The sequence below is a fragment of the Dermacentor albipictus genome, unplaced genomic scaffold (genome assembly GCF_038994185.2).
Source record: "Dermacentor albipictus isolate Rhodes 1998 colony unplaced genomic scaffold, USDA_Dalb.pri_finalv2 scaffold_57, whole genome shotgun sequence".
Taxonomy (NCBI): Eukaryota; Metazoa; Arthropoda; class Arachnida; order Ixodida; family Ixodidae; genus Dermacentor; species Dermacentor albipictus.
Genome location: NW_027225611.1, coordinates 223,112 through 275,020, shown reverse-complemented (window position 1 = coordinate 275,020; position 51,909 = coordinate 223,112). Strand labels below are relative to the sequence as shown.

At 43.8% G+C, this 51,909-nt stretch overlaps 1 protein-coding gene and 1 long non-coding RNA gene across 3 annotated transcripts; one reads left to right on the top strand and one right to left on the bottom strand.

Annotated features, from left to right (window-relative positions):
* Positions 1-3,212: 3,212 nt before the first annotated feature.
* LOC139053034 (uncharacterized) lies at positions 3,213-17,552 on the top strand. Its single transcript, XM_070530174.1, has 7 exons — positions 3,213-3,420; positions 3,552-3,689; positions 6,520-6,651; positions 9,768-10,016; positions 13,013-13,145; positions 13,611-13,720; positions 17,452-17,552. The coding sequence occupies exons 1-7, from the start codon at positions 3,213-3,215 to the stop codon at positions 17,550-17,552; spliced, it is 1,071 nt and encodes a 356-aa protein (XP_070386275.1).
* Positions 17,553-23,612: 6,060 nt separating this feature from the next.
* Positions 23,613-38,174, bottom strand: LOC135914151 (uncharacterized). Of its 2 annotated transcripts, XR_011510175.1 has the most exons (4): positions 38,067-38,174; positions 36,549-36,666; positions 34,038-34,150; positions 23,613-23,742 (listed from the first exon to the last, which is right to left on the bottom strand). It is a non-coding gene; the product is annotated as an uncharacterized lncRNA (long non-coding RNA). The 2 variants fall into 2 exon arrangements; XR_011510174.1 differs by lacking the exon at positions 38,067-38,174 and having other exon boundaries at positions 36,549-36,758.
* Positions 38,175-51,909: the final 13,735 nt, after the last annotated feature.

The following is a 51,909-nucleotide window of genomic DNA, read 5'->3' as shown; positions in this document are numbered from 1 at the left end:
ACATTATCAAAGTGTAGCAAGCATTGACTAAAGTGCGCGCTTAGACGAGTGTTATGCATAAACAAACGAGACCAAGAATTCTGCAGTGTGTTCCTTCCTGGATTTTTATTCGGAAAGCGACCGCGTTTACGTTTTGCCGAATGAAATAAATAAACGCCTGTTAACAGCTGGAATCTTTGCACTCTGTTTTCTGGTGTTTTAGTGAGCTGTTACATTTTAATTAATGTCTTGGTACAGTTTTGTCAGTTTGTGTGTGCATATATATATAGTGGCGAATAATTTTTGCCCCCGATATGCGCTGTGCCTCTTCCGTCGAGAAAGTCATCGTAGTTGGGGCCATTCTTGTTAATTAGCACAACGTGAAACCGCGCACATACACGCCCAAAGAACCATTCTTCAATTGCTCCAACACTGCCAGCTGCTGCACAGTATTTGCTCATTCCTGAGTTGCTTGTTAGTTGCAAATAAGTACGGTTCAATTGCTGCACTGTCATTTTCTTCTTTTGCGTTTTCTTTCGCTGGTAAAACCATTTTGATTTGAGACTCTGTATCGGGTTCTTGTATGTGTCGATTTCGGTGTATCGTCCAAAAATTCGTTCGATGTAAGCGCCAGATGAGAGCGCTGCGTGCTATACTTTTTGCTTTCCGCTTCACATAAGTTATTTCGATTCCTTTGTAATTTTTTGCTGCCATCGCTCGAGTCAGTTTCGGCCATTCCTTTTGAGCACAGGTGAAAATGCCTTGTTATAGCGCCGCGGGCTGAGTCAGTCCCTGTGAACACACATTCAAGTTCAAGAGCGGTTGAAAACAACATATACATTGGTAAATCTATCACGCAATGTCACGCAGGGAGCCTTCACCAAGCTGTGGCCGTTCGACGCATTAACCAATTTAAACACACAGCAAGCTATCCAAAAGTTTGCACCCTTGCAAGGCTTAATTATCGTGTCCCACAACGCCAATCGACATCTATACTGCCCGCATAGCCTTTCTTCCGGGTCACGAAGGACATGCGCGTTTTCATGCAGTGTGAGATTCTCGACAGGAAAGTAGCAAGCGCAGAGCTTACAAGAAAAGAAGCGCAAGTGGGGCAGATGACGATTATCGTTAGGGGACAAGATAAAATCACCGAATGGTGCAAGCGTCTTAACAGTGTCACATGTACATTCCCCCAGTTTAAAATAAGGTGTACGCGAACACACACGATGTCGACACGAAGCAGTATAAGCTACATATATATGGATAATTTCATCACATGTACAATCCTTTAAATCCACATGCCAGCCTACCTACATGAAAATCTATGTACGCGCCTGTAGAACAATAAAAACATCCCAGTCACACACACACAAAAAAGAGGACAGAACCTTAACGACGCGTGCTCTGATTTTTGCTGCTAGCTTAGCTGAATAAATGAAATACATCGTTTTTGTGTTTGTTGACCTTGGTGCTCAGTTCTTGCGTTTCGTGGCAAACTACAGCCTACAAAAGAATTAATGAAGGGTTGAAAATTGAGCAGGCTGACACATTTTCAAGCTTATCAAAAGGAGCACTAAGTAGACACAGGACGTGGTAGCAACCTGTTAATACCATAGAATAAAGTTAATACAATCAACCGTGACCATCGCTATTAATGTCGCGTATTTCCATTCCTCCACTAAACATTCCGCTTCAATCCCCCCCAAAAAAAGGGGATGGCAGCGCCGCCCCTCGACAGAAATAATCACTGTGTTTGATTGCCACTATGTGCAAAATTTTTGGAACCGTAGCGTATTCTTTACTCAAGGGATGACGCTGTATTCAACTAGAAAAAAAAAAGTAGAGGAAGAATTTCGAGTCGACGATTGTTTGAGAATACAGTGTACGTCTGGAATAGTGGTGGCGCAAAAACAAGGGACGTAATTAATTGTGTTGTAATAGATGCTTATCGTGTTCGGTGGTTTGTTGGCCGGAACCGCAGGCCTTCAATGATGGTAATAAGCACTGATACGAACGCCAACCCTCCCCCCCCTCTTTTCAATGAAGATGTTCATAATATACATCCATACGCACATTCATCCATTCATCAATCCACTACGTTTAGTGTGGCTAACCCGGCCAATTGACCCGGCTAACCGTCGTCAATAATCGTACGCCTATTTACGCTCGCTCAGTCGGCCCAGTCGGTGCAGCAGCGTGGAAATATGTCGGCATCCGGCCCCTCGAAGCGGCGCAAGGAGTACCTGGATCGTGACAAGTTCTTCCAGGTGCCTGTGTGAAGTCTTTACAAGCGACTAAAGGACCACGCCGCAGCAGCGTCAAATGTCGCGAGCACAAGTCGCTGCAACGGAGACGACTCTCCGGCTTCGACAGAAACCAGCGCATCGTGTTTCGCACACAGCGACGACGACGATAACGACGGTGCCAATGGCAGTGCGGGTACAGTTCCGTGCAGTTCTGCGTCCAGTAGCACGCACCCACGAAGTGACGACGAGCAAGGGAGCTCTGAAGATAGTAGTGAGGAGAGCGATGGCTTTGAGGAGGCACAGTCTGAGAGCGGAGACGATCGCCAGTTTTCGGGCTTTAGCGAGGGAACCCTGCCAGGCTCACAAGTCACGAAAGCTGGCGCAATTGCAGCAGTTATGGCATGCGCTATTGCCCATGGTCTCACTTGGACGGCACTAGGTGATCTTTCAAAGCTTATTAACTTTCTCTTTGGTGCCAGTGTCTTGCCGCGCAGCGAATACATGTTTCGCAAGCTTTGGAGCAATGAAGCAGAAGTGCTACGGTACTATTATGTATGCGAAACATGCAGCGCAGTAATGACTCCACAAGGTAAAATGGCACAGTGCCAAATTTGCCAGCATACTGAAAGACTTCAGGCCCTGAAAGAGCAAGGCTCTTTTTTTATCATCCTTGACTTCCACAAACAGCCAAGCTTTTTGATAGAAAAAACTAAATCTGAGTTAGAGTCGAGTTTGGTATAAGCACGACTGCCGGCATCGAAAATAAGTGATATCACACATGCTCGGTGCTATGCTAAACTGAAGAAGGCAAGAAGCCTTGCAGATGATGACTTGACGCTGACCATAAACACTGATGGCAGCCCAGTCTTCAAGTCGTCAAAAACATCTGTGTGGCCTATTCAGTTCATTGTTAATGAACTGCCACCACACTTGCGGTTCAAGCACCCGGTACTTGCAGGACTTTGGTTTGGTAAGTCGCATCCAAACATGCAACTCTTCCTTGACAAGTTTGAGCAAGAAGTGAACAGCACAGAACCAGTGACATGGACTTACCAGAACAGGGTCCATACGTCTAGGCCTTTCGTGCTGTGTTGTTCTGTGGATGCGCCTGCAAGGGCAGCTGTGCTAAACATGGTGCCTTTCAACGGCTACTTTGGATGCCCCTGGTGCCTTATAAGAGGCGAGCATGTGGAAGGTGAGTAGTATATGCCACTTTCTTGCACTCTTCTCTAGAACCAACTATGTGCAAAAAGGAGTTCTGCGTGTTGGAAGAGATGCACTCTTTGCGGTGTTTTATACAATTTTCACATTTCTTATTTTCTTTAGGGAGTATGAGATACGTCGCAGATGAGACAGTTGAGGCACGGACTTCGGACCTCGTTAGGAGAGATATGAAGATGGCACTTGATTACAAAGATGTCATCAATGGCGTGAAAGGACCATCAGCATTGATGAACTTGAAAGGTGGCAAAAGCTAATTGTTGTCCTGTCAATTTGCTTATCATTGTTAACTGATTGCTTAACTGTTACGGTGCTGCACGGAGCATTTCTTATTACAATTGAGTCTACTCGGCATCTAATTTCTTGATTGTGATTGCCTCCTGTGCATAGGCTGTAAGAATCAATTGCAGTCAAGCACTGAGATCTGGCTTTGTCGCAAACAAAAATGCCCAGCCTTAATTTTGCTATTCGTTTGTGTGTTTTCTAAGGAACATGGTATTGCATATGACATTCTTGACATGGTGTCAAAAGAGCTGTCCACCAAACTAGATGTGCGAGTCGATCGCAGTGGCTACTTATATGTTTTAGCAGATCGACTGATTTCACCACATTCAGAGCACATTTACCAGGGCCCTGTCAGCACCATGATGACAGCAATCCTTGGCGCTCTCACACACTTAAGTTCAAGGCAACATTAAGGTGAATGCTGAGAGCAAAGCCATTGGGGATTTTGCTGGTGCAGTTCAGTGGGTATTTGGGAGAGTGCAGTGCTTCTGCTCTGCCCCACTTCAATTGAAGAATATTTTTGTTCTCGCTTCCCTGATTATTGATGCCGAGGGGTAAATTTGTCACGCAACATATGCAAAATGCTTCTTACCATAGTTGCCATTAAGCTTGCCAAGAGCTAACTTTATGGGCATGCTTTGCGGCTGCAGTGCCGTAGTGAATCTCACCATAAAATTTTGTCTTATCTGTTTTACCACAAGTGCGTAATTGTACTTACTGTGCTCATTCATAATAAATTGCACCATAGCCCTCAATTTGCTTGGTCACCGACCAAACTTAAGAAGCGGTGGAACACCTCTGATGAAAAAAAAAGACAGCACAGCCTTTCCTTTGCAATCGAGAGTTTGGCAAAAGCCCGTCTTTTCGGGATGAAACATGACAAAGACATACACCGACCAAGTAAAACTTAAAAAAGAAAAAAAAAGATTGCGCCTTCCATACGGAAGCTTTTTCTTTAAAGCAAGGCTTTACGGCTTAAGACAAATAGCTTTACTTGATTGGTGTATGTCTTTCTTTGTCAGTATTTCCTTTACTAAAGTGCTTTGGTTAACATGAATTTACTTTTCTTATTTCCGTCATTGTTCCCAAACCCATCAAATGACAAACGTTTGAGTTGGATCCAAAAATTGGGTTCCTTGTACTCGGGCTGTAGGGGCGTGCAATCTTCTGACTGTACAGCACCAGCAGCACTTCATAATTCACCTGGTTCGCCGGTGCCGCTCCACAACCTCAACATTAAGAAATTTTCCTCACTGTATAGAAGTGCATGCTGCCTGGCTGTCAAGTACAGACCACCTACCAAAGCACTGCACACCAAATCTACATCGGGATCCGGGACATCTTGCAACTGATGCCTCTGACATAACTAATGACTGTAAAAGGCCGTGCAAAGTTATGCAAAAAGTGGCTAAGCTGGTGCCACTTCAGGCAGCAGCAGACATGTGGATGAACAATACATTTTGTCATCCTCATTAAATTACAGTTTTCTTTAATTTCACAAAAGGATCACATTTAATAAAGGAGGACCTGAACCTCGTGAAGTAGTGAACAGGGTGGAGAGAGAAAGGAGGCATTTCTTGGTAGCTGGTACCAAGTTAAGTCGCAGGAAAAGTGGAGGTGGCCACTTGCATGGATAGGGGTGCTTGCTTGTAATTTTATGGTATGTATGCTTAGGCTGAGGAAGTACAAGTTAGCAGAAGTAGGATATGTTGTTGGCACTATATTTCGCTAAACATGAGCTATCATTGGCACATGCATAATTCTCATTGGCTCCTAATTTTGGCAAAATGAAATTGTGTAACGAATGTTTGCATTAGGTGCTTGTGTCGGTTTGTTTACTTTTATAAAAAGTGTGTCCTCTGGTGCAGTCACATGTTCGTGTAGGCTGTATGCAAGGTGAAAAAGGTCTAATGTGTTTCTCTTATTCTTAGTAAGCAATTGTTGTGTTGTTATGTCATGTGAATATTGCATTACGGGGAAAAAGTGTGAAGAAACAAGACAAGAATGACGTACAGGACAAGTGCTGTCCATTTTTTGGTACTGTTTCCCTGTAATGAAGCCATACCCACAAGCTCTAGTTGAGACCCTTTTAAATGCATGTTAGTTATCCTGTCACTGGTGTGTCCTATGACAGTGTTGACATTCTTCTTTTTACATTTCTTTTTGCCATTGTTTAGTATGTCTTCAGTTGCATTATTTTGTTAGTATTCTTGATTATGTGCCCTTCAAGGAGTACGAAGTGTCCTTGCGCTGTTAGGAACAGTGCCTTGTGGGACCAGTCAAGCTGTTTGTGGCTGCTTTTAGTCAAGTGTTTGTTTCTTGTGTATACTGGGAAAATAAAATTTCAGTTGAGCTAGACAGCACCTCAGCGGCATGAGCGCTATGCAGTGCTCTTAACTTCAGAATATTTTTTACTGTTAAATTTTAAAGCGAAATGAAAAGTTTTGCTGCTAAAATGACAAAAGACAGAGGGAGAAAACAGTACTTCCCTTTTTGGCTATTATGGCATGTGGTATCAATTCACAGTGAATTGGAAAAACCTTACTCAAATTTGAATGTTTTCATAAGTTGCTGCTGCTTCACATTGAGTCCAACCCAACCTGGCCAACTTTCACCATTTTAACAAGTAGGTGCCTGTACTTCTGCTAGCAGTTGGTTAGTTGGATGAATGCAATACTTGCAGCTCATATTCTGAAATTTTATTTGCATGATTTTTGCACAGTATGCTACTTTGATCTAACAATGCTAGGAACTGGCTTGACTCGCACAATGCATACTTTCTTTATAGGTTCAGATCTCGTGAATGGTCTAAGTGTTGAGTACATGCACTGTGTACTACAAGGTGTCGCTAAACAACTAACTGAGGCGATCCTGACTTCTACGAACAGCAACCAGCGCTTCTATGTTGGTAATGTAGCAAGTTGAAGTTGTATGCAGTTTATTTCAGTGTTGTTTGATCATTCACGTGTCATTTGGATATTCTGGTGCATAGCTTGGAGCGTAGCATGACTGCCTACATTGAGGACGGCAGAATAGCAGTCATCAAAAATGCATTGTGTGTCCAATATACAAGACAAAAAGCTGGCTACAACAACAGTAACTGCTTCTTGTGAACACAACTTGAGGTACCAGTTAGTCACAGACACTAGCTCATCCTTCTGTATGTAATCATAAAGTAGTACTGTTCATGCACTTAGAGGGATAAAAAAGTGATTTTTAGGAGCTCCTTTTCTGTGGCTAAGTGCAGAATATATCCTCGAAGGTACCTAAGGACACGGTGGCTGTTTTCTAAAATGATGTATAAGTCTTTTAAACAATCCACCTTTCTCATGGTGCGATGGTACATGCGCCCTGCCCTAGCGGATTAATCACAAAACATTTGGAAAGCATGTTTCAGCAGCTGTGCAGCCTGATATCAGGGAACAGTTCCCCGAAAAAAAAGGACCTGCACAGATGTGCACTGCAGCAGACACTCGTGCTGTGTAATGCATTGGAACTCCACTGGTATGTAGCTTTATGTCAATGCAGTGCTGATAATGTCTGTGGTGTAAGACTGTAACTCCACTTAGAAATAGCAGCCAGGGCTTCGTCCGGATTGTAACTTGAAACATGTAGTTGCTACACTGCATTTATGGCTAGCAAATTCATTGATAAACCCTTGCATTACACTTGGGAGACACTTCAAAAACGTCACATTGCTGACAAAGTCTTCTTGCAGCATTGGCCCCCTTTTGCTGGTGATGGCAGCGGGTGCCTGCCTTCATGTTGTTTAAGGCATGGTAACACTGGGACGATAAGAGATTGACAAGGCACTGCGACGCCAACAATAGGCCAACTGTTCAGCACAGTGTGCTGCTGACACGATTTTATCAGAATAGGCCAACAGTGACGCAACCGACAGGCACGAGTTCTCATAGCGTGACTGTCCTTGTCGATGGGACTGACAAAATTGTTTACCATGATCGCTCAACTGAACCCCAAGTGATCAGCCACCGAACCGACACCGCGATATCCACAGCACCTTCGTTTGTATAAATAATATATCATGTTAAAAATTAGTTGAAACATGCCTTCAAACTCGAAATGCACAAGCTTCAGTCCTCTCAAGCTGTGCACATGAAGTTTGAACCAAAGTTGATCCTGCTTAGTGGAAGTTGGGTTAGGCCTGGCCCTGTGAAGGTCATGCACCGTCTAACTGTACACCTGAACTTAAAACTGGCTGTGCTCCGAGGCTCCGAAGACGTACAGCATTTTCCCAGATCAAGTGTTCTGTAAACTTTTTTGTTAGATTGTATGTTTGGAAGGGTGTTTATAGGAGTATGCTTATCTAGGTCAATTACTGACAGGGGACCCTGATCACAAGAAGGAAATTTACCAAAGAATAGAAATAGAATAAGTGGTGGTTCATTAGAATTAGGAATGGCTGTCAGGGTAAGTGCAATTGAGAAATGAAAAAAATTAGGTGGGGTGATGAAATGAGAAAATTTGCAGGCACAAGTTGGCATCAGCTTGCATAAGACAGAGTAATTGGAGATTGCTGGGAGAGGCCTTTGTCCTTCTGCCAATGTACATAAGAGTGGGCTGATTATGATGACGATGGTAGTACTTGTGAGGTCGTGTGGTACGTAATGGTTTTCATGATATACATTGTGTCACCATGTCACCATGTGTACTTTTTGCAGCTTGCTGCACCAATTTCAATGTAGAATTTGTTGTCTTAGATGTAGTTCCATGTGCTTTTTTCATCACCGTGAATCATTGCATCGAATGACTAGTCATCGCTCTATTGAAACCTAATAGGCATTCTTTTGAAGCAAAGGCTAAATAAAGCTAGTTAATTATTGATTACAGGCAGGGTCTTTTAATTTCAGGTTTCATATTTCTGTGAAATTTGGAAGGCGGCAGGGAGTAGAAATCCGCAGAGTGTCTTAGTTTAAGAATAAAACCACACAGAAATTGGGGTTTTGGCTTCCTGGCAGCCCTAAGTATAGGATGTGCCTGGTAACTTTCACAAACGATTTAACACATGCGATCACCTCTTTGGATATCAGCATATTTAAATTGGCAAAATTCACTGGTACATGTAATAGCAAATAGCTATTTGAAAGTCACGTGTCGTTTTATTTGTACAAATGCTCCTTGTCAGGCATAGAAAAATTAACTAAAAACAAGAGAGACATGTTTGGCAGTGCCATATTTATTTTGTTCTCTGCACTTAACAAAAGAAAAAAACTGTATTTGTGCACATAGTGCGACGCTTTTCCTTGTTTTGCATGCCCTTGTTGATGTTGATTATCACAAGAGCATTTCAGTGTTCATTCGAAAATGTGTTAAGTCTTTTGTCCGTCCCTTTGTCGTGTTATATATATATATTTTGGTATTGCACCATATGTTCTTGCAACAAGATTATTTGAATGCCAACTAGCCAAGTCCGCCACCCTTCTTTTGAATGGAACTTACTTGAGTAAATTGTCTTCAACGTCACAGCTACCATTCACAATGCAGAGCATTGTCGCTGCTGCATTGAATTCCTTGTGCATTATCACCACCATTTACAACAGAATTCGACGTTGGGCTAGTTGGATTTCTGCTAGCTTTCCCACTTAGTTTTTCTGTGCCAGAACCGCATTTCTACCACCATTTACATGTGTGAGATGTGCTTGAAATGCAATGCAATGAACCATTGTCATAGTCATGTAAATGCCATGGCTTGAGGTGCTGTCAATTGTAACTGTGACACGATTGCGTTTTACTTGAGCACACTTCGTGGCTGCATAACGTAAGACATGCATTCACATGAGGTGAATTCAAGTTCAGATGTGCATTATAGTAACAAATGCACATACAACATTAAAAAAGGTGGTCATAATTCATCTTCGAGGTAAGCTTGATGTTTAGAGTCACATCTGGAAATGTAGCTGTAAGCATGAAGATCACAATGTACTTCCTTGGTTTTGTTGAGACGTGTTTTTGGTAATTATTTTTTGTTATAGGTGACTAACTCTACATTATTGCTGCTTGCAGGTGCGCCTTCAGTTGCTGCGAGGATAGAGTCGCGGCTGCTTGCCATAAAGCCCCCACACTGCGTGACCAGGCTGCCGCGCCCGCTCAAAGATCGTGGCCATTGGAAGGCATATGAGTGGAGGCAATGGATATTGTATTATGCACTCCCTTGCCTTGATGGTATTCTGCATCCTGAGTATTGGAAGCACCTGTCTCGGCTCTCGGAAGGCATCCATATCCTTCTTCAGGAAGAATTGGGCGCCCGTGACATTGACAGAGCAGGTAATTCTCATTTGACCGTGTTATTAGTAATACTGCATTGAATTCTGAAGCACTGCTGTTTCATAGTGTGTTTATGTGCTTAGGCACATGTGCATGATGTTGTGCAGATCCCATGTATTGCGAGAAGCAATGTAAGCGAAGCTTTCTGTGCTGGTTCCTTTGATCGACGATAATTAGTGGTGCCGTACGGTGAATGCTTAATTACTTCAACCTTTAGTCCAACACGAGAGTCTGGAGTTGATGTTAATACCTTGCGTACTCCACTGCTGTTTGTCTACGTAGTACACATAACACACATGGCACATTGTATCGTGGCAGAAGCATTAAACTTCAGGATTACAGGGCTGTACGTGCCAAAACCACAATCAGATTTTGAGGCAGGCTGTAGTGGCGGACTCTGGATTAATTTTGACACCGTGTTCTTTAACGCGGCCCTAAATCTAAGTGGGCAAGAGTTTTTTTCTTTCGCCCCCGTCAAAGCGCAGCTGCTGCGATCGGGATCAGATCCATTACCTCGAGCAATGCCATAGCCGCAAAGCTACCACAGCGAGCACAGAAGTGTTGATCTGACGTGTGGCCACTTCTGTCGTGTCACCAAGACCCTCCGGTGTGCTTTAGTTAATGCGGCTCTGCTTCTGCACGCCGTGCGTAAGTTGTCCGCTAGACATATTTGGATTAGTTTATTTTTCAGATATAGCAGAAGCACACCCTACCGTACCTTGAACTTAAGTTTATCTAGTTTCTTTGCAACCGCTGTCGTGTCTAAGGACCATTTAATCAGGTGAGGAGGAAAGTTTGCGCAATGAGCCTTTCCTCCTCTGGCTTGGGCGAGTCGGCGCGGTGCAGCTTGTACGTGTTGCTATTGCGTGCTGCAAAACCATTTGGGGATGTATTAGCTTGTTCTCTGTGAAATGTATGTGATGTCAGTGCATACAAGGTCGTCGAGGAACCACTTTGTAGCCATTCGGCACAGCAGTAACTACAATATGCGGAAACTTTTCTTGAGTGCACAAACAAGCGACATGCATCATCAGCCGCGGTGTGTGTACGTGCTGTGAACTATTTTGATTATATCCATATGCAGTCGACAAAGAGAATCATCTCACTGTCTGATCGCTTGGTGTGGGGATTAAAACGTAAAAGTGCATGCTTGTGTACGGCTGACCCAATGCATCTTCGACCCGTCTAAGCGCGAATGGTTATGAAATATTTGCGTCAGTCACCGGCATCCTTCTCTTGGATTTCAAGTTTAGTAGACTTGAAATCCACAAGAAGGATGTCGGATGAGAAGGATGATTTCAAGTCTAGTAGACTTGAAATCACTGTGAAGTGTCTATGCTAGCCTGCTGTCTGAGGCTGATGGCTTTTCTCAATACAGAAATCACTGCAGTTCGTAAAACTTCGTAGACCATATAAGCTTTGGGGTTTGGCATTGTGTTTTTGCTCTGTAAAACAGTAATATCCAAAGCTGATCGAATAAAATGAATGTAGCAACTATTATTTAGAACAGAATTTCTATAAGACAGGTGGTTGCTAGGATGAGACAAAAAAAATATTGAGCTCTTATTCTCTTCTTTTGCAAGAAAAAAAAGGGGAAATGTTCTAACGCTACAATAAAACCTCGCATGGTCATGCCGCATGCTTGGACCATGTGTTATATAGAACAAAGCGATCTATAACCCAGCATCTACCACTGCTTCAGAAAATCACGCAGTCTGCAGATGATCACTTAACCACATGAAAAGTGTAATTCACATTGTACAGTATGCTGTTATTGTTAACCAGAACTAGTTTATTCGTGGGCAGAAGCCTCGTCCAACAAAAGAGGTATATAGCCGTGAAATCTATCTGCAGATAACAGTTTGAATACCTGTCAAATTAAACAGCACAACATATTCTATAACTGAAGAGAACCCACGCTTTTGGGGTAGTCATATGCTTCGAAACTATGCATTGCTGCCAAGCCATAGCTTAAAATTACAGTGAGAATGCCGCAGTAAGGTCACTTTAATGAAACAAATTTCTACAAATTCAAAACTCATCTCCGATGCTGACATTAGGCTCAAACACGCGCACACATCATGCTTGGTGCTACGTCCGCGTCAGCGCTACAGAAACTCCGGCCACGCTGACTTCAATTGCTTCAGTACGTCTCACAGAACTGTTTCCCATGTAGCAGATGCGAGGTCATACAAAGCAGATAGCGCGAGCACGAGAACAACCAGAAACTGCCGGCGATTGTACGCTTGGCATACAACACAGAGTGCTCGCCCAAGCCAACATGCCGACTGTCCATAGATGGTGCCACTGCATACGCAGTATGGCAGCGCCCATAAAAAGATGGTCTATAGTAGTAGCGTTTCCTTGCCTTCTCATGTCACCTTTTCCCTATATCACCCCCCTTGTATTTGCATGAGAACTGTGAGCGAAGGGTGGCAATGCTGTTAATCACTCATTTCGCGACTGCGTCAGTTCTACCCATTCTCTGCCTCCTCTCCTCCTCCTCTCATCCATTCTATCTAGCTTGCACTTTAGTAGAAAAGTAAGCGCATGGGAGGTCATGGATAATTACAGCTGTCAAGAGGCAAATTGGCAACGCCCAGGGAGCTTCAGAGGACATTGTGCACATTTGACACAATGTAGTCTAGAAGTTTCTCACATCTCTTTTCTTCTTGCCACGCTACTTCCATGCATACACACGCTCTGAACCACCCCCCGACACGGTGTGCCAGAGCGCAGTGGGAAAGTCGAAGGAAGAGGCAAAGGAAACTTCACTTTAATAAAGAACCCTAGATGGTCACGATTAATCTGGAGTGCCCTACATTTGGCATTCCTCATAGCCTACAGCGCAGCTGGTGGATGTGAAAACCCATAATTGCAAATTCTGTTTAATGTTAACAGAACTTAGATTAGACAAATAATTATTGGAGTCTTAATACTCTTTTGAAGTGCTGTCAAACACTTGCAACAACTTAAGGCAATGCTTTCTTTTTCAGAGGCCCTCCTGAGCAATTTCGTTTGCCGCTGCAAGACATTATACGGTACAGCATTCATGACGTTCAATGTCCATGCCCTACAACACTTGGCAAACTGTGCTCGCTCACTTGGACCACTTTGGGCACATTCAGCGTTGGTATTTGAGGGGGGGAATGGAAGCATTGTGCGCCTCGTGTCAGCTGCAAACGGGCTGCCACGGCAGATAACTAAACGAGTCATTATGGCACAAAAGCTGAATCAGCTGATAGAAAGTCCCCTGTTATCTATTCAAGAAAGAGAACTTTGCAATGAGTTCATTGGGTACCCACCCATAAAAAAGGCATTACATGTTTGCAATTTGAATTTGCTGGGGAAGGGAAAAGTTACAGCTCTCAGTGCTAATGAACAGGACAAACTTCACCATTCTTGTGGTATATCCATAACAAGGGCAGTGGAGTATGAGCGTTTCATTATGAAGAAACAAGTATTTCACAGCACTGCCTACCAAAGGGCAACAAAATCTGACACAAGATTCATCAGAACAAACAGTGGCTGCTAAAAATGCATCGAAAAGATATTCTTTGTAAAAGAGGCAGACATTTGTGCTCTCTTCTGCAGGCCACTAATTATTGCAGATGCAACTGCAGTGCCTCCTCACATTAAGGAATGCTTCTTGTCACCGGACAGAAATTTAGATTTATTGCTTCCAGAGGAGGTGGCTGACACCTGTATGTATATCAATTTCATAAATGAAGGAAAAACATTCATTTGTGACTCGCCAAACAAAATTGAAAGAGATTGAATTTGGTTATGAATGTATTATGAGAGAGGGCCCATAAAGGAACGAGAATTTTCCACTCAGGTGGGAGAGGGACGTCAACACCGATGCACGTCACTAGGTACACATGCTGCGCTGTCATCTCCATAGGCAAGCAATGACCTTGTGCAAAGTTATGTCTGATCACTGCATTGCTTTCTTATAAGCCTCCATTGACTGCATCAGTTTTGCTGTGGTGGACATAACATCTGTGCGCTTAGTTCATTTCTGTATTGAGAAATTGTTTGACATAAAAGGGCTTGTTAATTTTAAATTTGCACAAGTTCAGGTAGTCGACCAGCATATTTGCAGTATTTACAAGTAGTTATGTCATGTGGTTAGGAGTAAATGCCTTACTCTGTGAATGTGCAGTGAGCTTGTGCACCACATCAGTACCTTTGCCAACACAGCACTCAGCATGTGGCACTTTTTGACAAAATGTGGGATGACAACCGTACAACGTCCCTCCTCCTCAGATCTTGCCCCCTGCAACTAATTTCCTAGGCTAAAGCAAGTGCGTAGCTCTTTGTATGTCATTTTTCCTTTTCTGCAAAGCAGCAAATTTTTGATATTTTTAATGACTCATTCATTGTTAACAGCTTTCAGTTTTGAAATAGCAGTGCGTTTCCTATTTTCTGTTGCCAATTACTGTCAATTTTTTTTTCCTCTTTTTGAGCATATCAATACATGGCCACAGAAAAACTATATGAAACATCTTATTTTTTGGCATGGAAGCCAAACGGCGCTTTTCTTGTTCTCCATGTGGTAACTGGCATTGAGGAATGGCAATTGCTGAGGCACAGGCTACAATGTGTTTCTTTTGAGCCGTATCCTTGCAAGGGAGGTTGGCAAAGGTTCACATTATTACTCGCTATGATCAGCACTACTTGGACAAAGCTCCGAACATGACATGCTAGAGCTTGCCTGGTCTAATTGTTTAGTTGAATGGAACAAACATCAAAAAACACAACTCCAGCAATTGAAAATGTGCAGGTCTTCGTTGTATCTTGCAACTCTGTGCTGCCATATTAGAAATCCAGGGGAACCAGATTTCTGCTTGTTCCCGCCAACAAATGTCGCCCCAAAAATAACGTTATAGTTCTTGTGAAGCTGGCACAATCTAGAGGTGCTGCGTTCATACCAAAATAATTGCACTTTTCGTTTGTCTGTGACAAATGAAAGTGAAACTTGTCCTTGGCACAAAAAGGGTTAAGATAAAGCCTCTTTAGAATATAGATGAGCTAAAGAGGAAAACAAATGAAGCACTGAGGGCACTCGGAAAAGTTCTTTGTGGGTAATTAATATTTGGCAATGCTTCACTGAATGTGCGAATAAAAAAAGCAATTCTAATTCATTTTGGGTCTTGTAAATGCAGCATACTTTAGGAGGTAGGTGACAAGAATGCTAATGCAAGTGGTTGGATAGTGCCTCTGAGTTGGTAGAACATTGTACTGAACAGTGCACACATAGTGATAACATATGATTTTACTTCATGCCATTGCAGCTTCAGCATTTCTTGTACTTTATCAGAAAATGTGGCTATGACGCGTTAGAGATATTGAAAGCCCAGTCTAGGCCTCATCTCAAGTAGCTTTAAAATGTTGTGTTGGAAAAAGCAGCGTGGTTAAAGTAGCCAGCATGGTGCAGGCAGAATGAAAATATCTAGGAAATTCAAAGATTTCTCTGCAACAAAGTGAGACAAGTATAAAGAATAACATGTAAAATCGGCACTGCCGTACAGGACTGAACAATCCTGAATAACAAGACCAGAATTCCGAAGAAATGTAAAGAAATGGACGTGATGGTTCATGGATTTAGATTAATTACAATTGAGAAATTCACTGACAGTCTAGCAAAGATGTCGATGATGTCAACTATCGGCTTTGACGGTTTGGCCAGGTATTGAAAAATGGTAGCTGCTGCTTTAGAACTGAAAGCTGGGCTAGCTGATCTTGATTCACAGTGAAACTTCAGTGTAAAATGGACATAGAACAGCAAACTCATGGACATTGGTATCCGTGCTTTCTTTGTTTTCTTTGCCCTTTTTGCACCTAAATATCAACATGACAGCTCTTATATTGGCAAAGAGATATCGACAACTAGCTTTAGTGGACTGTGGTCTGCCTAAGAGGTGGCAATACAGTATGCACAAACCTTTAAGCATTAGGGCCCTAAAGGAAGACTGGGTTGCTGAGAGGGCAACATAGAGGCAACTGACCAATGACCTAATTTACAAATATAGCGACAGAAGGATAATGAAGGTGGGAATGCTAATTAGGGATTCTCTGTAAATGTTTGTTTTATTCTACATAATGTGAAAGCATAAAAAAGAAAATTTTCATCAAGATATTGTATTGCTCGTGATAGGTGACACTTTGATATTGTTTATGTGATCAAACACATTATATGAGGTGCAACTGTAAATGGGAAGAGAGCAGTCTGGGTCGGAGAATAAACGGGCATAGCCGATATTCCAAAAGACATTAAGAGAAAGAAATGTAGCTTGGCAGGCCATGTAATGTGTAGGGCACATAACCAATCGACCATTGGAGTTAAGGAATGTGGGTGCCAAGGGAAGTGAAGTGCAGTCGAAAATGGCAGAAAATGAGGTGGGGTGGTGATATGAGGAAATTGGCAGCTGCCAGTTGAAGTAAGCTAGTGCAAGACGGGTAATTGGAGATCACATGGAGACGCCTTCATTCTGCGGTGGGCATAAACAATGTGCTGATAGTTATGACAATTTGATTATGCGCAACAAAAAAAAAACAACATTCTTTTGTAAACAGGAGGCAGCTTTATTCCACCTATGTTAACAAAAGTAGTTTTCCTAAATTTTGTTCAAGCTGTCATATCTGCATTTCATTTGCTTACATTGTAAATAGCTTGTGTTGCTGTCTGCCTGTTTTTATGTCCATGTATGTAAATTTCTATGTATGTAAAACTGGCATGTATGTAGGAGTATTGTAGTAGCAAACATTGCCCATTGTCTTCATTCCGTGATTTTTGTTTTGAACTTGTATAAAACTTTCTTTTGAAGTGCTAAAAAATTTTTGTCAGATAACTTTTCAAGCATGGTTGTTTCGTTGGTCCTGTAATTTCCATGTGATTCACTAAGTGGTATTATGAAGTGCCTGGCAGTATATTCATATATGCTTTTATTCTGCTTTATCTGCTACCCGCCATGATTGCTTAGTGGCTGTGGTGTTGGGCAGCTAAGCACGAGGTCACGGGATCGAATACCGGCCATAGTGGCTGCATTTCGATGGGTGTAAAGTACGAAAACACTCGTGTACTTATTAGATTTAGGTGCGCATTAAAGAACCCAAGGTGGTCCAAATTTCAGGCGTCCCCCACTATAGTGTGCCTCATAATCAGATCGTGGTTTTGGCATGTAAAATGCCCTAATGTAATTTAATTTGCTTCATATGCTTGGTGTTCTCAGGAAGCCTGCCAGGAAACTGAAACAAGTTTTTTTTTCTCTCGCAGTTTAGTGCTATGTGCGCACCTAAATTTTGTCTTTCAGTGCAGTCAGTACATTACAGCCTCTTGGAATGCTGGCATATGAAGTTCATTTGTGCTTATGAAGTTGGAGCTCAAACAAGTTTGTGCTTATAGCATATGACATTTTCGCACCATTTTCAGTGCAGTCTGAAGTGCTGGCCTTCTCGATATGTTTCAGTGCCATGAGCACCATCAATGCCTCTTCCTCGGTCGCATGTCTTGTACTGTTGGTGCAAGTTTGAGAAGTGTATGAATAACAAACAATCACATTTAGCTACTGTAGGTTCTGTCGGTAGAGGATAGTGCCAGTTCCAAGTGTGAAACATCCATGCTGAAGTCGGGAAGCATGAGAACATGATCTAAATATATGGCCTTTACTTAGTTCTCCTAGACTTAGTGGGCTACAGTAGTTCATTTGTGATGAATTTGTTACTTGGTGCCGCTGTGTCGGCTTAAACTGCTGCCCTATAGGGTAGCAGTTTTCATGTGACAAGCCTGTTATATGCCGCTGCAATGCAGTTTACATGCTAATTATGATGAACATGCTCAAAATTTTTGGCATTCATTTTATGGTATTTTATTTAAGTGGGCACTGACGAGCTTACAAAATGGAATTCCATGAGAACTTTTTGCAGTATGGCAGCCTAATCCAGTTCTCTTAGTCTCACATTATGTGATCTGCACAGTGTACTTTTTGGCGGAGGGAGAAAGAGATAAAAAGAAAGATGTTAATGAATAATTAATGAAAGGCAACCCCTATGGAACTTGTGATCAAGTGCCCATGTTACGTGAATTGTTTCACTCAACAGGTATAGGATCAAGCTGTTATATATGGCGTTCTGGTGGTTAAGGGTACCTCTTGGAAGGATAATCACTTAGCATAAGAATTGAGCTCTGTATCCCAGCAAGGAAGGTCTTTTGCAGTAAGGAGAGGGCAGGGCAGTTTGGTAGCAAATGCTGGGCTGGGGCTAGCTCATCCGTGTCGCAAGTGCCACAGGTTGTGTCTAGCGGCTTGTCCATGTATTAAGCTCTGAATGGTAAGCTGAATCTACAGTTCTTGTAAAGGTTCAGCTTGCAAGCATTTCAGCGCATGGGAAACATAACAGGCCTGTCAATGTGACCAATGGTTTGCAAGTGCTACTTGCTGCTTTACTGTGCATTGTGAGAAAACAAATCTGCTCTGGTTCTTTTGTGTCTCTTGACAATGCATCCAAAATCCACAGATGCAGTGTTGCAGCAATTTATATTCTGCTGTTAACTTCAGCATACACGTCTACTTTTTGGATTAAGATGTTTTGTCAATTCTCAACAGTAACAATATATTGGCACTTTCTGTGAATGAACATCAGCACCTTTAAATGCACCTAAGATACTCTTACATGTTATTCTGTTGGTCCACTGCGAAGCACATGATTAGTGAGCTTGTTTCTCTACAGTATTTTTTATCATTGCATTGTAGCATTAAGGTCTAAAACAGTTCAAGTCCTGGAACATTCCTTGTTTGCCTAAACTGAAAAGATAATGTTTTACCTGTTATATGTATTTTGAGTGTATGTAATGTTGAATAAACAATGCTGACAATATCAAACTTTCTGAAGAACTTATTCTTCGCCTAGTTGGTGTTTACTGAAAGACATGTATTTAGCAAAACAATGACGTAGCATAGACAGGACGATCATGGCCTCAAGTCACCGATATTGAAGGGCACCATTCTGTTCTAAAATAGGTCCACTGTTTTATTTGCTAGGGGATGTTGGTGGGTTAGTTGGTTTGTATTCATAATGGACAAGGAGCAGTGTGATATGACAGGGACGAACATTAAGAAGTGACATACACTGTGCAATAGCACTGTGTATGCGTCTTCCTAATCTTGGTCCCTGTCGTATTGCACTTTCTGACAAAAGATGTAATAAATAGTTTCAAACTGCACAGAACCTGAAGTGAGATTTTGGTGGAAATTAAAAAAACCCAATTTATAGTGATCGAATCCAACACATTGTTTGAGGTTCATATAGGAATTGCCAAGTTTAGATCGCCAGGAAAAGTATTGAGAAATGGGATTTTGTGACACTTTACAGTGAAACAGTACTAGGGCTGGATTCTTACCACGCAACTTCTATAGTCAGCGTATTATTTTAAGTGGTATTCCATACATTTTTTAGGAGTTTGTGTTTTATTCCATGCATACTGTGATATAAAAGAAATTCGTGCATAGAAGCTGTGCCGCCTATGTGGCAGCGAATACAATAGTAAAACTGGCATCCCTCCTTGCGTAGAGATGTGCATTATGCTGTTTTGCAGATTCTTATAAATGTAAGTGCTTAAGCGCAGTCAGGGTAAAATTCTTTGCTCCAGGACGCTTAACTTTTCGAGAGACGATGTGCTTCTGCATGGCAACATGCTGAACTGCGCGTCACTTGTCAAAGTACAGTTCACTGTAGTAAAGAATAATTTCGCATTTGAAAATGTAGCTTTTTTGTTATAGAGTACATGGCTTGACTTGTATATGACCAAAGCTGGACAGGAAACCATGAAGACACATCAATGTTACTATTGCAGAAATAGTTGAATAGTTCAACGAGCATGAACCTCATAGACATTGACTTGATAAAAAATATTATTTCTTATGGCTAAGGTCGCTCTACTCAGCTTCCCATAAATGCTGGTGTAAATTGCCATGGCATTTGCCTATCATTGTTTACAACATAGGAAACAGACATGGTTGCGATTACATATTGAAAAATTCTGCTTAAGAATGTTCAATGTTCGTGTCACCTTTGTAGTATTGAAGAGCCTTGACCAGAAAAGCCTGGACTATTAATGCATTTGAAAAAATGGGTACGACAAAACTTGGTTGTTGGTATCTTTAGTGACAGCACCATGGACTCCAGCACAATTTAGTTTTAATAAGCACAAGGTAATGCACCCTCTTGTAACAGTGGTCCTGATACAGGAGACTACTGGTGATTTGTGATTAATTGGGAGACCTTTAGCATCTGCTCGGTCACCTCGTGTGCAGCAGTGTTGCAATTGTAGCTGTTCATTACACTACATTGAACAGCATTACTTATGTGCTGTGACTATAACCGAGTTGGTGCTGACCCCATTCGATGAAGTCAAAGATGTTGTGGGGTCGAAGTGTGTTTGTTGGGGGTTAGACCAAAAGGCATGCATGGGCACGTTAACATACGTGCCGCATAATACTGCGGAATGCCAAAAATCCGGAACATCATTCTACATAAAAAATTAGAACTATGTGGTTCAATTTTAATTTTCAGCCATCAAATAATGAAAAACAATTTTATTCATCACATAATTACGCTAATATTCCAATTGTATGGCTTCCTGATTTATTCACAACTGAATGTAAATTGAGCTTCATATTCCAGCATATAAAATTGCTAGCTGTAGGCTTTTCAGTTAAATGTTCTTAAATCGGCATTTAAAGCAGTCAAACTTGGTGTACCAAAAATTTGTTGCTTTTTCCCAGATACACTGTCAATTTTCATGCCCAGTATGTTGCTTGCTGCTACACACTGTCACCCATCACAGCCACCACTCCATAAAGTACACCCACCATTGTTGTTTCCGACCCACTATCTGGCTCTAGCTATTTCCCAGCATAGCACACTGCATCCCATCATCCTTCACACTATACCCATCTACTGCCCATTCCTTCCCAGCATGCCTGCAATAGTGGGCACAGCCTCCCAGCATAGTAGAACGTTACCCACCATCCTTTACACTACACCCACCATACTGTTTGCTGCTTCCCAGCATTGCCCACCATTGTGGGCACTGCCTCCCAGCATTGCCCACTCTTTTCACCATGATTTCCATCATGCCCCTTATGATTTCCATTATACCCATTATTATTTCCTGTACCCACCATGCTAGATTTTCCGATAGGGATATAGTCGCAAAGCATCGCATAATAACCGAAGAGTGGGCTCGACCACTCCGCCAGAGCCCTTAGAGAGTTTCGACCCGAGAACGCGAAGCTATAAGACGCCAAGTCGACGAAATGCTGCGCGACATCATCCAGCCGTCGAAAAGCCCGTGGGCCTCTCCAGTAGTTTTAGTTAAGAAAAAGGACGGAACCCTACGTTTCTGCGTCGATTATCGTCGATTGAACAAAATCACGAAGAAAGTCGTATACTCCCTCCCACGGAAAGACGACGCATTGGATCGGCTCTGCAATGCTAAATACTTCTCAGCGATGGACCTCAAGTCTGGCTACTGGCAAATAGAAGTCGACGAAAGGGATCGCGAAAAGACCGCCTTCATCACGCCAGACGGCCTCTGCGAGTTCAAGGTTATGCCATTCGGACTGTGCTCGGCGCCTGCAACGTGCCAGCGCGTCATGGACACGGCATTAGCAGGATTGAAGTGGCAGACCTGTCTCGTTTACTTGGATGACGTCGTCGTCTTCGCCGGAAATTTCGACGATCACCTCAAGCGGCTTGGGACAGTACTAGAAGCCATCAAGTCGTCATGGCTTACTCTGAAGCCGGAAAAATGCCGCTTCGCTTACGATGAGCTTCTGTTCCTAGGCCACGTAATCAGCAAATCTGGTGTGCGTCCAGACCCGCAAAAGACAGCTGCAATCGCACAGTTCCCGCAACCCATCAACAAGAAGGCAGTGCGTAGATTCCTTGGCATGTGTTCCTACTACAGGCGCTTTGTCAAGGACTTTCAATGCATCGCCGAGCCGTTGACACGTCTAACTAAATGTGATGTTGAGTTCAAGTGGGAACGCCGCAGGCCGAAGCATTTGAAGAACTCAAACGACGCATGCAGTCGCCGCCGGTACTTGCGCACTTCGACGAGTACGCCGATACAGAAATCCATACTGACGCCAGTAGCCTAGGCCTCGGTGCCGTTCTAGTCCAGAGGAGAAACGGAGTCGAACAGGTGCTAGCTTACGCTAGCCGGTCGCTGTCAAAAGCGGAAGGCAACTATTCTACGACCGAAAAGGAATGCCTCGCCATCGTTTGGGCTACAGCTAAATTTCGCCCTTATGTTTATGGCAGGCCATTCAAAGTCGTCAGTGACGATCACGCGTTATGTTGGCTAGCGAATATAAAGGATCCTTCAGGACGACTAGGGTGGTGGAGCCTCAGACTACAAGAATATGACATCACTGTCACCTACAAGTCCGGCGCCCCCATTGACCCGCCGCCGCAAGACGACGAGAATGACGACGCCTTCCTTGGAATGATAAGCGCGGAAGACTTCGCTGCACAGCAACGGGCAGACGCGGAGCTAAAAGGCCTTGTCGAATATTTGGAAGGGCACACCGACGTTGTCCCCAGAGCATTTAGGCGCGGATTATCTTCCTTCACGCTTCAAAACAATCTACTCGTGAAGAAGAACTTTTCACCAGTCCGCGCCAACTACCTTCTTGTTGTCCCGTCAGGACTTCGTCCAGAAGTATTGCACGCCCTACATGATGATTCGACAGGTGGACACCTAGGATTTTCCCGGACACTATCGAGGATACAAGTATTATTGGCCGCACCTGACTGCCGACGTCGCCCGTTATGTAAGAACATGCCGAAGCTGTCAGCGACGCAAGACACCGCCGACAAGGCCAGCCGGATTACTACAGCCAATCGAGCCTCCTTGACGACCATTCCAGCAGATCGGGATGGACTTGCTGGGACCCTTTCCGACGTCAACAACCGGAAATAAGTGGATCGTCGTGGCGACCGACTGCTTCACCCGCTTCGCTGAAACTAAAGCACTGCCGAAAGGTAGCGCAACCGAAGTGGCGAAATTCTTTGTCGAAAACATCCTGCTGCGACATGGCGCCCCAGAAGTCCTCATCACCGACAGAGGAACGGCCTTTACACCCTATTGAAAAAATATGTATGAGAATTTCACGAGAACTTCTGTACGCTATTATTGCTCCGTAGACTCGACGACGTCGTACATCACATGTGTACGAGTGGACATCGTCACTGAACGAGATCGTTCTCGTGTGGGTATATTAAACGAGATTATTCTCGCATAGCTATGCTTGACGAGATAGTTCTCGCACGGCGATGCGAAACGATATCGTTCTCGTTTGTGTATGCTACATGAAAATGTTCTCATTCAGCTATGCAAAATGACACCATTCTTGTTTAGCTGCATTCTACAAGTGTTCGCATTTGTGTTGAATGAGTTCTTTTGTTCATGCAATATTTTTGGTGAAGTTCCACACAGTAACAGCTTCTGCCAACATTGCAGCGATTAATTGCGATCACGTGAGTCGGCCGATGTGCCAGCTCAGAGACAAAGAGGACACTTTTTAGGGCCCACAATTAACACAAACCATCTTTATTTTGTATTCCGAAGCATGGTGGCCAGGTGCTTGTTCAGGTCCTTCAGCCTCCTTGCCTCCGTATCCACAGTGCTCGGCGTTTTTGAAACAGTGCTCGTATGCATCTGCACAAAAATGTAAACAAAGCAGCCAACCCTGTTAGATTACAACAAGCCATTGGAACTGACATGCACAATAGGTAGCTCCACTGCATAACTGATTTGGCTGGTTCTTGCATGATATTGTGTGTAAAGCGTGAACATCTCACAGAGAAACAGGAAAAAGAGAACACGGAGGTTTATGAGTTTTCTACCTACGTAAATTGATATTTCAAGATTAACCACAGCAGCTGAAAGCAAGTGCTGACATGCACAATAGGTAGCTCCACTGCATAACTGATTTGGCTGGTTCTTGCACGATATAGTGTGTAAAGCGTGAACATCTCACAGAGAGACAGGAAAATGAGAACACGGAGGCTTGAGTTTTCTACCTATGTAAATTGATATTTCAAGATTAACCACAGCAGTTGAAAGCAAGTGCTCATCCTCGCATTGTCTTGTTCTCGTCTCTGTTAAATGTTCGTGTTTCACAAACAATAGAAATGGCTGCAGAATTGCAATACAAGAACACTGAAATAGTCTAATACTTTTCCACAAGTATTTTATGTAGCGTTCCTACTTAAAGGACACAGTAAACGTAAAGCATCGCTGTGGAACTGGCGTCCATCTTGTCTACATTTTATTCTCACTTCCTTCTTCTCTTCTCCTGAACCCAGACCCCTGCGCTTCATCATCTTCTATTCCAAGGCTCATACCGCTTCACCCTTCCAGGTTTCTTTTGCTAACCCCTCCTGGGGTAATACTTGAAAACGTTTCCAATCGAAGCACATTCAACTGAGCCACGTTCGCCAACGTACCACACAGTCTTCAATATTCCTTTCTGAGTGGCCGTTTTTGTCACAGAGTAAGGACCATAAAATTTGGCATTGGATTCTCTTACTCCTTTCCTAACTAGAATGAGGTCGGTGACTTGAATGTCTGGAATATCTGAGCAATGTCTCTTGTCAAAATTTTTTTTCATTCGTTTACGGCACCTCTCCTCCTGCGATTTCTGTTTCCTTTCCTCGACGATCTGGAGATTTTCTAACAGCCCAAGTTCACGGTCCGCCTGAAGAATAGGGGTTTCTCCTGAAGAAGCGAATTGCGGGCTGCATCCCAAGCCGCTGGTGTAGGAGCGATTGTGATGTTTTACAGCTGCTTCTAAAGAGCATTTCCAACCACCAGGGAAACTATCGTACATCCTGATGTATTGTTTAACATCTCGTATAGCACGCTCTGCAAGCCCATTCGCTGCGGGCTGGTATGGCGCACAGAACTGGATTGATATATTATGGTCTCGAGCCCATCTTGCTAGCTTTTCGCTCTTGAACGCTGGACCGTTGTCACATACAATTGTCTTGGTTGTCCTAAACATATCCCGTTCGAGAAGGGCGATGACACTATTCGCATCTTCTTTTCCTGCCCGTGCCGCGACCATCCTGGTGCATTCATCTATGGCCAGAAGAAAAGCTTGCGTTTTTCGGACTCCTTCTCGTTTCTTATTTAGCTCGGCGAAATCCAGGTGTATAACTTCAAAAGGCACGTTTGAGTGGCAAGGTATTATCATGGCGTCCGTAGGCTGCTTATATTTCACTTTGTTGATTTGACAAATGTGGCATGAACGAACGTATCGATTGACGTCGTCTTTCATGTGAGGCCACGTAAATCTCTTGACTAGCTTGTTGTAGGTGCGCCAAAATCCGTCGTGTCCTCCAGATTCTGGGCTATCGTGGTACAAATAAAGCACCCTGGAAACCAGCGTTGGCGGGACTTGATAGCGACCTTCCCTAAAAATCAATTGTTCAGTGCTTTCCCACAATTTAATTTCATTGATTTCTGCCGATTGTTCGTTGTTGGCCTGTATCATCAGTCTAGACAATGCATCTGCATCAGTCAAAAGGGGTCCAGGTCTGTGGGAGATGGTGAAATCGAACTGCTGCAAATAGTTCACCCATCTGGCGATACGTCCCTTAGGTTGGGTCATATTCAAGAGATGAGTGAGGGCTTGGTGATCGGTGAACAAAGTAAACTTCGCACCTTCTAGGTACGTACGGAAGTACTGAATTGCTTTGAGGACTGCAAGAGCTTCCTTTTCAGTAGTGGTGTAGTTGACTTCAGGTGGCTTGAGGGTGTAGCTGTAGTAACCTACTACGTGTCGCTTTTCTCGGCCGGATGCTTCTGGACATTTCTGGTACAAGACTGCACCTGTCCCATAGTGTGAGACATCGGTATTCAGTTCAAAGGGTAAAGTGAAATCTGGTATGCGTAGAATAGGGTCAGCAGATATTCTGTGCACCAGATCACGGTAGACTCTCTCACATTCCTCATTCCACTCAAATGGAACTTCTTTCTGTGTTAGGCGCGTGAGGCATCTTGTTTTGATGGCAAAGTCTTTTATGAAGGGCCTGAAATGTCCTGCTAATCCCAAAAATACATGCAATGAGTGTACGTCATATGGTTTTACCAGTTGGGATATCCTCTCGACGGACTCTTGTTTCGTGCTTTTGGTAGTCCCATCAAAGACTCTTCCAAGAAACACCACTTTTCTTTGAAAGAACGCACTTTTCTTAAAATTAACCTTGAGGTGTGCCAAGCTCAAGGCATTTAATACCTGGGACAGGTGTGCCTGATGCTCCGTCTCTGTTTTGGAGAAGACGATAATATCGTCTATGTACACGTTACAAAAGACACCTAGGAAAGGCTTCAGGACTTCGTTCATAATCTTCTGGAACCATGCTGGTGAGTTTTTCCAGCCGAAAGGAAGCCGGTTATACTCGTACAGGTCGAAGGGCGTGATAAAAGCAGTGTACATTTTTGTTTCTTCGGTTAGCGGGATCTGCCAGAAACCTTTGCACAAGTCAATACGTGAAAAACATCGGCAACCACCTGTCTCATCTATAATCGTGTCTATCTTCGGCATGGGAAATGGTATAAGTTCTGTCTGTCGGTTGAGAACCCTGTAATCTGTGCACAGTCTGAAAGTTCCATCTTCTTTCGGCGCAATAGTTATGGGAGAGGCGAAGGGTGACACCGAAGGCCGGATTATATTGGCGTCTAGCATCTCCTGCAATTCCTTCTTCAACCATATCTTGCGCTCTCTTGACATGTTGTAAGGTGATTTTCGGATGACGGTCTTGTCGGTGAGTTCGAAAGGCACCTTGTGTGACGTCATCGCCGGTGGATAGCTTCCTATGCATACTAGTTCAGGATAGGTCGTTGCAATATCCTCCGCGCAATTGACAACTCGCAGGTTATCCTTTCTATCCGGCTGTGTCTCTTGCCTTGATAGTCCTTCCACTAAAACCGCATCGTCCCAGTATACGTTGATTTTTAGTTTCTTCATATCTGGTCTGGATAGCAGAAAGTCATACGTCACCCCCTCAATCAACAGTACTTCACTCGCTATTTCATGACCTTGGAACTCGATGTTTACTGAGGCCCACTGATTATGCATTGTCACTTTTCCATCGTAGCCTTGCACCCGTAGTACTCTTCCACTATGCAGGTGACTTGCATCCACCAGCTTGGCATTTATTATAGACACAGAAGCACCGCTGTCAACCAAAGCCATCATGTGTCTGTTTCCCACTTTCACAGGGATGTGAAGTAGGCTAGAGCAAGTTAAATAAACAGTCTCAGTTGTGGTCATCGGGTCGGACTGATCACCCTTGTTTATCAGTTTTTTGTCGTCGGAGCCTCTTCAGCGTCCGAAAGTAGGGGAACAGGGTCGCTGTCGATGTTATGCACCCGACCTCTGGGAGCGCGCCAACCCAAGCTCTCTGTGCCGCCTGCAAGGCGGCGCGGTTCTCGCTGATTACGGCTTGACCAATCCGTGCCGGACCGTGTGAAGTGACCGCTTGAGCTAGCGTTTATATTTTCTTCTGAAGTAAATGATATGTCGTGAAGGCACTGCAGGAGCCCGTCCATAGTTTTAGGTGACCGTAGTTGCACTTGCTTCAGGACTTGCGCGTGCAGTCCGTGCATTATTAGTGCTACTACGGCAGACGGAGGAAGCATAGGCTCGGCCAGCTTTAAAAGGCGGCATTTGTCAAAGAAATACTCTACGAGGGAGCCTTGCATGAATTTGAAATTAAGCGCGGCGTCCCACCTTTGCACTGGGTTGCTTCGGAATGTCGTCAAGAATTTTTCCTTCCACTGATTCCAAGAGTAGCCAGCCTCTTCAATAATGTGCAAATCATACCACTTCCGTGCAACACCGCTTAAGTAACTACGCATGTTAGTAATCTTGTCCTCATTAGAGTGCCAGTTGTTCTTTCCAGCGGCATATTCATAGAATTCAAGCCAACCTTCTGGACTTGATGATATGCCGTCGAATGCATCAGGTTCTACAAATTTAGTCACTGGCTTCTCAGCGTTTAAAGAGCTTATAAGCGATGTCACCAGCTGGTTTTGTTGCGAAATCTGTTCTTGTTGTAGCCGAAGTGCTTTCAAAACGAGGCTCACCTCTTCCGTCGACGACTGTGATCCAGAGTCCTTCCGACGCATCGGTTGAAGAACTAATTCGTCGAAGATCACCAGAGGCAAGTTCACGTTCACAGCACCGTTCCGACGTAGTTCATCAGGGTCCATGGAAGGCTTCTCTAAAACCAGGTTCATGAGTTCTGCCGAGTTGAGTTCGCGAGGTGGTTCCACCGCTGGTTCATCTTCAGCTTGGTATCTCGAAAAGATGATCTTGTCCGCGGAGGTCTCCTCAAGGAAAAATCTCACCCACATGTTGGAGATCCTGTCGGCTGCGCCAAAATAAAGTAGCGTTCCTACTTAAAGGACACAGTAAACGTAAAGCATCGCTGTGGAACTGGCGTCCATCTTGTCTACATTTTATTCTCACTTCCTTCTTCTCTTCTCCTGAACCCAGACTCCTGCGCTTCTTCATCTTCTATTCCAAGGCTCATACCGCTTCATTTTACATTAAATGAACAAGTATAGCCAACACAATGCGTTGACGGGCTAGTTGGTGCGAATCCATGAATACTTTGTTTAGCGCAAAACGACACACACAAGAAAGACGACAGGACAAGGCACTACTCTCAACTGACATCATTTTATTGCGTCACTCCTTTATAGACCGCTCAAACCACAGGAACATGCGCAGTGAGCACCATGCGGTGGAGCCACCAACAACATCCGATCCAAAGAGTGCACTCATGCGACAGAATCCAAAAAACCAAATTCAGCGCTGTACAAAGTTAAGGAAGGCACACTAATGCACTGCGACTCCAATGACTTAATGAAAAATGCTTCCGATAACTCTCGGGCGGTGGTGTCACGGCTCTTTTTCAGGATCGTGGTATCACGAAACATGGGTTTGCATTTGGACGTTTTACAATGCTGAGCCAAATGGGAACCTGTGCCTGTTGGTATGGATCACGTATGGCTCATGTTCTCTAAGGCGCTCGTTAACACAGCGGCCTGACTGCCCTACATACATTTTGCCACATGACAAGGGAATCTTATATAAACGACACCGACGCTGCATTCTACAAACTTCACATGGTTCTTTTCACAATCATGTTTTTTACTTATTTTAGAAATACGGCTGCACAACATTGATAGTTTCTGAGGAGCGGAAAACACTACCAGAATTTGGTATTTAGTGGCGACATTCTTTAGATTGTGAGCCACTCTGTGGCAATATGGCACAACTTCAGGCATCTTCTTTCGTGTGATGCAGTTACTTTTGTGCAGCTTCCCTTTCAGTTTCTGAAGCAATACTTCCGAGACTGACGTCACCACCACACTTGGTTAACCAGCAGTCTGCAGCCTATTTAACTGTGCAACGAAACTCATGTTCGCAGAGTGATGACAAGATTGCATTAAGGAAGATTCTAAACACATCAAAGCAATGGCGCGTTTTACAGTCTTTGAGTGCACAGACGCGTAAGGTAAAAGTTCCTTACGTGCGCATGGCGAGTACATACGACAGGCGTGGCCTGTTTGTAAGGATAACTGCAAATCTAAAAACTGGAGTTTACCGTCCCTAGATAGCTCATGTGTGAAAGTTAAACCTTTGCCATTGTCATTGAAAAGTGTTAAAATATCAGCTACCATCACGGGGCATTCGTTGTTAGTCTGTTTTATCACAACAAGAAAATCGTCAACATATCTAAAAATTTGAACCGAGTCATTGTTTAAGGCACTCTTAAGAGCGCGGTCGACAGAACATAAAAAAATATTACAAAGAGCAGGCGCCACACATGAACCAATACACACACCATTTTTCTGGATAAAAAGGTTATTTTCGAACAGGATAAAAGTTGCACTTAAATAAAATTCAAGAAGGGACATGAAACTTTCCGAAGACAAGCCGGTGGCATTGCAAAAATCTACCTCGCCACTTTATTCGATGCACGTCATCACACTGCGAAATAGCTCATATGCGGTATTGAATAGTAAAGATCTTCGACGTCAACAGAAAAAATGTCGGCTACTGAATGGTTGTCTTCCAGAAAGGAAACAACATCGAAAGAATCCTTTATGCCATAAGGATCGTCAATAGTTAAATGCTTCAACTGTTTTTGCAAAAAGCGGCTAACCAAAACCTGCCAACAGTTGCTTTCACTGACTATTGTACGGAAAGGCACATCTGGTTTGTGTGTTCTTGCAGTGAAAAAAAAACATCTAAAGCAAGTACCTTACATTGTTCAACATCTTTCACAATCTTGGTGAGGCCTATATTTTCCAACAAAGAAATGGCTTTGCGTTTTACCTTCTGAGCTTTCTCATTTGCCAGAATGAAGTGCTTGTTGACAGACTCAATGGCTTTTTGTTGAAGACAGCAGACGGAGCTTATCACAAACCCGCCCTCTTTGTCACTCAGTAACAGCCGCAGTTCATTGTCTCTAAAGAAAGATACTGTCCTTTTGATCACAGTTGTCGAAGGTGGCGCGCTCCCAGTGGCGGTCCTACGAAGGCAGTCCACCCTATCGGGGAGGCACCGCTCCTGGTCCTCTAGTTCTGCTTTCCTTGCGATGCGCCTGTTCAAAGCCAGTAGCTCATGTGCAGAAATTCTTGGTTCCGTGCTGTACTTCGGCCCATTCTTTAGCAATGCAGCAACTTCGTCAGGAAGCCTGACGTCACCGAGTACCTGGAAACCAGCGGTGACCGGTTGCATTTTTTCCTTTCTGCACGGTAGTCTGGACCGGAGGACTAGCAGCAGCTGTGTCCACCAGAATTCTGTAGTCCGAGTTGATAGACGTCTGTAGAAACAAAACTTCTTCTCGGCCACAATAGGTGCATCGCGCGAGTAGCACACAGCTCTCAACCAGTCATACAGAAGGCGTACCTGCCGCCAAATTTCAGAACGAAGAATCCGACACATTCTCCGCACGTAACCGACGGAAGGCCTGACGTTCCCGAAAAGACTCGCCACATCTTGAGGAACATGTCCATTCTTCATGCAGAATGTAAGCATCCTTGCACGGCACACAGCAAAAGCTATGTGGCTGACCAGAACAGCAGGATCAGGAGACAAATATCAGTGGGCCCTGATATTTGTGTGTCTGTGTCATAGGCCTCACCAAGATTGTGAAAGATGTAAAACAATGTAAGGTGCTTGCTTTAGAGGTCTTTTTCACTGCAAAAACGCACAAACCGGATGTTCCTTTCCGTACAATAGTCAGTGAAAACAACTGTTGGCAGGTTTTGGTTAGCCGATTTTTGCAAAAACAGTTTAAGCATTTAACTATTGACGATCCTTATGGCATAAAGGATTCCTTTGATGTTGTTTCCTTTCTGGAAGACAACCATTCAGTAGCCGACATTTTTTCTGTTGACGTCGAAGATCTTTACTATTCTATACCGCATGATGAGCTATTTCGCAGTGTGATGACGTGCATCGAAGAAAGTGGCGAGGTAGATTTGTGCAATGCCACCGGGTTACCTTCGGAAAGTTTCATGTCCCTTCTTGAATTTTATTTAAGTGCAACTTTTATCCTGTTCGAAAATAACCTTTTTATCCAGAAAAATGGTGTGTGTATTGGTTAATGTGTAGCGCCTGCTCTTTGTAATATTTTTTTATCTTTTGTCGACCGCGCTCTTAAGAGTGCCGTAAACAATCACTCGGTTCAAATTTTTAGATATGTTGACGATTTTCTTGTTGTGATAAAACAGACTAACAACGAATGCTCCGTGACGATAGCTGATATTTTAACACTTTTCAATGACAATGGCAACGGTTTAACTTTCACACATGAGCTATCTAGGGACGGTAAACTCCAGTTTTTAGATTTGCAGCTATCCTTACAAACAGGCCACGCCTGTCAGATGTACTCGCCACGCGCACGTAAGGAACGTTTACCTTACGCGTCTGCGCACTCAAAGACTGTGAAACGCGCCATTGCTTTGATGTGTTTAGAATCTTCCTTAATGCAATCTTGTCATCACTCTGCGAACATGAGTTTCATTGCACAGTTAAATAGGCTGCAGGTTACCCAAGTGTGGTGGTGACGTCAGTCTCGGAGGTATTGCTTCAGAAACTGAAAGGGAAGCGGCACAGAACTAACTGCATCACACAAAAGAAGAGGCCTGAAGTTGTGCCGTATTGCCACAGAGTGGCTCACAATCTAAAGAATGTCGCCACTAAATACCCAATTTCGGTAGTGTTTTCCGCTCCTCAGAAACTGTCAATGTCGTGCAGCCGCATTTCTAAAACAAGTAAAAAACCCGATTGTGAAAAGAACCACGTGAAGTTTGTAGAATGCAGCGTCAGTGTCGTTTATAACATTCCCTTGTCATGTGGCAAAGCGTATGTAGGGCAGCCAGGCCGCTGTGTTAACGAGCGCCTTAGAGAACATGAGCGATCCATACCAACAGGCACAGGTTCCCATTTGGCTCAGCATTGTAAAACATGCAAATGCAAACCCATGTTTCGTGATACCACGATCATGAAAAAGAGCCATGACACCACCGCCCGAGAGTTATCGGAAGCATTTTTCATTAAGTCATTGGAGTCGCAGTGCATTAGTGTGCCTTCCTTAACTTTGTACAGCGCTGAATTTGGTTTTTTGGATTCTGTCGCATGAGTGCGCTCTTTGGATCGGATATTGTTGGTGGCTCCACCGCATGGTGCTCACTGCGCATGTTCCTGTGGTTTGAGCGGTCTATAAAGGAGTGACGCAATAAAATGATGTCAGTTGAGAGTAGTGCCTTGTCCTGTCGTCTTGTGTGCGTCCTTTTGCGCTAAACAAAGTATTCATGAAGCATAACCAGCTCATGCAAGTGAATACACAGATTTCACAGCTTTTTGCTACCGCACTGCGGAATATGCAGATGGAAAACACTGCATAGATGCCAGTACAGAATTGTTTATAGGAAACATTAATGCACCTTTAATACCACTATAGAAACTAAATGAGTTTTTGTTAGCATGTTAGAGCACTCAATATGAACAGCTTCTATTACATGTCAGCTGCTGTCTGGCCCTGCTCCCGATACTGCACTGGTCAAACAAAGGTGCAACTTCTACACTTTCTACAATGGCTTTTTGTATTATTGCGTCAGCTTTTTAAGGCTAATTTTAGCCCCCCCACCCCGCCCACCCAGTTATCTGGGAGCCGTTGCATCACAGTGACGACAGCTGAGACAAGGATCTGTTTGTACGACAAGGTTAATCTTCCTCTTTTGCTTACTTAAACCTCCCCTCACTTTACTAATTATGTGGCACGGCAACACAATTGTTATATGCCGCCTCTTTAAAAATGCCTAATTTATTGTACAGGCAGAAATAGCTTCGCTAACCGCAGCACTACTCAATTTTCATTAAAAAGAATATCTTACTCCTGAAGCAGTGCAACAACTACAGCTACCAAACTGGTTGTTTGCTGGTGCAAAATATTAATAAGCTTACCGGCTAATGTAAAAACTACAATATTTTTATCGTCATATCAGCATTCATAGTAGCCATGCCATGTGTCGCATTTGCAGTTGTGCAAGCAACATGCATTGCCGATTTATCTGTTCTTGCCCTTTCGCTTCTCACTTGATATTGCCGGGCAAGCAGTCAAACTGGAAAGTTAGACACTGGCTGTCACCTCCTTACCTTCCTTGTGAATTGTGCATTAAATGAGGATTTTTTCTTGGTGAAAGAGTTCTAGTTTGAGGCCTAAACAAGCTGCATGTGAGTTTGCATTTAAGGAGTGCAACCATCCTCTGAAAACATGTACACGAGGAACACTGCAGAAAGAGCACTTAAAAAAAGAACACGAGTGTATTTATCACCAAGGCCAACCCTTGTGTCTTCTTAAATATTTATCAAGTCAAACTCAAAATTGGTACTGAGGTGCAACGTGTCCACAACATATTACCTTGTGAAAGCACAGTGGTGCCTGGATGTTGTGGGACCAGCTCGGACGTGGAGATCAGCACTGATCAGCAACACAGCAGTCTCCTTACAGCTTTTCTGCAGGCCCAGCCACACCTGCAATAAAACAAGTGAGCTTGGTGGCACAAGAGTACTGTATTTACTCGCATAATGATCGCATTTTCTCTTTAAAAAAATGGTCACGAATTCAGGTGTGTGATCATTATGCCAGTTAAATTTCCCGCAAAAAGAATTTTTTTCATCCTGCGTTTGCTGCGGGATGGCAGCAGGTCAACAAATAGGTGGCTGCCACTGTATGTATTGCGAGACACCGAAACAAAAGTGGCGGCCAGCGTAGCAAGCTGAACACACCAAATGCGCCGAATGCGATTTTTTTTTCTCTCGAGTACATTACTTGCATTGAAAGTTTCTTCCATATCAGTAATGAATAATATTGTTAATATCGGTAAGTTTGTGGCAATAACGTCGCCATGTCCACTATGAGGGGGCAGAAACAGATAGGCACGCTTAGCTGCCAGTGACATAGAAATACACGGCGGGCATGCTGCGGAAACTGCGGCATTTGTCTTCACTACTATCCTAATACAGCACGTTTCTGCTAAGGGTGGGCAAATATCTTAGCTGTGTTACAAGTGTCGGCGTATGGATAGGGTACACTTCTAACGTATCAGTGTAAACGTGGCTGCTATCGTTGCCGCTCGTGATTTGTTGCGTGCCCACGAGTGCAGATGAGAAGAATCGAAAGGCATCTTTTTTGTTGTTGTTGACCACAACCATTACAAAGCCTACACATAATAAAGGCAATTTTGGTTGTAGCTTTTTTGTCATGGAAGTGCGGAAAGTAATGGAAGGAATGAAAACGAGCATCTGCTTAAAAATGTTTGGTGCGTGCAGACCGCTTAGTTTATCTTGAAGAGTTGTTCGCGTAGCATTCGACAGATGGTAAGCGCGATCATTAATAGCTAGACTTGGCACATGACATATCGCTGCAGCACGTTAGGGGTGCAATCATTACACAGGAAATAAAAAAATCGAATTTGGACGACAAAATTCAGGGCTGCGATCATTACGTGAGTGCGATCATTATGAGAGTAAATACGGTAAATATAGAAAGTGACACTGTGAACAAAGCAATACTTATTAGGTATGAAATGCTGATATTCGCCCGTAGAAAGCTTTAAGTAACAAAGCCTGCAAGATAAGAAAAATGCAATGTATGAGCCATCTGTAAAAGAACATTAATCAAAGGTCCCTTCATTTTTTAGTCCCTTCTCCTCCTCATGCATAGATGGCAGTCAGGTTAAGTAAACTGGACCAGATTGCCACATAGTGTAAGCAAAGGTGGTCACTTTGTGGGCCAATTATGATACCATAGCACGACATGCATCCCTACAGTTGTTTTAATGTGTTCCGTAATGCTAGCCACCTTGTAGGCCCTACAGTGTCAAAGCATCCATAACTTTAACAGCGTTACCCAGTAGGGATAACCAATAAGTGTCCACAGCAGCACAACTCAGCATATCTATCAGGAAGCTTTCGTTACACTTTTACAATTCTCCTCTTATGCCTTCATCCAAATTTTTGTCAATACAAGCTTGAAGCCTCTGCACAATCTGAATGCACCAGGGCACTATAAAAAATACCACATCTTCCTACCCAATTCCATGCTTAATATAAGACTGGAAAGTTCACTATCATGTGCAGAACAAACCAAATTGTTCTGGAATCAAGTAATCTTCCACTACCTGTGAAAAAAAAGCATGCAAGAAAGAGTACGTCGAGCACAGGGGTGTTGATGGATATTAAATACCACTGTCGTGCAGTAGACACCACGTCAACAAAACAGGCCAATGTATAAATGACTGGATCTGCAACCATGTTAACTGAATGCTCAGGTCATTTGGTGGTCACTTGGTAGTGCAAAGCTCACTTGCATTATTTTGTTTGAAAACTATGCAACTGTGGCAATGTGTTACGAGCATAGGGCTGGCAAGATTTGTGAGCCTTTCCTTATATGTGTGACAGAGAATCTGCGAGTTGGCTCGCCCTCCAGTGGATTATCAGATAGCAAGACTGCTTATTTATCATTGTAAAACAAGTGTCATAGTAGCCATGCTCCTTTTCGGAGTTGTGTGAGCAACATACATTGTCGATTTATCTGTTCTTGCCCTTTCACCTCTCACTTTATATTGCTCTGCAAGCAGTAAAATTGGATGGCTGTTAGACTGTTATGTTATGTCACCTCCTCACCTTTCTTATGAATTGTGCATTAAATAAGGCTTTTTTTCTTGGTGAAAGAGTGCTACTTTAAGGCATAAACAAGTTCCATGGCAGTTTGCATTTAAGCATCCTCTGAAAACATGTACATGAGGAACACTGCAAGAAGAACGCTTAAAAAAAGAACACGAGTGTATTTATCACCAAGGCCAACCCTTGTGTCTTAGCATATTTCTCAAAACTGACACTGAGGTGCAAGGTGTCTATATCATATTACCTTGTCAATGAAGCAAAGCACAGTGGTGCCTGGATGTTGTGGGACCAGCTCGGACGTGGAGATCAGCACTGATCAGCAACACAGTAGTCTGCTTACTCTTTCTGCAGGCCCAGCCACACTTGCATTAAAACAAGTGAGCTTAGTCTCACAAAAGTATAATATAAAAAGTGACACTGTGAACTAAGTAATTCTTATTAGGTATAAATAGGAATGAAATGCTGATATTCGCCCATAGAAAGCTTTGAGTTAACAAAGCATGCGAGATGTATGAGCCATCTGTGCAAAAACATAAATCGAAGGTCCCTTTTTTCGCTTCTCTCCTCCTTTTCGTGCATAGATGGCAGACAGGTTAAGTAAACTGGACCAGACTGCCACGTAGCGTAAGCAAAGGTAGTCACTTCTTCGGGGAGCAGCCTATAGTCTGCTTCTTGAAAGAGTATTAGAAAATGCTAATAATGCATATATGCATTATTCACAAGAGGCCTTGTTTCTCTCAGAATGCCACAGCCAATCACATATGTCAAATTGACCATTTTAAAATGCATGAAAAGCACAGCATAGCTTTGAGGGTACCCCAAACTACTGAAATTCACATCGGCCAAGTTCAGCAGACAACACCATAATCAAGCCTCTAGAAGTTGTGCATATTATTGCAAGTTGACAGAATAATGAGAAAGAGAAGGTGAGATGGTGCCACTATAGCATAGTTCAAACTCTATCCCACATCATGTGGAGAAGGGCAAAAAATGCGCAGCTTTCAGTTATACTCTCACCTGTGACAACTGCACCAGGTTGGCTGACATGCGTAACAAGCAGTTTGTGATACCACGTTATTGCATCCTGCAACTGATGTGACATCAGAGATCAGCTTCAAGCTTGACGCTAAGCTATACTAGGGACACATAATGAACTGGCTACATTAAAATCTAAAGCAAAAGTGTTGAACATTGTTTGCCAGCCTGTGCACTTCATATTTTACAAAAGTTCTAGACAGAAATCCTGTGTTGGAAAGACAGCACGCACTTTCCTAAAGCTTTCTCTCAGCATCCACACTTTTCTATGCATACATTATTAACCATTATTTACTTTGACACACTGTACACAAGCAGCACACTTGGAAAAGCAGAAACTAACGTGTTTTTAGATCAGTGAGTTTTTCTCAGTGCTTTTGTTGCTGCAAACTTAGCCTGCTTCTGGAACGTATCTTAGTAAACTTACCTAAAGCAAGTGTCCCTTTGCTAATTTTATTAGGGATTTTTCATTGCTAGCAATTAAGAAAGCAAAGCGCCAGGACTATTTTTTACGTGCATTTTCGCAATCCTATGCCACCCCATTTCTCAGCAGCTTTAGAACATCTTCACTAATAAAACTTCATTCTCATTACTTAATGGAACATTAGTAAAATTGTAGAATAGCAAGAATTTATAAATTGCATGAGAGACTAAGAAAAGTTGACAGGTACCAAATACACGAACAGACCCTAGAACACATAAATGGCTGTGACCGTTTAGTACATACCTTGTCAAAGCAGGCAGGTCAGATGCTTTGTCGTGCTGTTCAAGCTGCATAGTGCCGCAGCCTATGTGGTGCAGAGATGCCTCCGTCTCAGGAAATTGTGACATCCCTAAACAATAAATGTTCAGTTTATTGTAATCACTGCTGAAACTGCAAACTTGTGATTTGACAACATCGCGTCAAATTGGGGAAAGCTCTCGTATAGCCAGCTACATGAAGCTGCATCCGCTTAGAGAAATTAAATATTTCATTCTTACATCACAGGCGGTTATTCAACATGTCAAAGGCACGAAAACAAACAGAACACTAAACACAAGAAATACAGGTTGCCTTGGCGACAATCTATAAGCATCAAAGTTTGCATACAAGCTAAAATCTTCTCACGAGTCGGATCATTTGGATGCCGTCGCGCGTTAACGTTAGCTGTGAAAACATTTGCGCAACACATCAACGTACTTCTAGAATTGTCTATACGATTTCTTGCTGAGAAATTACGTACAGAAGCAGTGACATTTCCTGCTTGAATTTTTTTGCCCGTTCAGACCAAGCGATGACCCGGCGCTAGCATACTTCATAACAAAAAGAAAATAAACAATAGATGAAGCCCTTAGCAACATTAACCTCGGGGTAATTTTCGTGAAACTTTTTGCTAAATGTGCACTCCGATATCGAACGAACATTAGGAAATCACTGTTATTGTTCTTGTAGCTGTACTAATCATCTTCTGCTGCGCATGACAAGGTACAGTGCTCACGGAATGAAACGCGTCAATTTAGGGCTAACTAATGCCCAGACTTTCGTTTGTACCGGCTGCAGTTCGTGTCACATCGACGTAACTTTGGTGTGTACACTTAGAGCGGAGTCAGAGTCACCTTTAGTGACCAGATTCATAGCGACATGACATGGTACTCTCGAGTTCTCTGCACATATGCTGGGTTCTACCAAATACTCGCTGTCGCGTTTCACTCCGTGAGCACTGTACACTACATGAACCATAAGAATGCGCCAGGCGCCGACCTTACCTTCCGAGGCGAGCGCTCCTTCGTGTCCGTTCACGCCGCATCGACTGCACCAACAGTCCGTCCAGCGTAGTGTTGAATTGCGGTGAACTACAGCACGCGATAGCACAACTATCAACACATTCTTCTGTGCACTGTGACCCGATGTGGGAGCGGCGAGACAAAGAAGCGCGAATTGACCGCACTACGATAATCAACAACGGCGCACCGCAAGAAACATACAGCGAGCTAATAGCGTTGCACAGGCCCCAGGGCTTAGTGATCGTCAATTCACACAAAAAAGGAGCACATGTTCTCTAAGCACCGCGTAAATATGATCAAACGATCAGCATCACATCGGCCGCCCGCCGCAACAACGCCTATAGTCCTCTTTAAGTACCCCAATTCCTCGCCTATGCGCACCATGCAGCCCGCTGCCGTTCCCGCCACCGCAGCACTGCCATCGACCTCCGCGCCAAGCATCCGAGCGTCGTCTGCTATAGCCTGGCTCAGTTATGGTTGTTAGTCGCGGCACTCGGCATTTACATGGTGCTCGCTGAATAAAGCAGCCGTTATTTCTTTCTGTTGTTGTTTAAGCTGAAGTATAATATTCTACAGACACCATACCTGAGGGTGCACGTCCGAAGAAAGTGAGATGGAAAAAAAGGTGGGCCTACAAACCAAAGTGCACACGCAATGTTAACGCTTGGTGACCCACACGTCGCCGGTACTGGCGTCTCCATGAGCGCAAAACTTGGACCGGACGCAAAAGACCTCGACCGCCAGCCACGTGCCCGAGAACAGTTACAAGGCACACGCAATGAGAAAATAAAATCGGCTACAGCACAAGAAGCGCAAACACCTGCAAGTAACGTGCACATGTCAGCAGAGCAGCGCCGCTCACTTGGTGCAGAGCTCGACCGCAGCGCCCTCACAGTCCCCGGAACAAGTCGCGCCCTGCTCGAAAGGAAGACTCGCGCAACTGAGAAACTACTTCGGTCCGAAATGAAGGGAAATGACGTTGTTTGTTTACTTCGCCGTCTGTGGTTCCGGTAACTGTGATCGCATGAGTAGCGTGGGTAGTAGAGGCGTATTATTTCCATGTTTTTGCGTGTTTTAGGCGGCCTTTTTCAACAACTTTGCTGACATTGCTTTCAACAGTGAGGACAGCCTGTGGAGCAGCCCTATCAACCGGACAGGGCCGTAAAATCTGTTTGAAGTTCGCAGCACATCGTCGTTTGGTTTGTGAATGTTAGAAGGTGTTCGTTTCTCAGCGGCGTAATCGACGAGGGATTTGGCGTCGAGTGGTGTGCGCTTTGTTCCGGCTTGTGCGCCGTTCTACGGATGTGTACTGTTAATGAGTGGTGCTGTTTGTGCATCGGGAAATGGTGCCACGCCGGTGGGATTTGCTTTTTTGTAAAAACATCCGTGCCGTCGTTGGCGAGTGCTTCCGGAAACTGCTCGCCTTTTGTGCGTGTGTGTGTGTGTGTGTGTGTGTATGTGTGTGCGCGCGCGCGCGCTTCTGATATGCGTGGAACGCGTAGGAACGTCCGTACAGTCTTTCGCGAGTGCTTTCGGAAACTGCTCGCATTCTGTCTGTGTGCGGACGCGTGTGACATTCGTCGTTATTGCGATTTGCAAAGGTGTTTTTCATTTGGTGACTGCGTCTGCGAATGCCAGGATGTGATACACGTTCGTCATTTAGAGACGCTGCTTCAATGTAGGGTCACTTACATTTTGGTTGCTTGGAGGTCAGCTTTCAACGCATGGCAAGGCATTGCAGTGCGCTTAACCATCATTGGCACACGAACTGCTTTGTTATTTCTCCTTTAATTTTAAATTCAGTTTTGTGTAGTATGTAGGGAGATAATGGTCACCAAGATGCGACGCTCATCTCGTTTTTTGCCACTGCTGTGCACATATGAGGATTTTTTACTAGATCAAGCCCTCTCAGCAAGTTGTGAAACACTTAGTGCAAATAATTTTTCACAGCAGTAACTGTGATCATTAACACAATTGATCACATGACATTTTTAGGGATTGTTATTTAATTACAATATTTTTAATTTATTTGTGACAGAGTGCGATGGATTTTGACTGCTATTTTGGCTATCTGTTCACCAACCTATTTATACTGTCTTGTGGTTCTGCTTTTTATTTTTATATGTGGGCATGCATGGCCAATCGCACGTTTGCCTTCTACAATTGGACATAAACAGGCACTAACATGCTCTTAGCAGATTTGTATTGGAGAGTATTGTGATTGACGCACTTGGCTATTTGGAAAATATGCAGGTTCAAGTTCGCCCTTATACTACCTCTGACTGATATATCTGATGCAAGCAATATTATTAGGATGTGACAAAGTGCATACATAATTTATCACTGATCAAACTGCTTGCAATAAACTTTGCCAACTCGTCCTTGTTTGAAGCATCTCCAAAGTGCTATAATCACATTGCCAGATTATTTTATTGCGTGCACAAACATGTAACATTTTATCATGAAACTTTTATGGTACCTGACTCCTATATTGCAATGAAATCTTAGGCAGATCTACTCTGTCTGTACTAGGGATTCAAACTCTGCTGATAGCTTTTGACAATATCATTGTGCTATCCAGTGCTTACTGGCTGGTCGAGGAATGCGTCATGCAAAGGCAGTAGTATCGCCATAAGTGTTCATCCGAGAATATGTCCCCAAGTGAAAATCATTGCATCAAAAGTACCGACACCAGCTTTGATGGGGATGAAATTCCAGAAGTTGAGCTCTGAACGTCTTATTTGCTCTGTAGTTTATGCTGGTATATATGTGTCATAATGATTCAATGTGATTATACAGCACATTGATCACACTCTTGCATTTACTACGAACAGCTCATAAAGCTGACTGTCATTAATGAGCTTTTGTATGCACTACGACTTAAGTGCACACACTTTTTATGCAATTCAGTCATCTTCAAAGATCAAGTTGCTCATACGACTACAGTGCGTACACATCACATGCCACCTCACACACGTCATACATAATCTCGTCAGGTCTACACAACTCATGGCACACATGTCATTCAAGCTCTATGCATTCATATCGCACATCGCATAAATCTCGTGCACTTCGTAAATGTCTGCGTAGCACATCATACAGATCTCGCCCGTTTTCTCTGCGAGTTCGTTCAATATGCATTTCATATCGTTCCTTTCTCGTCAAATCTGTGCGACATGCATCCATCTCGTTCTATTTATCGTCAAATCTGTGCGACATGCATACATCTCGTTCTATTTCTCATACAAATTTTTCAATAGGGCAGTGGAGCTCACTCAAGCCATGCTGAACTGCAGTCAGACAAGGCACAGGGGGACAACGGCCTACCAACCGCAGACGAATGGTCTTACGGAGCGGCTGAATAAAACCCTCGCCGACATGCTAGCGATGTACGTCGATGTCGAACACAAGACGTGGGATGCCGTCCTGCCGTACGTAACATTCGCTTACAACACGGCGGTGCAAGAAACAACACAGATCACGCCGTTCAAGTTGGTTTACGGCAGGAACCCGACGACGACGCTCGACGCCATGTTGCCGCACGTCACTGATGAAGAGAATCTTGACGTCGCTACCTATCTCCAGCGCGGCGAAGAAGCCCGACAATTCGCCCGCCTACGGATCAAAAACCAGCAGCGTACCGACAGCCGACACTACAACCTCCGACGACGCTTCGTCGAGTACCAGCCCGGTGACCGTGTTTGGGTATGGACCCCGATACGCCGACGAGGTCTGAGTGAGAAACTGCTGCGACGCTACTTCGGACCCTACAAGGTCATCCGACGTATTGGCGCACTGGACTATGAGGTCGTGCCAGACGGCATTTCGCATTCACAGCGGCGCCGCGCACGACCTGAAGTGGTCCACGTGGTGCCTCTTAAACCGTTTTACGGACGCTAATGAACTTCCCTTATTTTGTTGTTTTCTTTGCTACGAGTGCTTATTTATTACTTTCGTTTGTTTGCAGCATCGGGTCGATGCTTTTTAAGAGGGGGGTAATGACACGTGTACTTATCTTTATCGGGCGACCACGTTTGGCCGCCTAACAAATGTTATCGTGCAGCGCAGGACGCGCCTGCATGTAAAAGAAGTTTCTGGAATGTTATTGATGGTTCCCTCCGCTGTCTTTCACCGCAACTTGTGTAATTTGATTGCAGGTATGCGCAACGCGAATAGTGCAGAACTTTGTGGAAGGCACGCGGGTCCCATCGGTTAATCTGGAACATTCCACGACTGATCTACAAAAGCCGACGCGCTTGACCCGCTGATCAGACTTCCGACGATCGCCGACCGTGTTCGCCGTATCATTGTGCAATAAGTGTAGCCTGTTTTGTGGGCACAGGTTCGCCCAATAAAAGCTAGTATTGTATTCCACCGTACTGCTTCTTTATTCACCGTCACTACCACGTGACGATATACAATGTGCTGCTCAGAAGTACAGCATTCACACTGTAATAGAATGGAAAAGCTATCGTATAGCACAAGCCATTCGATGCGCAAGATTTTAATGCCAATGCTCATTGTAGTTTAATACTAATTTGCGACACGGTAGATAACTTTGTAAATTTAATTTTATTTATTTGTGAGAAATTGTAACGATCAATCCCGATAGCACCAGGAAACTGCTTTCATGAAGAGGCCAACCGAAAAATAAATATGATACGCCTCTGTACCGCTTTGAGACCTAGCAGGGTATTGCTGCAGAACCACGGCAATACACGCTTAGAAACCATGGGGTGCAGCCCATAAATGAATAACTTTATGTGAAATATAAGCAAAGCTAGCTAGACCTGCGGTCTCACATGATGATATACAACACATTCCTAAGTGCACTTTACTCTCAGTCAGGAACATTCATACGCTGCACGGGACGTTATCAAATAAGCTACTGTCTTAGAATATGGAACGCAAAAAGTTTCTTGCACAATTTATCTACGTTACCAGCCCCATGCTTAGCAGCTCATCTGGTAACCTCTACCCTATAAATGCATGCGTTTTGTACCAGAAATGCGTTTGCTGGCGAGTAATGTGGGGCATATTATTATTCGATCGTTGTGTCAATACTTTGTGAGTTCGCACATGTTTGTTCTATGGTTAACTTTCCATTGTGTACTTTATGTTTGATAAGGTGGATCCAATTAAAAATAAAGTGTATTTATACACTGTAATACTGATGAAGCTTTAGAGAATATATTTGGTTTATTAAAAGGTTTGTTGTAAAGTTCATGGGTATCATTGTAACCTGATTTTATGTGTTTGTGAGTATGTTTCTCAAATTATCATTCAGTTCATCTTGCGACTGATCAATAAAATCTTTCACCTTTTAAGAGAGAAAATGTTTCATTTGAGTAACTCGGCGACTACAGAATACATCCAATTCATCAAGCATAAGTGCAGGGGCTGCTTGTGAAGGAATCAAGTATTCCCCACATCTATTTATTGCAAATCTCTTTCCAACGTGACTATGGCTTTACATCGTGCTTTCACACTACTGGGAAGAGCACTAGCACGCTGTTCTAAAGGCGTACAAGCGCTCTGTTGGGGGAGTAGAAAAACTCGGCTTAGAAAAGCAGAAGTACTCGGTCTGGCGGAGAACTATGGCCCTTGTGGGTAGAGTACTAGCACTCTGCGGAAGATTACTAGCACCCCCTTGTGGTGGAGTAATAAAACTCTGTCAGGAAGAGTTATTCTACCCTTTCTCAAAGAGGGTCGATGTACTCTCGATATAGTGATATATCGGACAAGCAGATCTTCCCACGAAATAAGTGGCCGGAACTCTTTTTGTTTTTAGAGTGGAGATATCGAAGAAGAAAGCTTCTATGGACGGGGAGGATGGAACCGGACAAGCGGCAGCCTAAGAATTCCTCGTGTGTGTGCAAAGCGAGTACAGCAATTTCTACATTCTTTAACTGGTTTGTAATCACGAACTTAAATTCAGAGAAACGGTACGTGCGCAGTAAAGTTTATATTTTGCTAGTGGGCATGTTTGCAGTGCAAAATTTCAAAAAATTGACGGACTTGTGCAGCCTTGCGGAGCCAGATCTAACTTTCAGCGATGCTATTAGCGCGAAGAGATACATGCAAGCTCTTTTTGGTTTCTATGTGCATTTCGTTCCTTCAAATTTATCAAACCAATGCTCTCTATACTTCTTTTACGTATCAAGTGTTGCAGTAAAACATGGATGCTTTGTGGATCCTGACTCGCACTAGAGAACTGTAACTTCTTCAACACCTTATCAAAGCTCGGCGCTTTCCGTGGAAATTGGTACAACCTAGTTGTTCTTTCGCGACAGGTTCTATAAAGCTTTTGCTAAAGCAATGAACAGGGCTTGTTGGTGCACGTTCATGATTGCATTGCGCTTAGGGTTACACTGAAGAACATAAGGAACAAGACGCGGGCATACGTGGCACAAACTACCAACTGTGGGCAAGGTGGAAGCAGTACGAGCATCGTGCTTACCCGCTGCCTATTTCTTACGCAGATCGCCTTCCTCGCTTGTTGCCACTTTGAATGTGCTGCGGTCATCTCTCCTGACGTCACAGCTCTCGTGCACTCGCAGCCATCGTCAAGATCCCTGGGTGATTCCGCTGGCAGCTGTACGAACTGTCCTATCTCCCTTCCGGATGACTCTCTTGATCTGACCGCCACCACACATGGCTGGAGCCCTGGCATAGCTGGCACACTGAACCGTCCATTCACAATCAAGCCCAGTCCCATGACGTCAGCGACCATGCCTATAAATTCCCAGCCGGATCCTTCCTTCAGTGGGCAAGGTGGCAGCAGTACGAGCATCATGCTTATCCGCTGCCTATTTCTTACGCAGATCGCCTTCCTCGCTTGTTGCCACTTCGAATGTGCTGCGGTCATCTCTCCTGACGTCACAGCTCTCGTGCACTCGCCGCCATCGTCAAGATCCCTGGGTGATTCCGTTGGCAGCTGTACGAACTGTCCTATCTCCCTTCCGGATGACTCTCTTGATCTGACCGCCACCACACGTGGCCGGAGCCCTGGCATTGCTGGCACACTGAACCGTCCATTCACAATCAAGCCAATCTATCAATTTATAGGCATGACGTCAACGATCATGCCTATAATTTTCCAGCCAGATTCTTCCTTCTTCAGTGGGCAAGGTGGCAGCAGTACGAGCATCATGCTTACCCGCTGCCTATTTCTTACGCAGGTATGTTGCTTTCAGAATGCCCGCTGCATTCGCTCTGATGACCGATTCTTACTGCTGATCCCTTGCCCACACCATTCTCGCAGATGCTTTGCTTATATTTCTTTGTACTCGCAGCTCGCTGTTTGTATTAGTAGATTGTTACAGAGTGGTGACGTTGAAAGCAATCCTGGTCCTCGCTCCCCAAAAAATCCGAGCCTTTAGCAAGGTTTTGACCATCAACCATCGGTGTCTGAAATGCTCGCTGAGCTTTTGAACGGACAGAAAAGATTAGCTGAGGATATCGCCGAAATTAAAAACTTTCAACATTGTGTTAATATACGTTTTGAGACTATCGAATCGCGTGTGGCCACTCTGGAGTCCTCGTCACATAAGCCTGCCGTCCCAAGCGGCAGCCTTAACAGTGAACTCTCAAGTCTAAGAAACGAAATTCACAACCTTTCAACTAAAAATGATGAATAACAAAACCGTGCTCGAAGGAACAATTTATTCGTACATGGTCTGCCAGAATCCTCCGATGAAGATAATTAATGCCTGTCCTCGGACATTGCGAAATGGTTTGGGGATAAACTTAAAATGAGCTGTCCTCAAATAGAAAGATGCCATCGTCTTGGAAGGCCTTCATGTGACCGTCCACGACCCGTCATTATGAAACTTCTGAACTATCGGGAGAAAGTTTCGGTATTAAAAAGTGGTCACAAGCTAAAGAAAACCGATTACCGTATTTCGGAAGATTTTTCACTGCGTGTCCGGAATATCCGCAAGAAACTTTGGGAAGTGTCAGAGTTTTAGGAACAACGGGTTCACGGTCCGCATATGGTTTGACCATATATTTATTGATAAAGTTCGCTATAACTGGAACAGCGCTTCTAATACAATAGAGGAAGTACATCGTAATACAGCACATCATGATACACCACAAACAGCGTCGCACCTGCCTCTCCGCCTTGATTCCTTCGTCGCAAAACCAATGACCTCCGTGTATTAAATATTAACGCAAGAAGCCTTCTCAATAAATTTTGCGACTTCACCTCTCTAGTAACTGCTCATTCCCCCATATTATCGGCATTACGGAAACATGGCTACATGATGGCATATTCGACTCCGAAGTTGCGTTAAGTGGATACACGTTGGTAAAAGTTGACAGACCAAATGGTAGAGGCGGAGGTGTCGCCCTCTATATACAGTCCCACCTGAAGTTTTCAGTCCTTGAAACCCCATGTGAAATTGAATTGCTTTTGTGCAAGATTCATTTGGAAAGGTCATCCGCCCTAATTGGAGTGTTTTACCGGCCTCCTGGCTCTTGTGGTGATCAGTTCGCTTTTCTTAGCAAGATTCTGCATCATATGTAATCATCAAATATAATACTTATGGGAGATTTTAATGCACCAGGCATTCACTGGCCCTCTCTCACCATTACCGGCTGTGACGCGTCACTCTCAAGAAAATTATTGCGCGTTTCCCTATCACTTGGTCTTAAACAGATTGTCCACGAGAACACCAGGGAAACGGCTGTCCTAGATTTCGTTTTTCTTGGCTCAAGTCTTTTCGAGAGTGGCTTCCAGTGCTGCGTTACTGACGTGATTTCTTACCACAAAGCCGTACTGTTCTCGGTTTGCTGTATTGTTCCCAAACCACGGATTGAGTACTGCACTTTTCGTGATTTTAGCCGCGCCGATGATGCTGCAATTACCGACACACTTAGGGAATCGTTTGAGAACTTTCATGAATTATCTTTGAACAATGATGTGAGTGTTGCCGTAGGGTTTTTTGAGAATATTGCTGAAACATGTATTAACCAATTTGTTCCCCTGAAAACAAAAAAAAAGAAAATAATAATTCACCGTGGATTACAAAAGGACTACTGCATTTATCGCGTCGTGTTTCGCGATTGCGTAAATCTAAAAGAAATGGTAATCCTGACAAAATTGCAGAGTTCAATGATGCCATGAAGGAACTGCGCCAGAAACTAACATCTGCCAAGGATTTCTACCATGCTGTTACTTTGCCAAAATGAATGAAAACAAACCCTCGTATACTCTGGAAATCGATAATGCCAAGTAACAGCACAACTAACAGTTTAGTTGTTAAGGACGTGGCAGTTTTAGATTCACTCACGATTGCTTCCGCTTTTAACACCTATTTTCATTCCGTGTTCACCCAGGATAACTCTTCACTTCCACCTTTTAGCTGTGACTCATACCCTTCTATTGAAGACGTCGTCTCTAGCTCAGGTGCTCTCAACATGATCCTCCATTTAGATACTAAAAAAAGCTGCGGCCCAGAAGACATACCCAATTCTTTCCTCGTTCGCTGCTCCCTTTGTACAAGCAGATACCTCTCCATTATCTTCCGTAAATCATTATCCACCTCAACTGTTCCCCAATCCTGGAAGCTTGCTACGGTCATTCCGTTATACAAATCCGGTAACTTCTGCAGAACTACAGACCCATTTCATTAACTGCCCACTCCTGCAAGTTACTTGAACATATAATTTTTAAACAAATCACGGAATTTCTTAAAAGCCACAATATCCTATCCAATTACTAACATGGTTTCCGTTGCGGATATAGCACCACTACCCAACTAATTGAATTCACGCACGATATTTGTCAGTCATTAGATTTAGGCGGACAGATTGACGGCATTTTTCTTTCGACCCCGTCTAACACCCAAAACTTCTCTACAAGCTTAACTCCAATCTAAATAACCCTTCTCTGGTTGGTTGGATGCATAGCTTCCTAACCCAGCGTTCTCAGTCTGTGCAATTTAACGGCTCTATTTCCTCTCCTGTCAGTGTTTCATCCGGCGTCCCACGAGGTTCCGTTTTAGGCCCGCTTCTTTTCCTATTATATATTAATGACTTGCCGCATTGCGTGTCCGTTAGTATTCGCCTTTACACTGATGATTGCATCCTCTATCATAGTATTAACACACCAATGGATCATGATTTCCTTAATGACTCCTTTGCAAAATTTTGTAGGTGGGGCAAGGAATGGCAAATGAACATTAATTTCTACAAAACTGTTTCCATGTCCTTCTCCAGACGCCCATCTCTATCACTTTTCACGTACACGTTACATGGTCAAGACTTAAAAAGAGCAACCGAATTTAAATACCTTGGTCTTCATTTCTCCCATGACATGTCATGGTCGAAACACATTGACAACATATGTAACAAAGCTTTTAGACATCTCGGTTACCTCCATCGTTCATTGCGTAAGGCTCCGAAGGATACCAAACTGATGACGTATAAAACACTTATCCGCCCCATTCTTGATTATGGCTGCATCATATGGAATTCTCCTAAAAAATCCGATATAACAAAGTTAGAATCAGTCTAAAAGAAATCAGTGCGTTTCATTTTTCGCAACTATGGCCGAGATTTTTCCCATTCTTCCCATTATACAGCTACAGGTCTTACAGTTCTTTCATCTCGCCGCCGCTTAGAATGCATTAAATTTTTACACACGCTGATTCATTCTGAGCACCTTGATACACTAAATAATTATTTGAACTTTAGTCCACCTTCTATCACTAGGAGTTCTCATAATCTCAACCTTATCCCTTTCTTTTGCCGAACGGAGATGTTCAAGCACAGCTTCTTTCCACTGGCCATTGAACTCTGGAATTCACTGCCTGGAAGCATCCGCTCTTTACCTATGCAAGAATTTTTGAAAGCAATTACATATACTTGATATTCATAATTTTTGTGCCTGTATCTCGTTTTCTCGCTTTCCTTTTTTTCTCACTACCCACTCCTGCAATAGCCTCACCAAGGCTGCAGTATGTATAAATAAATAAATAAATAAATAAATAAATAAATAGATAAATAAATAAATTAATAAACTTGTAATCCGGTTAAAGAACAAGCTTATATGCAAGGTGATGCGGGTTAAAAAAGAGTGGGTTGCCCAAAAAGTATGGTGGTGCAAATCTGTAAAATCATGTTGCCGGCAACCAGAGCGAACAGAAAAAGGCAATAAAACACCGGAAAAAGACAAACTGAAAAAGCACGTGGCGTTGCCTTACACGCATTGATTGTCACATAGAATAAAAGTCCCAGTGCCACGACGTTCAAGTACTGTTCTCCGCTCCGCAATAACTGAAAGGCATGTGCAAGAGGGAGGTCAACACAGGATCCAAAGAAGGAAAAACAAGTGCTACATTCTGCCAGACTAAGCACCTGAGAAAGTACGTGGAATGCGCTAGTTGAGTGGTTTACCAAATCCCACTAGATTGCGGAAAAGTGTACATTGATCAAACCGGACGCTCTCTGAACGAGATGTTAGGGGAGCACAAATATATGTGACAGCATCTGACAGCGCCTAGCAGCTTGGCTGTGCGCTGCAAATAGCGCAAATGCTCTCCGCCACTAGAAAGCACCACAGTCATAGACACATCAAAAACAAAAACTTAGCGAGAAATATGGGAAGCGCTTGCGATAGCATAAGAACAAGAAAAGTGCGTAAGCACTACGTCCATCATGTGTATCGAAGCTGAGGCGGACTTTGCCAGGGCGAACGGGTGCAAGTGAACGATGTTTTTATGGCCCCCCCATCGTCACCTGTCCTCACCTTGTCATATCTTTTTATATGACTAGAGGCATCGGATGGGAGGCGTCATAAATACGCACACTCAATTTAATAAAATAAAATCAGGTCAGAGACATGAAGAAAAAAAAAAGAATAAGGAAACTGCAAGCACATGGTACAAAGCTTCGCGGACGGTGTGCGGGTAAAACACAACACACTCACTCGACGCGCGAAACAAAGTCCACAACGTGGAAATTTACAACATTCGCGAAATAATAAAATACCCGCCAGAAATGAAAAATACACGCGGCAATAAACGCGGCAAACACTACACTAACACAACATGCAAAAATGAACCCGCGATGAATAAGTAAATGGAAGATGAAACGCGATTAAAAGGGCTCCGGCGGAAAGTTCTGAGAGCAGGCTGGAACACGAGGCTTATCTGTGGCGTGATCGTCGAGATCCCGATCTGAAGAAGCGTCGAACTGCTGGTACCTCGCTGCCGAAGATCTCTACGGGCTTGCACCATCTCTCAATCTACCGGCGAAGACTACCGCCTGGGGGTTTCAGCCTGCCGACCACATCTTCAGCTGTATCTCGGTGCCCGACAACGTCGCTCTGTCTTCCAAGCCACTCTCCCCGCTTGCCGAGACCACCTTGTCCCTCGCAGCGCTCTGGCGACCCACGTGACCAACCTGTGCGGCGAAATCGAGAACAACAGGGCGCTTGCTTCCCCACCACCGTGTAAGCGGCGCTGCGGCTACGGCAGCAATGACCGCCATGTCGAGATGGACGTGGGCAAGCACTTTGTGACAGCAATGCACCACAGCACTTCTGGGAGCAAGTACCTGTGAGCAAGCCTACCTATTAACCCTGTAGCAACATGGTCGCGAAGGCAACAACAACCATTAAACAAGCAAAGAAGTAGTGAGAGTGCTCAAGTCACTTGAAGAGCACTTCAATGACATTGCGGCTTATACTGACACGGCCTTTAAAGTGAGGCAGCCGTAGTGACTAGATATCTCACCAGGAGGAGTATTCTGTAAGAATCCACCTATTCGACTGTCTATTTCAGCCGCTGCTGCTTGGC

Bases quoted from the DNA above. Each gene is read 5' to 3' on its own strand.
- LOC139053034 (XM_070530174.1), top strand. From the start codon at position 3,213: ATGCAACTCTTCCTTGACAAGTTTGAGCAAGAAGTGAACAGCACAGAA. The intron at 3,421-3,551 runs GTGAGTAGTATA...TATTTTCTTTAG, and splicing joins AAGAGGCGAGCATGTGGAAG to GGAGTATGAGATACGTCGCA. The intron at 13,146-13,610 runs GTTGGTATTTGA...TCTCTTCTGCAG, and splicing joins CCACTTTGGGCACATTCAGC to GCCACTAATTATTGCAGATG.